The sequence below is a fragment of the Phyllostomus discolor genome, chromosome 5 (assembly GCF_004126475.2).
Source record: "Phyllostomus discolor isolate MPI-MPIP mPhyDis1 chromosome 5, mPhyDis1.pri.v3, whole genome shotgun sequence".
Taxonomy (NCBI): Eukaryota; Metazoa; Chordata; class Mammalia; order Chiroptera; family Phyllostomidae; genus Phyllostomus; species Phyllostomus discolor.
This window is the reverse complement of record NC_040907.2, coordinates 43,163,177-43,235,265: the sequence shown is the minus strand read 5'-3', so window position 1 is coordinate 43,235,265 and position 72,089 is coordinate 43,163,177. Positions and strand designations below refer to the sequence as shown.

Here is a 72,089-nt window from a genome sequence, read left to right as displayed (position 1 = left end):
CAAAATTCCAACTCCTTCCACAACCCAAGAGATTCAAATGAGCACTGTGTTTTTTGAATGAAAAGTACATTGACCAAAGGATTGTGATTTTGTTCCTTTCAATATTTAATAGAAGAGTACCAATAAAGAACAGATAATCTGTTTTTAGGTCCTTACCCTGTCTCAGAAAAAAATAGTGCACTTGATTTTGGATTCCCAACTTACCCTCTTAATGGCAACTCACTAGACTGCCTGAGCCTTGGTCTCCTCAACTGGAAAGCAGCACCTACCTTGTGTTGCCTCTTCAGTGAACTTCACAAGGTCTGGAAAAGAACTTCTCAAAGAAGCACATAAGAATATAGAAGGGAGTACAATTTGTCAATGGTAAATCTCAGTGGAAATATTAGATGACATTTTCCTTTATGTGCCTGTAATACTATGCTTGCCTGCAACAAGATAGGGAGCTCATGTCAGAGTCTCCATCTAGGCAATGCTTCCTTCATTGAGAAAGTCTTACTACAAAAAATACATATTAGCTGATCTAAATGGTTCACATAGTGATGTAGCTAATTTACTTCATCATGGACTATAAGCAAACAATCCACAGGCTGACCCTAGTCTACAACCCAAACACTGGGTCTTGCTATCTAGACCATCTTGTAAATAGAAGATGCTGAACGCATTGAAGTCTCACCTCACTGTTTATCAGCTTTGTGTGACCTTCATCAAGTTATTTTAATCTCTCTGTGCCATAGTTTCCTCTTCCATAAAATGAAGTGAATGATACCAAATTCATAAGGTAGCTGTGAAGATGAAATGAGAATACATTTGACTGTGTATAACAGGACCCAGGACATAATAGCTAGTGAGAATGTTATTTAGTATTATTATCATTATAATCATCATCATCAACCTAAAGCATCTGTCCTTCTGGCCTCCCATAATATGTGTATTCCCACCAGTAGCGGTGTTACGTTGGTTGTCACAAGTGAAGGAGGCTGCAGTGCCACAGGTACCTAGTGAGTGGAGGCAAGGGATGCTGCTAAACATTCTACAGTCAACAAGGCAGTTCCCCCCAGCAAGGAATTATCCAACCCAAAATGTTAACAGAACCTTGCTTTAGACTTATTCTTTTGTGTTGAGGTCCCCTGCCATCAGATCAAGATTTAATAACAGATTTAAGGTTTTACCTAAACTTGTTTCTTAAAATGTCAGCCCTAAAGACCTTTGATATCATGTGGTCCAAATACTTGTTTTACTGAATGTAAACCTCAGGGGAGCAAGGACTTGCCTTCTCCGTGTCCAGTAGCGAAAGTGATATTTCTGTCTCTCCTGTCTTTCAGCCCTGCCTCCTGAATGCATGCTTCTGCAGACTGAATAGAGAGACATGGTCTCAAGGTCACTGAGCTGCCAAGTGAAAGTGTTAAAATTGCACCCCATGTTTTCAGGTCCAGTGGCTGAAAGTCTTAAGCAGGGGAGAAGTCATTGTAGTCCAGGATACCTATAGCTTAGAGACTAGGCTTTTCCATCTCTTGACCCCTCACCCCCACAGAGCCTGGCACAGGGGAGGAAGAAATGCAAGAAGCAGTGTAGTAGTGAAAAGCACTGGACTTGGAGTCAGACTTTGGGCTGAGTCCTGCTTTCATATGAAAGCACTAACAGTATCATTAGCACAGTCAGTTTCATTATCAGCATTGACAGTATATTTAGAACACTTCAGGGCTAGGTTTATAAAATTAATTTCTCTCTCTCTCTCTCTTTCTGCCTCAGATTTTCCCTAATAAAATCATGGTAATAAAATATACTTAGTACATAGAACTGTTTGCAAGATCAAATTGGATCAAAAGTCAGCAAAGCATTTTCCTGATAATGGTTAAGAGTACAATTATTAGCTGTGTGACCTAGGGGAAGTTACTTCATGTCCCCACACCTAAGTTTCCTCCTCTCCAAAATTGACATAATATTATTTACTCACTTACATTGCTGTTGTAAGAATTTAACGGGTTAATATACATAGAGTACATAAAACAGTGCCTGGCTCACAGCAAATTTTATGCAAAGTGTTAGCTAAAATTGTAACTAACCATTCCTTGCCCTTTTGGTTATTTCTAGTGAAGTCTAAACGCCAACCAAAGTAATTTTCCTAAGTCAATCATGGAACTTTACAACAGCCAACAAGAAGCAGCCAAGTTTCTTCCAGATTCCATGGTAATCTCCTTCTTGCCAAAGCTCTATTTCAGGATTAGGAGACAACAGCACCCTCTGCTGCCTAGAACTGAAACAGCACTGCCATCTTGCCCGATAGCTTCATTAATATTCTGTCCTTTCTGCCCTGCCAATCTTGCGTCCTGAAAATGCGCTTCCCAAACTGATGAAATTGCTTCTATGTACTAATATCATCAGCAAAGCATTTTCCTAAGCAGCTGACTCATGACTTTTCTTTCAATCAAAAGGAACCATCCTTCTAGGCTCTAGTTAGAATTTGAATAGCTGCCTGTTCTCCAGTTGCCATTAGAAAGCAACGCTCTGGAGCCTGGGTAACTGAACAGGGCATTCTCCCCACCGGAAAGAAAGCAGTGAAATTGGAGCATTATAACAAATTGTTCCCATCCAGCAATCACTTTGTAATGTGACTGTTTTCAAGGTAAACTCATTTGTCTTGTTGAACAGATGGTGGGGTTGGGGTGGGGGTGGGGGGGAGGATGGACCAAACCTCTGTCTTTGCATTTCTGACTCCCTTCAGAAAAACTGTTCCAGATTCAGAGGTGAGCAAACAGGCTTTTCACCCAGATGGGTCCCATGGCCAGAGTAAAATGGGAGAGGATGTTCCTCAGAAAACTAGTGTTCATTGAAAACCTACTATGCTAGACATTTTTATGTATTATCTCTTCAGTCCTCACAGCAGCCTTGTGAGCTAAAATTTACCATGCCCCATGAAAGATGCAGGGATATGAGCCTAAGGTCATATGTCTGAGGTGTGCTAGAGCTAAGGACAAAAGCTGTTTTCATAATATCACACTATCTCCCACAGTTTCAAAGTCATTCTGGGAAAACTGAGGCTGACAAGTTAGTGAGATTAACACCAGCAGCAACCAGGGAAGAGGGGCCTTCCACATGTGGTTTGGAGAAAAGTGATTCCCCTATCCCTCTATTCATAGGGAGCTTCGAAAGGACCTGAGGTGGGACACCCCTCCAAACTTTCCCCTAGAAGGACCCTCAGGTATTCTGGAGGTGCCTAGGATCTAAAATAAAAACCTTCAAATATTTAATATTCTACACAAACTCTTCCAGAATGTAGAAGAGGAGGGACAATTGCTTAATTCATTTTTGAGGTTATCCAGATACCAAAGCCAAAGACATTAAAAACAAAGAAATTTACAGACCAATGTCCCTCATGAATATTAAACTCAAAATCCTTAACAAAATACTTGCAATTCAAATCTAACAATACATCACAAGTATAATACCTGGGAATGCAAGGTTGGTTCAACAATCAAAAACCAATCAATGCAATTCACCATATCAACAGACTAAAGAACAAAAACCATGGGATCCCCTGATTAGACATAGAAAATGATGGAGCTCAGCCCTGGCGTCCTCCAGATGAGAAGCTTGAAAATATGTTCTCAGGGTTACAAGTTACTAACAAATCTGGAGTTAGAGTCCAGCTCTCCACACCTCAGAGCTGTGTGGTGCTATCATCCCATGCTGGGAGCCAGAGTCCTGATAGTATAGAGGAACAGTAAACCCCAATGCTTCACTCACAGTGATCACATGACTAGCTAAAGTGAGGGAGTGAGTGCAAGCCAACTCTAGCCCACAATACACTGGGAAATGCATCAAGTTCGTGTTCATAAGCACTAAAGCATTGGGTTAGTGGGGAAGGATTGTGTATCTGCTAGAACTTTCTGAAGAGATAGAAATTATAAGTGTTCCAAATATGATATAAAAATCTACTTTATAATTTGAGAAATATGAGTCACAGTTATATTTCTTTTGAAACAGAGTTTTTTGACAGGAAAAAAAGGCTATGAGCACTTTGGTAAAACTGAAATGACAGGGACCCCTCAATTCTGTCATTCTCACCAATCAGGGTCAGCTCAGCCACTTCGCAAATGTTCACTTTTGTCACTACCTTTCATCAAACCACTTGGTAAAACAAAAATCTTATTCTTTTTTAAGAAACTTGATTATCTTGGTCACAGTCACAGAACTGGTAGTTTCTTAATTATGAGTTCTGATTATTTGAAAATGATGTCAAAACCCAAGTGTCTTTTCTTTTCTCCAGGCAAATTCTCAGTTGTTCTGTCCTTGAAAAACACTCTCTCTCCCTCTGTCTCTGCCCACCCCCCCGCCATTCATCTCCCCAAAATGCACACATATGAACACACACACACACACACACACCTCTCCCTTCTCTGCCTCTTTCTCTACCTGGTTCAGCACTTGCGGGTCAGGTGAATATAAACACTGTGTCACCAGGGCAACAACCAACTGCAAACTAGCCTCAGCCCCAGCATCTTCAAAGTGAAGTGGAAATTGTTGTGCCTTTGCTCCATGCACTGCCTCTCATGCTAGCACCTTTAAATTGACTCAGATTGTTTTTGAACTTTACAGCTTAAAAAATACTCAAAATTTAATTCTCCCAATTATCTCATAACCCCAATGTACAGACAAGGCAGTAGAGCTCAGCAGGGAGGGTAAGTCTCCTTCACTCTCCATTGCTCGTGGTCCAGCAGAAGTACGCCTCCTAGAGTGTGATTGGTAGGGTAATAATATGGGTAATAATTCATAGCTTAGTTTGAACATTTCACCTAAAATGTCCTATGATGTACTTGAGTGTGATATTGTTATGTTACCGAATGACAGGCTTATGATTTTCTAATAAAATATTTTGCAATAAAATGGGGGCCTTGTTTGTGCCGGACCCTGTACCTGACAGGAGCTATGAGCTGGCACCAACTGTTGGGTGTGCACAGGTATTATGGCACCGACTTCAAGGAGGGTACAGTCACCTTGGTGGCATCAGAAAAATATATAAATAGTGACTTAATAATAGCAATCATTAAATGATTTCTTAATGTTTTCCATGCACTGAGCTACTCTTTTTTCCCTTCAGTGTCTCATTTCATCCACACAGCTACCTAGTAGTGTAAATGTGATTTTACCCACTTCCGTAATGGGTGAAATGAAGCTGAGAAGTCATTTAACCAAAATCACACATAACAAGTCACTGGCAGACTAAGGACATGAACTTGGGCCTAACACCAAAGCCTGGGCTCTCCGCCTCTCTTAGCTGTGTCTTGGGAAGTTTAGGGCCTCAAAAGAGATACAAACAGTATGTTGTGGGGTTAAGTGTGCAGTGGAAATGGGGACATTAGGGGAGGGGTTAGGATTGAGAAGTGATTAAATTTGCTTGGGGGAGAGTATTTTTGAGAAACTGCATGACAGCTAAAAGCTGCCTTGACTAATGAACAGAATTTGAAAAGGTAGAGCTGAATGAGAGAAGGATGCCAGGTTTCCCAATGGAGGCAACACTGGGAACAGAGTCTCAGAGGTAGGAACCTGTGCCTTGTATACAGCTAATCATCATTTTGTTTGCAGGGAGGTCATGGGCACTTGCTGTCCTGGCCAATTGTGAGGTGTTTTACAAGAAATGTGATACTAATGATAAAGGATGCAATTTTATTTCATGTAATTTTCACATAAATTATAGTCAAAATTATAACTTGTAAATATCTCAAGAAATCCACCTTCTATTGGAAAGATAAACAATTAAATAAGCAATTACAGCTCAAGAGTAAATTCTACAAAGGAGTAGGTATAGGGTGGTTCTGTCCACTCAGGCTTCATGGAGGCATGCTAGAGAGTGAGGTGCAGCTGAGAGTGAGGGACATGTGGGCATCCCCCCACAAAGAAGGACGAGGTTCGGGACAGAGGCCACAGCTGGTGCGAAGACTCAGACAGGAGACAGCTCACAGCTTGTTTGGGAGGCTGCAGGTGTGGAGCTCAGCAGAAGAGGAGAGAGCAGGTGGGAACTGAAAACATGCGACGCCAGAGGGGCTACAAGGGGTCAACTCACGACGAGACTGTGTACTGTGTTAGAGAGAGATGTGATAAGGTGCCCTGGCCCAGTGTGGGCATGGGCTGGCTTCCCACTACAGTCAGCAAATCAATTACGCCCTCCACCAACTTTCGCCTTGTGTATTTAGAATGCGAGGAGTTAGCCTGCCAAACATCTGCTCTCGCTATTAAGCGTGCCATGGTAACCATTGCACCCCCGTGCATCAGCGCCACCAGGATTGGTAATAATCACAAGTGTCAAAAACGAGAAAGAATAGAGAAGGAGAGCTGTGCAAAACCCAGTGGCAAGATGACTGGGCTAGTGGCTCCACTCTGGGGCCCCGCCAGCTGCACCTTCTGCTGCCCCTGTTGGGGGCAGGGGAATTGATGTGGCTCTGGCCTCCTTTTTCCCCTTCTGTTGATCCCTCACTCTGGATTATTCATCCCCTGCTTCGACCCACATTGGAAAATGCGTCTTGTCTTTGCCAGAACACCATATGTGCCCCTGCATCATTGTGTGTGATAGATAAACCCGCCAACAGCTCACCAGCCCCTGAGGCCTTCTGGGTGAAGACCCCACGTTGACACAGGCAGGCAGCATGGTGTCCCAGCTGAAGTGCAGCTAGGAGGACAGACAGACCCAGTTTAGGATTTCCGCATCCTGACTTCACAGGCTGAGACCCTGGGCAAATCTCTTACTTTCTCTGCCCCCTGTTGGCCCCTATTTTAAAATCAGAGTAGGAAGGCTCACCTCACAGGGTTGTTTGGGGGCTGAGAGATGATGGGTTGGGGGTGGCAGGATGCCTTTCACAGAATAAGCTTTCAAGTTTAGCACCTACAATCTTTTTTAAAAAATTGAGCTCTCAAAAAATATGCTAGGCACTATGTTGAGCACTTTATTCAAATTTTTAACTCCACACAACAACTTGTAAGGTTGATATTATCATCCCCATTCTACAGATAAGAGGACAGAAGTTAAGGAAGGTTATGTGACTTTTCCAAGACATAGAACTAGGGCAGGTCAGAGAGTGAACTCAGGGCTCCCTCTACAGCCCATGCTCCTACTGCTTACACACCCACTACCTTCTACAGGCACAAAGTTCTTTGTACATCAAGATGAAATTTCTGTCTTAATATTATTTATAGGTCCCACCTAGCTCTGCTGCTAGAGACACATAAAATAAGCCTAGTCCCTCTTCCAAACAAAAGCCCTTTGTAAATACAGAGGCAGTTCCCATCACCCCTTAACCTTCTTCACTCCAGACTAAGAGGTTCTGAGACCCTCAGCCCGTGCACCCGCCCCCTGCTCCCCATCCTCATATAGCCTGGTTCCCTTACATCCACACTCTGTAGAATACTCTCTGAGCCAGCCAATACTTCTCTCAAAATTAGGCCTGACCCCACCTCAAGGTGCTGGCTGCCCGGACAGAGTTTCTATCCTCCCTGTGAGTCACTGCATCTAGGGGTATATATACACAGAGGGCCACACCCTAAGCAGGCAGGGGTTGTGCCATCATCTGGAACACACCCAGATCACAAGCTTTTCTGCTTTTCCCTGCATCCTGTTCTCCAAGCAGAGAACACAGTAACACGGGCTCAGGCGCCCTCTTGTGTGAAGGGAGAGAATGAGGAAAATGAGCACACCTTCAGGGTGAAAGAGAAAGAGGAAAAGGCTATTAAAAAAAAAAAAAAAAACAATTCCCACCCAGACCACCCTGCAGCTGCTGTATATTTGTGTCTCTGGCTTGAATGGCCCACCAGGTTATGGTGAGATGGGGAATTTCCCTGCAGGGGTCCTTACAGAAGGCTAATTTTTCCGATGTCACCATCTATCAGAAAAGAGGGAAGTATGTGCGCCACCTTCCCTGCGTTTAGCATAACCTCACTCAAACCCCTACCCACAGCACTCTCTCAGCTATGCTAGGACAAAAGGAGAGGAACATGCAGCCATACCTGGGCCCATGCATCTGAAGTGGAGAGACTATGGAGGTGACAGCAGTAGAGGACAAGGGAGTGAGGAAGCGTACACCTGAGACAGTAGACACTGTGAGGTCAGATAGCTCCTTGGACTGGCTCTCAGGGCTGCTGAAATAGCCACCCCCAGTTCCTGCCTTCCTGCTTTCTGCAAATGTTATCTGGGAGGGTTTGCCTAGTAAGTCAAGCAGCCATTTCTTTCTCTACTAAAACCTCACTGGGGGTGGTTGGGTAAGTCACTTCTCACCCATTGGGCAAGGTGGTGTGGCAGAGGTCCCTTCAGTTCTAAAATTCCGTGGGCTCTAACATGGAATCATCACCAGATGCGTGGCAACCATCTAGTAAACTTCTGAGAGGCAGGTCCTAGGATTACTAGGCTTTTATAGTGAACTAAACAATATAAAACACATTTCCAGAAAACACTCAACAGACACAGAGTTGATGTCATTGGTTTTCTTCCTGCATAATAACCACTCATTCTTCAATAAACTAAGAATAAGTGAAAGGTTTTTTTTACTGTCTTCATTTAGCTTTCTTATAACCAAGAGAGCACAGCTGTAGGGATCAAAGTCAGAAATTACTGTTATCTTATCCCTCCTACAGAAGGTTATAAAATATCTGTTTTCCCTGCTTAAAATTTTTCAATAGTTTCAAATTTAAGAACATAGCATAAAGCACTGAGTTATAGCCTTGGATGGAACAGCTGGGAGAGGCCCATGACAGAGTTGGCACAGAACTGCTGTCTGAGTAATCTGCATGCCCTGGGCCCCTGGTTGTGCCCCTCATCCCTGACCCCTAGCCCTGCAGGTTCACTCTGTCACTGTCTGTGGATACCCATTCACTCACCTTGTCCATGTGGCCAGTGCTGTTGAACTGAACTGGGTGCCCTGCTGCTCTGCTGGGACTCTCCACAGAGAAGACCTCTGAAGTGAGAACCAGAACCAGCTGCCCTGGTCAGACTGCACCCGTCCCCCATCACTTCTCCCTGAGACTCCAGGCTATCCAAGCACCCTGCCAGTGTACCTCTTCTAGGAGGGTCCAGTTACTTATTTGTGGGAGAAAACTGGGACCAAGAGGAGAAAGGAGTGCAGTGGGGATGGAAAGACAGGAAAGAGGCACAGAGAGGAGAGGTAGCATGGGAAGAGAAGGCATAATGAAAAGGCTGTGGTATAACACAATTCCAAGTATTTTCACTCAGCTTTACTTAAATAATTCCATCTCTTATTTGATAACTTTGAAGGTTTTTTTTTTTTAACAAACCTTTTTGGGGAGGAAAGGAGGAGTCACTTCATGAGATTTATATTGAGAGCTTTAGTATTGGTTTCAAATAAGCCATTTCTGATTCCTCTAGGTTTACTTTAATGTTATCACCTGCAGGTAGAATTCTCAGTGACTGCAGACTTAACTGCATCACTGAGAGAGCAGATAATTCTCCTTCTCCTCCTCCTCCTTCTTCTTCTCCTTCTCCTCCTTCTTCTTCTCCTTCTCCTCCTTCTTCTTCTTGTTTCAAGAAGTTAGGGAGAGAGGGAGAGATTTGTTATTTTATTTATTTATGCATTCATTGGTTGATTCTTGTATGTGCTTTAACCTGGGATCAAACCCACAATCCCACAACTTTGGCACTGGCATATCAAGACAACATTTTAACCAATGAAGCTACCTGGCCAGGGCTGAAAAGAATTCTTCTTGCAGTAGATGTTTTTTGATACCTTGACCTGGGGGTTTACTGGGAATGTGAGACTCACAGACCTGGTCCAGCTGATAGACTGTCCAACAGTTTGTCTTTTCAAATATGTTGAAAAGTTGAGTCTTTGATCTTGAACTCAAGGCATGAATGATTCAGATTTTAGATTTGTAAAAATACTAATAAAACAGTGTTCTGCTACAGTATAACACCAGTCTATCAGTACTTAAAAACATCATGGCATGGCATAATCCTAGCCGGTCTACACCCAATGCAGCGCATTTCTCCTCATGAGACAGAACTCCTGTGTCCCATGACTTAGACACAGGAGGCAAAGGCTGTGCTGAGTGTGTTTTCCATCTCATTCAAAATTAAAGCTCAGACAACTGAGCCTTGCTCGCAGATACATGCTCAGAGGCAGCACACAGAAAGGCAGGTCTCATCTGCAGGAGGTAGATAACAAGGCAGGTGCAGGCAAGCAGAGGCCGCTGCAGGCTGGAAAGAAAACACCAGCCCAGAGAACACACTGATAACAGAATCCCCATCTCTGCAGCTCATGGTAGGCCATGTTAATGCAGTTTAAGGATTATTTTCTCCTTTAAAGAATAGGTCGAGTTTTAAAACCTCATCTTCTTCCAGCCGACAGGCTCATGCTTTGCCAACCTCTGTTATACACTGACTCATTGGAAAGGAACAACCCTTTCCAAAGAGGAAATTGGATGTATATTTGTGTAAACCTCCTTTCAGAGGTTTGCATAAACCCCTGTGATTACACGGCCTGGAGATTTGTTCCTGGTTTTGTGGCTCCTCCAGCAAGCATTTTCTTTAGTGGTTGTCTCAGCTCATTCTTAAAACTTGTATAAGCTTTTGTATCTGGAGTTCTCAACCTGAACCATAAGACTACATCTGTGAAAAGGCTGGCTGGTTCAAACATGGAGGCCAAGGTCATATTTCAATGGGAGGAAAAAATGGGGGAACGTACATATACACTGTAAATGCAAAATAGTTGATCTAGTTGAGAGCAGTTTTGCCTGAAGAGATTAGACTTCCTTGATCAAAATACTTTGTCCCTTTCAACCACCCAACGACACTATCTAAGACATGAACACCATGACTTCCTGATGCATAAACAACCCATAAAGTAAAAAATTCAATCATACCTGTTTAGGTGGGTGAAATGGATGAAACTTCATACTACCTGCCTTTTCCCCCAAAAGTGAATTCAGCCAAATTAGTTGGTGTGAATGACAGTCACATCTGGAACTTTCATCTGCTTTTATTGTCACTCACCTTTTGGCAAAGATGTTTCCACTAAAGCAATTCAGTTGTTGTTTTTAGTTTTGGTTTTTCTGTTTTCTTTTTTTGTTTGTTTGTTTTAGTTTTTATCAGCTCTACTTGCATTTTTTCTAGTAAAACCTACTTAACCCTCACCAGCAACCCTCAGCTGTCTTGTTATGTGTTTTTACTTAATATATAAAGGATATTATTAGTAAAATGCAGTATGATAAAGCAGAAAAAATGTGGCCTTTAGATTCAGTTTTGCTATTTACCAGCTGCATAATCTACCTGAACCTCAGTTTTCCCATCTGTAAACTGGGAATAGTAGGAATAGGAAAAAAAATCTACATCATAGGGTTGTTCTGATGACCTAATTATGTGAAAGAAATATTTTAAGGTACTTAGGGTGTAGCAAGCCTCTCATAAATGTCTCCATGAAGACAGCTGAGGAAGGCCTTTGGACAGAGGTGAAGATGAGGAAGGAGAAGAGGAGTACTGTAATGAAAAGTTGGGGCATCATCCTCTGAAGACTGAGCTGAGCCTATATTATACCAGCTGAGAGTTGACTGTAATCAATATTACTTCTATCCACCACCATCTTGCTTCTGGGTCAACTAACGGCAAGACATGTAAGACTCCAAGATATAGGTCAGAAGGTAGCATCAGATCATGAACATGCCAGCTCTTCCAAAATAATTAACCCTTTCACACGCCATAGACATGGGAGCTTACCCATGATTTTGTAACTTACCCAACCAACATAAAATCATAATACCTTGCGATCATCAGAATTCACACATACCCAAGGACAACTGTAACATCAAGGGCACCACGGCTCACTGCCATCATCACATTGAGATGCTGATACCAGGACAACCACATAGCAGGCACAGGGATAGAATTTTGGGGGGATCCATCCTGCCAAACAGATAGAGGCTGGGCCATTCTGACACTGGATGACCACTCATAGTATCTCTTACACTCTGTGTCTTTTCTCAAAAAACATTATAAATTTCTTCTTCTATGAATGGCACAGAGAGTAGCCTGGAGCTCAGCCCTCTGAACTCTGCTCTTGGGCATCTACACACACTCTCTAGTTGACTTAATTTCATCCATGGCTTTATGCACCAATTACAACCAATGCTTCTCAATTTATATCTCTAGTCTGGCCCACAGGCAGCTAATGCCTCAATGTCTTCAATGTCTGAGTTACCTTGAATTTAACAGTTCCAAAAATGAATCATAATTTAGCCACACATCACCACTCCAAACTTGTTCCAGTCTCTTTCAGAAAAATGACAACTGAGTTGATTAAGCCAAAACCTAAGAATCATTTGTGGCTCCTTTATGTTTTATATACTCAGTGTTCGTGCTATCAACAAATTTTATAAACTCTCATATCAAAATATATTCTCAGCCAGACCTATTCTTGTGACTTTCTAAATATCACATGGGCCTAAATTACCATCACCTTTCACCTAGACTATTAGAATAAACTTTAACTCATCCTATGCTTCAATCATGCCCCCTCCTGATACAAGTCTTCTTTGTATACCACATGAAGAGTTATTCACTAAAACGTAAGCCAAATCACATCATTTCTCTGCTCAAAACCCTCCTTTGGCTTCCCATAGCATTCAGATTGAAAGGCAACCCATCACTTTACCATCTTTACAACCACTCAAATTTTGCTGAATCAGATGATAATTTTTTAAGTAAATTCATAATATGGAATATTTATCCACATTTTCTAGAGGAAAGAATTCAGGGAAGAACCCATGAAGTTTGGATCTAGATCCTGTATTTGAGGACCTCCCCGTATTGTGCATGCCACCTCCCAAGAGCAGAAGACAGAACTCTATTTTCTAGTCTCCCTTGCAACTAGGATATAGGTACATGACTTAGCCCTCTGCCCATAGTTGTAGCCTTGGCATGACTTTCATTCACAACATAAAATGTGAGGGAGCAGACACTGGTTGGATCATTCCTGGAGCAGGTAGAAGGCAAGCAGTGGTAATGTGAACTTCTATGGAAATCAATGCAGAGGTCCTAGTAGGAGTATCTATAATCCCTATTTCCATATTGCCAGAGCCTGGGACAGGTGAGGCTGCAATTAAAAGCATCCCAAAACAGTGACTGAGTATTATTCTGGCTGTGTAACTTCTAGGCCCTTTTCTCTATTGAACTTGGAGGTTCTTTTATCTACCTACATCTTTTCACATACTTTGCTTACACCATCTCAAGTGGGTTTTGTTTCTTGCCATGCTTAATCAGAGACCCAATCTCTCAACACCTTTGAAAAAATTAGGACAGCCTTGTGTTTTCAGAAAGAGACACATTAATGTGCAAAATAGATATAAACTGTCATCAGTAGACTCTAATTTTATGTCTTGCATATTAAAATAGCAGACATTCGGGTCATTGTTTTTCATTATGAATTTGAATTTGTAAAAATATTTGTACCAAATATTTTATAGAAAATAACTTTTATGTATTTATTTTGATGTGAAATCTTCTATAAAATCTTGACTTCCATAAAAATGTTACAAGCTGTCTCATTTACAGATGAGAAAACTGAGCCCACTTGGAAGTTATTTGTTTTGGAACTCACAGATGTCCATGGACCAATCCAGGGCTAGACTTGAGGACCCTTGGCCCCCATTTCATGTATTTTGTATTTCAAGAAGGTGTCTCGGTTGAAAGCAGGGACTCAAACACATGCCTATACACCAGTGTTTATAGCAGCATTAAACACAATTGTCAAAAGGTAGAAACAACCCAAATGTTTATATCCTTATGAATAGATACTGAAAATGTAGATAGACCCAATAAAATATAATTTACTCTTAAAAAACAGTGAAGTTCCAATACATGCTACTACATGGATGAACCTTGAAAACACTACGATAAAGTGAAAAAGGGTAGACACAAAATGACAAATATTATATGATTCCCCTTATGTAAAACATCTAGAATGGGCAAAATTTTAAAGATTGTAGATAGATTAGAGGTCACTAGGGACTAGGTATGGGGGTGGGATAGGTGATTACTACTACATTTGGTATAGAGTTTCTGTTTGGGGTAATAAGTAAATTTTATCATTAGCAGTGATGGTGGCAAAACATTGTGAATGTAACTAATGTTATCAAACTGTACACTTAAAAGGGTTAAAATGGAAAATTTTGTGTTTATATATTTTGTAACAACTTAAAACATTTTAATAATGTAATACCAAAATCATGGAATTGTATGCTTTAAATGGGTAAAATGTGTAAGTCCCAGTGTGAGATTATTCATATAGATATGTGAATTATATCTCAATAAAGCTGTTTAAGCACCAAATGTACTGGGTAAAAATGTATCAACAACAACCAAAAATGTTTGAACATTAAAAAAAAGATACTGTCTCATCAGTTCTTAGTCATTGGAGCCATTTTTCAATTCACTGGAAAAAAACATGAAAGTGTATTCAAAAGCTGAATAGTTGCAAAGAAATGGAATTAAGTTTTCTCAGAGATTGATGAGATAATTCATGTGGCTAAATACTCTAGAGTGGAGCCAAATTCACTTTTAAACATGTGAAATATAGTGTCAATATGGTGTTCTCATGAACACTAAACTCACAGACACCCAAGTTTCAATTCCAACTCTATCATTACCCGGTGTATTGCATTGGCTCTTGACAACTGGTCAACATCCATTGTGTCAATAGTCAACTATAACATTAAGACTATACTGTTTTTACTATTGAGCCTAGTAGTTTATCCAGGTTACATTTCTTACTCATATTTTGTCTTTCCACAATTAATGATTACCTCTTTTTCAGTTTGTTTGATTTTCTATATTCTTCCCTAACTCTTCAAAAGTCATGTCTTCACAAGGTCAAATAATATCTTTACAAGGTCAAATCCAAAATATGAAGATGTCATTTAATTTTTTTTTCTGGAGACATACCTATTAAAACTCTTTTTCTCCAGCTCCTGTTCAGAAGGCTGTTGTCAGGTCTGCCCCATGGCTGCCATCCTGGGGTTTTTTCCTTTGCTGCTGTCTCACATTAAAGACCCAGAATGATGAGACATGGGGATTATATAGGTTTACATCATTCTAGGTTTATCCCATTAACCAAAGTAACATATCCTCCAGTAACTTTTTAGGCAGGCATTTTTATGAAGTGATTTTTAACCATATGTACTCCTGAAAAGTTTTTATTCTCTCTTTATACTTTTTTGTAACACAGCATTACTGAAACATAATTCCTATGCCATAGAATTAGCCATTTCAAGTATACAGTTCAATGGGTTTTGGTGTATTTACAAAGGTGTGCATCTTTTGCCATAAACTATACTTACAGCACTTGAACCCTGCCAAAAGGAAACCCCTTATTCATTATTCTTCACCTCACCCCACGCCAATCTCTATGGACTAAGCTATTCTGGACAGTAAGTGGGCTTTTGTGTCTGGCTTCCTCGAGGGAGCAGAGGATGTTGGGGATGTATCCATTGTGCAGCACGTGTCAGTAAGCCATTTCCACTGTTTGGTTATTACGAGTGATGCCTGTATGAATGTTCACGTATGAGTCTTCACGTGCACAGATGTTTTCATTTTTCAGGGATAAATACCTAGCAGTGAAATGCCTGGATTACATATTTAATGTTTTGAGGAACTGCCACCTCACATCCCAGAACTGTTGCATCATTTTTAATTCCCACCAGCAGTATAAAGCATTTCATTTTGTCCACTTTCTCACCAACTTCAATTGTATGTTTTTTATTATGGCCATTCTAGTGGGTGTGAAGTAATATTTCATTGTGGTTTTGATTTCCATTTCCCTAATAACTAATGCTGTTCAGCATGCTTTCATGTGCCTATTGGCCATTCATATATCTTATTCAAAAAAATGACTACTTAAGTCTTTTGCTCATGTTTAATAGGCTTTATTTGCCATTTTATTATTAAGTTTTAGAAGTTATTTAAGGATAGGAATCCCTTATCAGCTCTACTATTTGAAAACTTTTTCTTCTATCCTATTGGTTTTGTCACTTTCTTGATGGGTTAATTTGCAAAGCAAAGTTTTTGAATGAAGTCAAATCAATATTGCTTGTGCTTTAGCTGCTGTGTCTCAGAAATCGTTGCCTAACTCAAGATTGTGAAGATTACTCCCACAGTTTCTACTAAGAATTGTATAGCTTTAGCACTGGATATGACACTCTTTGAACTAATTTTTCTGAATGATGTGCAGTAAAGTTCCAAAATTCCTCTTTCTACATACAGATATCCAATTGTTCCTACCTCATTTGTTAAAAAGACTATTTCTCCCATTGAATTGTCTTGGCCCCTGTGTCAAATCTACTTTTATTCTTAATTGGTAGTTTAGTTAGGTATTCATTCCAAAAATATTTATTGAGCTCTCATTAATTTCCAGGCAGGTTCTAATCTCTGGGTATGCAGTGGTCAAAAGACTAAAGAAGTTCCTCCACATCAGACCCAGTCAGTGCTTTGGACCTGTCTGAGTGCCCCACAGCACTTCTCCTCCCTGCCACAGACTGCACCTGGAAAGTGCCAGGGAATCAACGCCTTCTGGTAGCATCCCTCAACCAATGACTGAGGAAAGCTGACTTATGTACTTGCCCCAGTTCTCTGGGACCTGCTGCACAAGTAGGGCCTCAACATGTATTTGTTGAATGGATGGGTATGTGATAAATGCTGGGTCCCAGCTTACATTTCCTGTACACTGATTGTGTGGCTATATGCATAATACACACTATTAGATAATGAGCACTCAGAGAAAAACTAGGCTCTATTCTTGAGTTGTTCCTGCTTTCCACTGCCATGGTCATCTCTGGTTCTGCCTGACTCCCTAAGCAGCAGTCTCTACCTTCCGGGAAGGTTTCTCCTCATGCCCCTCTCAGCTTAGTGTCTCCAACACCAATTAGAAAATGCCTATAACTTCTCCTGGCACTCTGCATGTTGGCATCTGGGTCCCCCACCCCTAACAAGTCCCATGCCTCTTATTGAATCTGCCAGTGCTAAGTACCAGCTGATGATAAACCAGACAGAAGCCATCTGCTTATTATTAAGGAAAGTTAAATTAGCAAAGGAGCTCTGGGGAAGTTCAGCAAAATAAGAGCACCATATGCATAGAGAATTGGCAACCAGTGGGTCCCTCTGACACAGGTTCATTATGGCTTCACTGGAGATTACTCAGCTTATTGGCTCATGGGAAGCCCTTCTGATAAAATCACCTCCTGCTCTTCCCTAGAGCAAAGGTGGCCCCAGAGCACTTCATTATCTACCACTGTCTTTCACTCTCTCTGAACCACAGTTTCATCTGGGATGGAGGTGGGTTGGCCTAAGGGCTGGGGTTTATTTCAATCATGCAGTACTTTTTCAACTTTGTATTGTGTAGCCAATGGTGAGTGGAACAGACACCATCCTTGTTCTCCAGAGACTCGAGATTATCATGATAGTAAAAGTCAGGGTCTGGATGACAGAGGTGGGAAGCAAGGTAGGAGATCTGATTCATAGTGGTTCTCAGAGGGCAATAAGGGTCAAAACCAAGAGTGTGAAAACTAACACTGAGAAACTGAGCCAAAGCTATCATACTAAGCCAAGGGCCAGAGGTTGCTGGGACATGGAATGGAAAAAGCAAAACCAGGAGAGAAGCCAAGAGAGTCCCAAGTGACTAGTAATGGGAGGGCTGAGGCTCTCAGAGCTCACTTTTCATGGCCATACATTTCCTGGTGCACACAGGGGTCAGAGTAAGTTTCTCGAGAAACAGCGTGGGCTCATTTGCATATTCATTCACTCAGCATGTGTTAATTAACTACTATGCACCAGATCTTCTGCTATATGATCCAAGAGATGGAGAGACAAATAAGACCTAAGCCAGTAACAAGGTTCTTAAAGACTTCTGTCAAAGATAAAGACCCCATGCACTCACTAAAATATTAAGACACTCAGAAAAGATTCTGATTAAGGTATCTGAAGTAGATACAGTTTCTTTGCTTTTACTTCTTAATGTGAAGCACCTTCAGAGAAATGTCATGGAAAGTTAAATTTGAAGACAATTTACTTCACGCTTAGAATTATAGGGAAGATATCATTCCCTTCGTCCTAAGCCTCGAAAGCCACATGGAAATTGGACATACAAATATGTAGTCAGGAAAAGATCTAGAGAAAATTAAAATGGAAGCTGAAAGGTAATAGAATATAGTGACAAAGAACATGACCATGAAAGTCAAATTGATCAGAGTTCAATCTTGGCCCTGACACTTCACTGTTAAGTGACCTCCAGCAAATTATTGAACATCGCTGTCCTTCACTACCTCAGCTGGTTTAGACCTCGCTTTCAAAGTGGCTGCAACATTCCCTCCCACAGTTCTTAGAAAGTGGTGTTGCCACTCCCCTTCATAAGGAGGACTCTGGCTCCTGTCCTATCAATTTGGGCTGGTTACTTGTTTTGACCTGCAGACAGAATGTGGCAAAAGTGATCCTGCGCCAATAAAAGCTTAAGAAGTTGTAGCTTCTGTTCTCAGCCTCCTGGAAGCCAGGCCCCATGAAAATACACTCAAAACTAGTTTCCTGAGTGGTGGGAGACCACGTGGAATGAGAGGCCAAGGAAGGGAAAACTAAGGTTTCCCAACAGGCAGCCAGCATCAAGGTCTCAGATGCTAAATGAAACCATCCTGTACCCATCAGCCTCTATCAAGTCCCTGCAGGAAGCCCACATGGAACTGAGATAAACCTCCTGGCTGAGCTGGGAAAGCCCCGAGTCCTGACCCCCTGAATTGTGAACAATGAAATGGCCACTGTTCTAAGCCTCTGTGTTTTGAAATGATTTAGATACTGACTGCAGCTGGTCAACAGGACAACAGTCTCATTCATTCTACACCCCTCACTACCACAAGAGGACAGAGAGTTTGGTTAGCAAAAGAGAAACAACTCCATGTATTCCAGGTGTAAGGAGTGCAGTATGAGAGTTAAGGGCTTACCTTTGCAATTGCTGGGGAAGCCAATGCTGAAGATTCAGGTGAGGAGCTGAAGTGGGTGGGCCTAAAGAGCTTGCCAGACAGTTCATGAAGATCTCTGGGAAGCTCCCACCAAGTGTGTTGGCTTGTAACAGCAAAGAAATGGTCCCAAGAGCTTGTCATCTCTGCTCTTACTATGGCTGCAGCTGACTCCAGAGGACAACAGTTTCTCCTTCCCTTCTACCTTCTAAATCTTCTGCTACTGCTGCTGCTCATTGGCCAGCTCTAACCTGAAACTGCATGGGGCGGGGATCCTGGTAAATGGAAGCCATGGCTTCTTAGAGTGCTAGGATGGAGTGGCACCAATGTGGACTGAGGACAAAACATTGAGCCCAAGCTGTGATTTATTAGTTGTTAGAAAGTCTTGATTTTCCTGTTCAGTTTCCTCAGTTGGACCATACCACTCCCTTATGCCCCCCTCCAGAAAAACCTAGGGTGCCCAAGAATGTGTGTGGGATATCCCCCTCTTTCTTCCCTGAGTGGTAGCACAGACAATACCAGCAGTCCTACGACAGAGTGAAGGGAGTGGAGCAGAATGATCCCAGGTAACAGGGGCCTTTAGGAAAGTCTCCTGTAAGAAGGCTCCTGCAAAGCAAGTGTTAAAAAGGCTTCCAGTCACAGGAGATCCAGGCCTCCCTCCACAGGGGTTAGCACCTGTCCTTCTCTTGCTGGGGTGACTGGGGTTCATTCATACTGCATTTGTTTGAAGACATACACAGTCTATACACTTAATGGTAGGTATTAACATTTATTCACTTCACAAACATTTTTTGAACTCCTTCCATAAACTGCAAAAGTTGTCCAAGATAAACAGTATTTTCCCCTCAAATCTGACAGAAAATGTGACAAATAAATTAAAAATCTATAATACACTAATTATATAGATATATATAATTATCTAGATCATATAGATTATCTAGATAACAATATATATCTATAATCTATAGCTATGTAAATTATATAATGTTATTTAATAGAATAATATAGATAATAGCATCTATATATAATAGTTTATATCTAGATAATTATATATCTATATCTATATTATCTATATCTACGTCTATATGTATATCTCTCTTTCTATATATATAGTTGGCTGAAATGTAAATATGTTCTCCAAGCACCAAATGAGGAACCAATTGATTCTAGGGGCTTGGGGTGGGATTTAGAAAAGCTCGAAGACAAATGACTTCTATATGCATACTTGTTAAAAATGACTAGACAAACAGCAGGAAGGTGGAGAGGGCGGTGGGTGGGCTGGGATGGGAGTAAAAGGTAGAAAATGTACTTGAACAACAACTAAAAGAAAAAAGAAAAAAGAACATATGGTAGAAAATAAAAAAATGACTAGACATTCATAGCTGCCAAAGGACATCAAAGACATTCCACTGACACCCAAAGAAACAGGTGTATGAAAGCACACGGTGCAGCCATGAACCCATAAGTGCTCCCATAGCTCTGAGGTCAAGTATGTCAAATGTAGAGGAGACAGTGCTCAGAGACTGGGCAGAAGGGTAAATTGGGTCAGTCTTTAAAGACATTGACATTTTGTGGAGATTGAATCCTGTTCCAATAGTTCCCAAAGTGGATTACATTTGTACCAAGGGTTGCACAAGACTTTGTTAGGATGCTGAAAAATTTTTGAACTACTATTGTTATTGCTACAACAACCATTAATATGAAATATCCAAATAAACTGCAACAGTGTCAAACAGATTTTTAAAAATAACCAAATACATCCAATCCCATCACTCTCACCATAGAATACAATTTACTGCAATAGGACATTTTACACTGGTAATGTAAATATAGTAAATACTTTGTTATTCTAATTCTTTCATTTTTATTTTGTGTTTTATCACATACACAATCTATGACTACAGTAAACATGTATATTATTTACAAACACCTAAACAAATCTATTCTGTGGGTGCCTGCTGAGAAGCATGTCCTAATCAGAATAGTCCGAGGCCACTGAACAGGTGAGGGAAAGCCATCAAAGGGTTTCACATAAAATAGCGGCTTATCAATGCCTGGCATTGAACACATCACTCTGGCAACTGTTTGGAGAGTGATTAAGGGCAAAAAGAATTGAGGCGGGAAGCCAGGTAAGAGGATGTGTCAGTGAGCATGGCAGGAAGTAAGGATGCCTAAAGCAGTTGTTTTCTGTTGTTTGAAACTCCTGGGATAAAATGCATTTGAAAATAGGTTTTCGATCCAGCCTGGTGTGGCCCTGTTGGTCATTGTCCCACAAAGGGAATGGTCACAGGTTCAATCCCAGGTAAGGTCATAAACCTAGGTTGTGGGTTCAGTCCCTGGTGGAGGCAGCGGGGGTGGGGGGCAAGTAGGAAAGGCAACTGATCTGTATTTCTCTCTCACATCAATGTTTCTCTCCCTTTCTTTCGCCCTCCCTCTCCCCTCTCTTAAAAAAAATTGAAAGCAAAGGGGCCCAGCTTGTTAGTGGGTTGTACTTGCACAGTCTAAGGGGCTGAGGATGCAAGGTCAAAAGAAGCATTCCTTTCCTTCCCAAATAACTTGTGCTTTTAGTGGCAGGGATAGAGGCCACACAGAAATTTTTAACTAGGAAAAAAAAATTTTAATCGGGATTTTAAAGATTATGGGGATTTCTTCTGGAAGAAAGGAAGGCGGGTGCATTCTAGCCTGTGGAATCATATATGCCAAAGCCCAAAGCAAGGAGTTTGCCTGGCATGGTCATGGAAGAGAGATGGAAAGGTTAGCTGGACTCATACCACAAACAGCTAAGAACACCATACTCCACAGGGAATTTGTATCCTGTGACCCGTGTAAACAATGGGTGACCTCTAGAAAAATACTAGCATAACCACTCTCACCGATGGCCTTAGGTCGGGGGACATAGTGGCTGGAAGGAAACAAGAATACAGCAAGAGTTCTTCCAGCATTGAAGAGCCGGCTTGTCACTGTCATTTTACCTTGTGACCACTTGGGGGCGGTCTCAACCTATCACATCCCAAAGCTCTCAAACACAGAACTTCAGATTCAACTGAGCATTCCAAATAATTGCACTCTTACGTGCTGTTCTGTGTTGCCTGTCTTTGGGAGAGTACACTTTTTAGAAATTAACAGTGCTTTATGGGTTGTCACTAAATAGTATTTGGGATTCCTCAGGTCAAATTCTAATCTGTTCTTTTAGTTTTCAAACTGCATCAATGATATTCCATACATATGACTTGGTGATCCCCTCCCAGACAGATAGTGCAAACGCCATTTGCTTCACAAATTTCAGTACATCATGTAGCCTAACCCTCACCCCTCCATCTTACAGATTATAAAAATAAGTATCAAGGAAGGGCATTGCCAAAGAAAACAAAGTGCAATCGGGAAATTAAAATAGCAAGAGCACAACAGGAGTGCTTAAGAGTGTAGATCACCTGGACCCAAACCCTGTCTGTGCCACTAAATGGATGAGTAACATCAGGCAAGGTGTTGAGAACTGTCTTGCCTGTTATCAGAAGCTGTAACCCCTGCCAAGGCTAAGTCTGAGAGATCGACCTTGGACCGTAAGCCAGCAAGGAGACAAAAGCTTATCTCCCTGGCAGGAGCACCGCTTCTGCTCCTTTTACTTCACCCTGCCTGGCCCCCAATGCTTGGTCAGTTGGCCAATGATGCATAAGATTCCCTAAGGGGGGAACAATCCAAGACAGGCACGATCATGTGGGAGGCCCCCAAGGAAGGACTTTGGGGGCTACAGCAAAAGGGGGTGGTGGACCCCGGCCCCTTGGCTTTGACAAAGCCTGAGTCCTCATTGTCTGCGAGAAATCTCCTAATCTCTTGGCTGTCTTACTTCCCTTACCCCACCTAAGCCTGAAACAATGACAGAGGGTGGTACAACCCTGTGCTGGAAAGGACAGGTTCTCCGGGTAATCAGGCCTAAGAAAGAATATGTAAAATCCTACGAAACCTGCTTTGTTTAGAATGCTCTCAATGAAATGATAAGGGTCCAAACAAGAAGTAAGTTTGTTCCTCAAAGTTTTATAGCTCTTTAGCTATCTGACCCTGACTGGAAATAGGCCCTCAAAGTTCTTTGTTACTTAGTGTTTGATCCTTAATTCCTGGCAATGATTAATGAGCTTTACCTGAATTCCTGTGTAAATGAACCCAATAAAAGCCTGCTTGGGCAGAAGAACGGGGCATTCTCCCCTAGGGAGGGTGGCCGAGGCACTCTCCACTAGAGAGAGTGGCCATTTTGTACCTATTTCCCCACAGGACTCGGTTGTCCGTGTGTATGTTTTTTCTCGTGTTTCGATGAGCATCCACAGCCTTGATGGATATGGCTGGCCTGGTATCCGTCACAGCAAGGTCCTTCTCTTCCTTGCCTCAGTTTCCCATATCACCTTCCTCAGGTTAAATTAGAGTCTAAAAATATTTTATAAATTCTTCAATATAAAGAACACAATATATAGACAATAACAAGGGGGGTGTGGAGATGGCAGGGAGGTGGAGAGGGCTGGGGGGTGGACTGGGATGGGGGTAGAAGGCAGAAAACTGTACTTGAACAGCAGTTAAAATAAAAAATGCTTCAAATGTTGCCAATATTAGTAGTGCCATATGCATTCGGTGTTATGATTATAATTTCAAAGATTATATTTTTAATTTTTAGTTCTATTGTACTGATGTAAATATTAACAGTTATTTTCTTCTGTGTAAAATATTTTACCTTACAAAACCTAATTTCTTCATTATGTTTCTGAATATTTGATCTACTTATTTTAATATCTCTCTCAGATTGCTTTATTTTCTGTACATCCTGGAATGGGAATTATTCTTCTTCTCCTTCTTCTTCTCCCTCTTCTCCTCCTCTTCCTCCTCCTCCTTCTTCATCATCTTCTCACTGCTGACACAGTGAACAAATATTTACTGAACTTCTGCTATGGGCTAGTCATTGTTGATATCACAGTGAACAAAACAGATTTTTATAAAATCTCTGCCCTTGTGCAGACTACATTCTAGAGGGGAAGAGAGGGAAAGAGAAAGAATAAACAAAAATAAGAGCGTGCATGTTGCTAAATGAGAATTTTCACTATAAAAACAAATTAAGCAGGAAGGTGAGGACTTGCAGTTAGACATAGGGTGGTCAGAGGAATCCTTCTTGAGAAGATAATTGCTGAGCAAACACTGAAGGAGGTTAGGGAGAGACCTGTGCAGGCGTCCTGGGCAAGAGTCAGGGGTGTGCCTGGCATGGTCAGGGAGAGCAGCCTGGCTACAGTGGACTGCCAGGGGGAGAGGCACTGGTAAAGTCGCAAAGGCTACCAGAGCCAAAGCATCAAGGAACTCAAAGAGAAGGTGGGCAAATTATGTTACTGCAGTAGATATGGTTTTCTAAGCATGACACAAAGCTGCTGGGCCTGAAAAAAAGTCTAATAATTTGACTACATTAAAAACAAATATTTCTACATGGCAAAAATACTCTAATCAAAGCCAGAAAGCCAGGAAAAAATGTGAGGAGAATATTAGGGACACAAATAATAGGTAAAAACCGAGTTCCATTAATATTTTATAATGCAACCAAATCAATAAGGAAAGGAAAAATTAACCAGTGGAAAAAAAAAAAACTGGGTGAAGGTAATGAATTTTAAAAAAATACAAATGGCTTTAACAAAAATACACACAGCATCACTTTGAGCTTTAAAATGATGTCATTAAAAATAATAAATAATAATATTGAAATCAAATGCAAACATTTCTCATTAACTCAGTTGGCAAATAATCAGCTCTGAGTTGATAAGTGTGTGGGGAAATAGGTATATTTGTAGACAGATGTAGAGGATACCATCCTGCAGTATCCATCTCGGCTACAGATGGTCATCAAAATACGAGAAAAACATACACAGAGACAACCAGGTCCTGTGGGGGAGTAGGGACAGAAGGGCCACCCTCTCTCCTGGAGGGTGCCCCGTCTTCATTGCCAAGCACACTTTTATTGAGAATACAGACATAGTTTGTGGATTCACAGTCTGGCAGAAAAGATCAAAATAAGTAGGTGACTTACAAAGGTGCAGACAGAACCCCCATTGTGATTCTGGGCAAAGTCTAACAGGGCTCAAAGGCCAATTTTGGTTTCCTGTCTGTGCCTTCAAATTCTAATCTAATAACATCCTCCAGCAAACAGATCTCACAGTATTTTGCATATTCTATGTCCCAAGCTGATTACCCCAGGGGTCCACTGTTTCTGGTCTGGGCTGTACCGCCCCTGCAGGCCTGAGAAGGGCAGGAGACAGAGGTAGTCAGGAGACTTGGATTTCTCACATCTAAGAACAAAGACTCAGGATTTGACAAAGCTGAGGGGGCAGGGGTTGATGTCCATCACCCCTTCATACCCACAGTCCCCAATCTCTTTCCTTAGGGCATTCTCACGTGATTGAGTCTGTCTTAGATTCATTCTCTTTCTTAGAGAATTGTTACTCGAGAGAGAGACTGCCAATCATGCAAAAGGGAAGCCAGGCATTAGAACAGGCAGCATTCATGCCAGGGAAGTAAGTTTTGTCTCTTTAGTGGCTTCTGGTCCAGAGGCTTTCACTCAGCCTAAGTCACGAGGGGTAACAGCTTCCTGAGACCAGGCAGGACGGTCCCCAACAGACAGATAATAGAGACTGTACAAAATTTGGTCATGTTTATCAGTATTTAAATAAAAATACCCTTTGACTCAATTGTTCTACTTTTATGAATGTATCTGATAGATGTACTCACACAAGAATTTAAAATGCATGTACAAACTCCCTTCCTAAAGCATTGTGTACAATATTAATATGTGAAATCACTTTTTGAAACTGCACAGATTCACACATATTTAAAATAATTGCTGAGACATTTTTAAGTGAAAATTGCAAAGTTTAGGATCATACTTACAGTAAGCAACAGCTTGTACATTAAGAGGATGACTGTGAATACAAATGCATGAATCCATGCAGCTACTTTCTGAATGCTGTCTCCACTCACCAGCTCCCATTCTTTCAGCACTCAACAAACTTCCTCTCCTGTCACTCAGCTGATATACTCTGAGATCAGTGATTTCCACATTGACAACTTGAAGAAATACCATGTTGTTCTTATCTTGCTCTGTCTTCATAAAGCCAACACACTGACCATTTCCCTTCTAAAAATCTTTTCTCTGTCTCATGTCCTCTGAGATGTCAGATTCTCCTGCATCTCCTCCTACCCATGTACAGGCTTACAATCTTTCTCCCAACACTTTTTCAAGATCCTCCAGGCTTCTCTTGCTAAACCACACATTGTGGCATGTACTTGTGTAGACTTGCTGAAATTCTGTTTCCTTTCCAGACTTCAAGTTCTGAATGTACCTTCCCAGACTTGTTTACCCTCACACCATCTACTGAGAGCTACTGGCTAATCTCTACATTGTTCCTGCCTCATAGTTTTCTTCCTCCTCCCCGTTTTCTTTTGACCAATGCATGTGCTTGTATGACATCTGCTGAACACCTTTCAGACTCTCAACCCTGCTAGCAGTTACCAAACACTTTCTGTTTCTCCATTTGTCTGGTCTGTATTTAAGGACTTCTGGTTTCTTTTCTCTTCCACTCCTATGTACTTGGATCTTTTATTCTGTTCTGGGACCTGTTTACTCCTCCATACCTAGTCTTCCTTAGTGATGCCACCCAATACCCTGACTTAAAAATACTTCTTTCCAGAACACTACACCTGAACATCCAACTCTCTACTTGATATGCTCATTTGGATATCTAATAAATGTGTCAAATATTACACAGCCAAAAGAATCATATTTTCCTACTCAAACCTGTTCTTCCTTCTGTTTTCCCCATCTTAACAAGTGACGCTACTACTCACGATCAAAATATTGACGTAGTTTTACTTAATTCTTAAAAATTAGATATCAAGCCCTGGCTGGCGTAGCTCAGTGGACTGAGCATGGGCTGCGAATCGAAGTGTCGCAGGTTCAATTCCCAGCCAGGGTACATGCCTGGGTTGCAGGCCATAACCCCCAGTAACCGCACATTGATGTTTCTCTCTCTCTCTCTCTATCTCCCTCCCTTCCCTCTCTAAAAATAAATAAATAAAATATTTTTAAAAAATTAGATATCTTACCTTTCTTCCTTTGTAAAATGGGGTTCATAACAGTATCTACTATTGAGTGTGATTAGTAAGGGTTGAGCAAAAGCCCTCAAAATATCATCATCATCACCATTTTTATGACTCTCTTTGCATCAACAAGCTCATGTTATCAATTCCACTTCCAAAAACACATCCTGAATTCCATGGGATTCTCTTCACTTCCTCTGCTGTCACCATTATTAGTCATTATCCACCAGCCTGTTCATTTCAGTGCCTGAAATAAATCCTCAGCCTGGCTCCATGTTGCTGTAATAAGTATAATACTTCCTCTTCAATAAAAAATGCAGGGTCATTTCATGGGAGAGAAATCAGATCTCATCACTTTTTGGTTAAAAAAAATACTGCAGTGGCCTGTGATCAAACTTAAAATAAAATCTGAACTCCTTACCCTGGCTTACAATTTCTTTTCCCTAAATGTTTTTCATACTCCTGCCTCTCAAACATTCCTATGTGCCTCCCTCTCCTGCAGCCAGTGTGCCCTAGCCACATTACTATACCAACATTGTTCCCATTGTAGGGTCTTAAACTATGTATATTACTTCATTTGCTCTAAAGACACTTTTTAGGTAGACATACTCCAGTTTTCTATGTTTTGCTTTTGTTGTCTGTGATTTTGTTGTCATATCGAAAAAATCACTGCTAAGCTCAATGTTGTCAACTTTTTCCTTTACATTTTCTTCAGGAGTTTTATAGCTTCAAGACTTATGTTTAAGTGTTTAATCCAATATAAGTTGATATTTATATATAGAATAAGATGGGAGTACAATTTAATTATTTTGTGTGCATAAATTCCTTTTCTAAGCACCTCTGGTTGATCCCTATCTTGTAATATTGATGCCCTTGTTGAACATCACTTCACCATATATGCATGGGTCTATTACTGGGCTCTCTGTATGTCTGTTTTATCAGTCTGTATTTCTGTTTTTATACCATCAATCTGTATGTCTGGTTTTATGCTGGTACCATACTGTTTTGATTATTGTAGCTTTGTAATGTTTTCAAATCAGAAAGTAGTAGGTTCCAGTTTTCCCTTCTTTCTCAAGATTGTTCTGGTTATTTAGGATCTTTTTTCATCCCATGTGAATTGTAGGATTATATTTTCAATGTCTGTAAAAAAATGCCATTTGAACCTTGATAGAGATTATGTTGAATCACTTTAAGTACTATGGTCATTTTAACAAGATTAAGTCCTCTAGTCCATGAACAGAAAATATCTTTCCGTTTATTTGTGCCTTCTTTAACTTCAGTTAACCATAGTTTATAGTTTTCAGTATATATTTCTTTTACTTCCTTGGGCAAATTCATTCCCCAGTGTCCATAGTTTATTCTTTTTGATGCTCCACTGAAATAATTTATTTTCATAAATGAAATATCTCATATGTAGAAAACTCTAAAGCTTTCACACACACACAAATTGTTAGAACTAGTGAATGAATTCAGCAAAATTTTAGGAATGATACAAAGATGAACATCACAAAAATTAGTTGTATTTTTATACTGAAAATTAAAAATCTGAAAGAGATCTTGTTGTTTTTCTTTAATTGACTGTGATAGCCTCTGTGTTTTAATTAGTACATTGGCATTTAAAATGATTATTTATATAGATTAATATCTATCACATTTATTAACTCTGGGTTTTGTTTCTTTTCTCTTTCCCTCATTTTCTACCTTATTGATCTTTTTCTAGAATTTTATTTTCTCTTCTGTTTTAGCATATCAATTATATTTCTCTTTCTAAAGTTGTTAAGTGGTTACCCTAGAGTTTACAATGCACATTTCCACGTGATTCAAATCTACTTTCAAATAATACTACACTGATTCCTCAGTAGTGTCAGTAACTTCTAATTTTCCTAATTGCTTTCTCTGTTCCTTATAACATTGCCTCAGTTCTATCATTTATCTATAAACTATAATCACTTAATAAATGATTGTTATTCTTTTTATTTTGAACAAAGTGTTATCACATCAATTAAGAAAAGGAAAATAAAATATTTATTTACCTTCATTTATTTCTTTTCTAATGGTATTCCTTTCTTTTTAGATCTAACCTATGTCTGTTTTCTTCTTTCTGAAGAACTTCTTTTAACATTTATTGCAAGGCATTATTACTGGCAACAATTTCCCTCAATTTTTGTTTGAGAAAATATTTAGTCCTTGCTGATGTTTTTTTAAGTCTACTAATTTAGGATTTACTTTTTTTTCCCTCTAAATTCTATTATATTTTCTCACCCTTATATCCCCCTCCCTCTCTATCACAAACTTGTTGTCTATGCCCACAAGTCCTTTTTCATTTTAGCTTGATCTCTCAACCCCCTATACTCCCCATAGCTGTCATTTTGCTCTCTATGAGTCTGTCTCTATTTTGCTTCTTAATTCAGTTTGTTCATTAGATTCCACATATGAGTGAAATCATACGGTATTTGTTTTTCTCAGACTGGCTTATTTCACTTAGGATAATGTTCTCCAGATCCATCCATACTGTATCAAAGGGTAAAATTATCTTTTTTATAGCTATGTAGCATTCCATTGTGTAAATGTCCCATAGTTGTTTTATCCACTCATCTACTCATGAACACTTGGGCTACTTCCATATCTTGACAATTATAAATAACACTGCGATGAATATAAGAGAGGCTATGTTCCTTTGAGTTAGAGTTTTGGACTACTCTGAATATATTCCCAAAAGTGGGATTGCTGGGTCAAAAGGGAGATCCATTTTTAACTTTTTGAGCTCTCTCCATACTGCTTTCCATAGTGGCTGCCCCAGTCTCCATTCCCACAAATAGTGCAAAAGGATTCCCCTTTCTCCACATCCCTGCTAACACTTGTTGTTTGTTGATTTATCAATAACAGCCATCCTGACAGGTATGAGGTGCTATCTCACTGTGGTTTTAATTTGCATGTCTCTGATGGTTAGTGATGTCCAGCATCTTCTCATATGTCTATTGGCCATCTGGATATCTCCTCTTTGAAGAAATGTCTATTTTGGTTCTTTGCTCATTTTTTATTTAGTCTGTTTGTTGTTTTGGTGTTGAGTTTTATAAGTTCTTTATAAATTTTGGATATTAACTCCTTATCAGATGTATCTGCAAAAATGTTCTCCCCTTCTGTGGGTTGTGTCTTTTCATTTTGTTGATGGTTTTCTTTGCTGTGCAAAAACTTTTTAGTTTGATATAAGGACAGAAAAGCATTTGATAAAATCAAGCACCCATTTATCACAAAAACTCTAAGCAAAGCAGGAATAGAGAGAACACACCTAAACTTAATAAAGGCCATATACGACAAACCCACTGCCAGCCTCATACTCAATGGGCAAAACTGACAAGCCTTCCCCTTAAGACCAGGAAAAAACAGGGATGCCGGCTTTCACCTCTCTGATTAAACATAGTACTGGAAGTCCTAGACTCAGCAATTAGACAAGAAGAAGAAATAAAAGGCATCCAAATTGGAAAGGAAGAAGTAAAACTGTCTTTATTCACAGATGAGATGGTACTATACATAGAGAACCCCAAAGATTCCACCAGGAATCTATGAAAACTGATAAATGAATTCAGCAAAGTGGCAGGACACAAAATTAATATCCAGAAGTCAGTTGCAGTTTTATACACCACTAATGAGTATCATAAAATGAAACTTAGAAAGCAATCCAATTTACAATTGCTTCAAAAAGAATAAAACAAATAGGAATAAATCTAACCAAGCATATAAAAGACATGTATCCAGAAAATTATAAGACACTGAAGAGAGACACTGAAGAAGATACAAATAAGTGGAAGCACATACCATGTTCCTGGACAGGAAGAATTAACATCATTAAAATGGTCATACTACCCAAAACAATCTATAGAATCAATGCAATTCCTATCAAGAGTCCAATGATGTATCTCACAGAACTAGAACAAATATTTCAAACATTTATATGGAACCACATAAGGCCCCACATAGTAACAGCGATCCTGAGAAAGCACAAAGTTGGAAGAATCACACTACCTAATATCAAACTACACTATAAGACCATAGTAATCAAAACAGCATGGAACTGGCATAAAAACAGACACATAGAACAGTGGATCAGAATAGGGAGCTCATAAATACCCCATTCCTTTACAGTCAATTAATAGTTGACAGAGGAAGCATGCATGTACAATGGGCTAAAGGCAGTGTATTCAATAAATGGTGTTGGGAAAATTGGACAGCTGTATTCAGAAAAATGACACTAGACCACCTTCTTACATCACATACAAGAATAAATTCAAAATGAATAAAAAACTTTTATGTTAGACCCAAAACCATAAAAATCCTAAAAGAAAACACTGGTAGCAAAATTTTGGACATTATTCATAACAATTTTTTACCTGATCTATCTTCCCAAGCAAGGGAAACAAAAGAAAAAATAAACAAATAGGACTACATCAAACCAAAAGCTTTTTGCACAGCAAAAGAAATCATCAAAGAAATAAAACGACAGCCCATGAAATGGGGGAACATTTTCACAGGTACATCTGATAAGCAGTTAATATTCAAAATTTATAAAGTAATTACAAAACTCAACACCAAATCCAAACAAACAACCCAATTAAAAATGGGTTAGAGATCTGAATGGACACGTCCCCAAACAGGACATCCAGATGACCATGAGACACGTGAGAAAATACTCAATGTCACTACCCATCAGAGAAATGCAAATGAAAACCACAATGAGATACCACCTCACACCTTTCAGAAAGGCTATCATTAATTAATCAACAAACAGCAAGTGTTGGTGAGGATGTGGAGAAAGGGGAATCCTTTTCCACTATTTGTGGGATTGCAGACTGGTGTAGCCACTATGGAAAGCACTGTGGAGAGAGCTCAAATAATTAGAAATGGATCTGCCTTTTGACCCAGTGATCCCACTTCTGGGAATTTATCCAAAGGAATCCAAAACAATAACTTAGAAGAACATAATCACCCATTTGTTCATTACAGCATTATTTACAATCACCAAGATATGGAAGCAACCAAGTGTCCATCAGTAGATGAGTAGATAAAATAACTATGGGACATTAACACAATGGAATACTACTGGGCAGTAAAAAGAGAAAATTTTACCCTTTCAGACAGTATGGATGGACCTGGAGAACATTATGCTGAGTGAAATAAGTCAGTCAGAAAAGGACAAATACCATACAATTTCACTCATGTGTGGGATCTAATGAACAAACTGAATGAAGAAGGAAAATTGGGACAGATGCATACATAGATGGAGAGCAGGTGACAGCATGTGAGTGGAGACTAAGGGGTGGAGAGATGAAGCAAAAAAGAAGACTCACAGACATGGTCAGCAGTTTGGTGATTGCTGGGGGGTAGGTATAAGGGAACTAACAGGTAATGGAAAAATGCCATAAATATTAAATAAAAATAAAGAAAGAACTAATGAGAAAGCACATTGGAAACTGTAGTTTCATCTTTGGTTTCAAATAAGTGGTCTTAATTTTTCTTCTTACAAAAGTTTGAATCAGTTTGTTACAAACCCATCTAAACCATTAATTCTTGCACCTTTCAGTTAAAGTCCAGTCCTTCATTTATACAAATCTATGAGAAGTAAATAGAGATAATCTAATCTTAAATATCACATAATTCCTTTAAGTCCTTGGCACAATCTTTCACTTACAGTACCGCATTAATGCTGTGCTACTTTAAAACAAAAAACTACAAAGGGAAGAAGGAAGATAAGTAACAAATTTTCATCAGTGTGAAAATGGCTAAAGAAATTATAATATAAAAATAGAACTCCATATATTCTAGCAATTCCACTTCCGGATATTTATCTGAAGAAAACAAGACAATAACTTGAAAACACACATGCACCCCTATTCTTTGCAGCATCATTTACAATAATAACCAAGACATAGACCCAACCTAAATGTCCATTGATGGATGAATGAATAAAGAAATTTTTTCATATATGTATGTACATATAAATACATTTATATATTCTATCATATATATGTATACATGTATATGTACATATATTAAATAACAATAAATATATATTAAATATAAATATACATATATATAAATATATATACACATGTCCCATCATATATATGTGATGGAATATTATTCAGCAATAAAAGAGGAATGGAATCTTGCCATTTGTGACAACATGGGTACCTCAAGGGCATCACACTAAGCGAAATAAGTCAAACAGACAAAGACAAACAACAAGGTTTCACTTTTATGTGGAGTCTTTAAAAGTAAAAAAAAAAAAACACCAAGCACATTGATACAATGAAAACATTGCTGATTCCCAAAGGCTGGGGGTGGAAGGTTGGCAAAAGGAGTAAAGGGAGTCAAAAGGTACAAACCTGCAGTTATAAAATAAGTAAGTGCTGGGGGAGTAAAGCACAGCACACCCACTATAGTTAGTAATGCTGTGCTGCTATTTGAAAGTTGCCAAGAGAGTAGATCCTAAAAGTTCTCATCACAAGAACAATTTTTGTAACTATGTATGGTGACAGATATTAACTAGATGTGTTGTGGTGGTCATTTTCCAAATGTATGCAAATATCGAATCTTTATGTTGTGCACCTGAAACTCAATTTAAAACACTGTGGTGCAGTGAGAGAATTCTACTTGGCTGTTAAAGAGAATGAACTGAAGTGACACATAGCAACTTGGAATGATCTCAAACACATAATACTGAGGTTCTTCTTAAAAACAGTTCTACAATAATTCTTTTAAAATAATAGTTAAAAATATTAATATTCACAACATTGTATGGATGGGCAAAAACTATAGTAAACAGAAAGATGTTGCGTGGAAGGATAAAAGCAAAGGTCTGACTAGTATCCCCAATCGGGACATTGGAAAGACACCTCTTCAGTGTTAATCACCTATCAAGGACTAGAGCCAGTGCTAGGAGCTTTGATGTAAGGCTCTTACCTCATTTAGGTGTTTTGCAGACCAGTGGATTCATTTCCTCACCATGTATTTGGTACTTAACCTGTCTGTGTGCAAGATGGGGCTAAGAAGAGCATGGCCTAATTTTGTGAAGAGAGAAGTAATTTGTATAAAGAGGCAAGTGTGCTGCCTGGATAAAAGTGCCTAAGAAAGGTCAGCTGCTTCTGTTGGCTTGACTATTTACTAGGCACAGTTCAGATCCCAGAAATTTGTGTGAGAGTGTGATTGGAAAACACGGAGCTCAAATGCCTGTGAGGTTCTCTGAGATGCCTTGAAACCATAAAAACAAGAGCCACAGCAGTCCCAGGATGAAGCTTTCCAAAATCAGTGCGGGTTCCCCCTGGTATTCAGTGCCTGACATCTGGCCCACTGCCTGGCTGGGTGGGGAGAGGAGGAGGGGCAGAGAGAGAACAGAGGAAGTTTGAGCTGAGCTATCTGGGTGCTGCAGGAGGCGGGGCCTGGCGAAGTTCAGGAACAAAGATCGTGGGGCGGGCCGTGTCAGAGTAGGGAGGGGCAGTGCCGAAGGTTTTGCACTGAAAAAGACGGACTGAACTTCACCTGCTCAGATCACAGAGAAGCGAGGAGTCCGACCCACACTTGAGGCGATGGGCTCCCTAGTGGCGGCCATCTGGAGGTCCCTCAATCCCAGCACTCTCCTGCTTGGTGCCCTAGTCTTCCTGGTCCTTGCAAACTTCTTCAAAAGGCAGAGACTCCCAAAGAACTACCCACCAGGGCCCAGGAGTGTGCCTTTCTTTGGGGACTTCCTCCTACTGGATTTTAAGCAGCCTCATCTGTCCCTTCAGAAGGTAGGAGCAGGCTAAGGTGCTGGACCCTGAGTCCTGACTATGACTTGCAGGTGGAGGATCATCCCAGGGACAGAGCAGGAGGATGGGTGGCTCTGCTGCTAATGCCAGTCCTCTGGTGAACCCCACTTTGAGCCTCATTTCCCTCAGCTGGCAGGATTCCATATGCCCTTTCTAGGGGTGAAATATTGCTAACTATTTACCATTTGTGTGCAAGGCATATTATATTCTTCAGCTCACTTAATGGTATCTTGTTAAACATTATCATAACATCTTATTGTAATATAATGACCTTGTCCTCTTTAGTATTGGTATCCTTGAGCGGGAAAAAGCTGTACTTTCCCTCTCTCCCTCTCGAATGTTCCATTTCCACATGTAAAATACTAATACCACCTAAATCCTCACCTCTTTTCAACTGAATTGCTCCCACCACCACGGTGACTGAGCACCTCATATTCTGCAATCATCTGTCTGAAAGTAATTATGCAGTATGCTAAAATCTTTCCTCACCTCAGATTTTCTTAGTGCTTCAGGATGTTTCTCCTTGACAGGTTCAGTCTCCATCAGAAGCCACTTAGAACCCTTAGGACCTCTTTCCACCTCTTTATAATAATCTCCCTCAGGGAATCCTAACTGGGGTCACTCTGAAATCCTTAAAAATTTCTCCAACATCCAACACTTTCTCGACAATCCTCAACTGGTTTTCTGCCTCTCAATACAGGTTCCTTGCTGAGAGGCAACATTGTGATAGGTGGTTTTGGAAGATTAAATAAAACAGTGAAGGGTCCATAGTAACATGACTCAGAGCAAATGTGCAAAAAGATTAGTTCCCCTAGAAATGCCTGGAGCACTTGAAGCATGTGCCTATATACTCAAATCTGGATGAAGAAGGTTTTATCAGTTTCTGGGAGGAACACCCAATTAGTAACACTAACAACATTAGTCACAGCATTTTAAAGCTACGCTCCTAAATCTGTACCCTAGTTTAAGAAATGCATTGTTTAATTTCCAAGAATTGGGAAGTTTTCCAGTTTTCTTTTGGTTAATGAATTCCATTTTGATTCCATTATGGTCAGAGAACATACTTTGTATAATTTCAAGTTTAAAAATATGTTAAGGTTGGCTTTAGGGCTCAAGCTACACTCTCATGCATGGTTGGGGGAAAAAAGTATGCCAGTTGTATGTGGATTTTCACTGTGCATTATGCTCAAGCCCCCATTCTGGCTTTCTTGAAGGGTCATCTGTATTCTGCTGTTGTTGGGCTGAGTGTTTAATACGTCAATTAGATTTTTATTGCTTGACTGTGTTGTTGAATTCTTCTATACCCTTCCTGACATTTTATCTATTGGTTCTACAACTTACTAGAAGAGTCATGTCGAAATCTCCAACTCTAAGTACAGGTTTATCTATTTCTCTGTTCAGTACTGTTTATTTTTCCTTTATGCATTTGGCAGCTTGTTTACTTGGTGAATGAAGGTTATAGTCGTCATGTTATCTTGGTGAACTGACTCATAAATTATTAAGTAACATCCTTCTTCATCCCTGGTTATTTTTTTTTTTTTTGCCTGGACTTTACTTTATGTGATATAATGTAGTCAATGCAGCTCTTTTTAAATTAGTATTTGCATGGTGTATGCTTCTCCATTTTTTCACTTTTATCCTACTTCCATCATTACATTTGAAATGAGTTTCTTATACACAGCATATACATGGGTCATCTTTGTCTTTTGTCAATCTCTTTTAATTGCTGAATTTAGATAATTTATATTTAATGTAATTATTGATATATTGAAACATAAGTCTGCCATTTTTCCTATGTTTCCAGATTTTTATTCCTGTTTGTTCTTTCCTGTGTTCCTGTGGGTCACTTGAAGATTTTTTAAAATTATTGTTTATTTTAGTGTTTTGAGTACATCTCTTTGTATTTTGTTTTCTGTGGTTGCTCTAGAGATTGCAATTTGAGTACTTAGCTTATTGCAGTGTCCTAGTCTCAATATTTTACCACTTGAAGTGGAGTATAGATAACTTATGACAGTTTGGGTCTCCTTAGCCTCCAGGTTTTATAATATAAATGTTTTAAAATTACCCCTATATACATTGAGAACCACATCAGACAATATTATAATTTTGCTTTTAACTGTGAAACAGTTTTTTTAATTCAAGAGGAAAAGTATAGTTTATGTTTTACCATTCATTTACCCTTTCTGTTGCTCTTTCTCCATTCCCAGTGTTTCAAGTTTTCTACCATTACTACTCCTTATATCTCAAGAACTTCCTTTAATCATTCTTTTAGAGCTGGTTTGCTAGAAAAACATTTTCTTCTCTTTCATTCATCTAATAATATATTTCACCTTCATTACTGCAGTACATTTTCAGTGGATATAGAACTATAGGTCTACAGTTTCTTTCATTCACACTTTTTACTGTTGTACCACTTATTTCAGGCTTCCATGTTTTCTGACGAGACATCTGCTGTCATTTAAATTGTTGTATCCCATGTGCAATGAGTTGTTCTTCTCTGCCTGCTTCTAAGAATTTTTTATTTTAGTGTTCACACATTTGATGATTATATCTCTGGGTCTAAATTCTTTGTGTTTATTGGGTTCACTGAGATTCTTGAATCTCTAGGGATGTCTATTACCAAATTTGAGAATTTTTCAGCCATTAATTTCTCACTTTTTTCAACTCCATATGGATTTTTCTCTATTTCTGGAACTCTTGGACAGTGATGGAACAAATGTTAGATCTTTTGTCATTCTAACACAGTTCCCTGGGTCTCAGTTTTCATTTTCATGTTTTCCAAATTTTCTATTGACCTGTCTTCAATTTTACTGAGTCTTCTATCACTACCCCTCGGCAACTGATTTACTCTACTGAGTACTTTTTTGCTTAGATTATTGTATTTTTCACTTCTAAAATTTCTCTTTGGTTCTTATGTGTTTTCATTTTTCTTTGTTAAGAATTCTTAGTTTTAAATTTTTGAAAGCATTTATATTTGTTTCCCAAAACATTTATAATAGCAGTTTTAAAATCTTTATCCTATAATTCCAACATCTGTATCATCTCAGTATTGGTGTCCACTCATTGAAGTTGAGATTTTCTGTATTCTTGGTAAGGTGAATAATTTTGGATTGTATCCTGGATATTTTGTGTATGATGTTATATGATTCTGGATACCATGTAAATCTCTGATTTTGGCAGGTTATCAGTGGGTTTATGGTCAGAATTATCACATTTGTGGATTGTGGTTCAAATGTCAACTTAGGGTCTAAAGCTCCTACATTGCTATTCTGGTCTTCCATCCCCACCCCACCCCACCTCACCCCTGGTCCCTCCACATAATGTGCTGCTTATAAGAACCCCCACAGGTCTCCATCCTCCATTCTCATCAGTGTGGGCTAGAGATTACAAGGACAGAGACAATGAGGGTGGCTAGGGTAGCCTCTTCTTTACTGTGGGGGAAATTGAAGTCAGAGATCTACCCTGACCTGCTCCATAGGAAAGGACGCCTCCTTGTTTCTGTACAAGAGTAGAAATCAGGGGTTCACAGGCCTCAGTGAACACCTGAATCTCTGGGTATAACTATGCATGCATACAGGACTCTACTGGAGAGCACATCTACTACATACACTAAATTTTCAAGGGATTCTATGACAAAAAGTTCAGGAGCACTGTTATCAAGTTTCATTTCTTATTTCCTTAAGTTTCTTTTTTTCTTTTGCTTTATTGGATAAAAATACTTTCTAACCAGAAAAGCAATAGACAAACTTTGAGACAGTTTAAAATGCAGTTCAGAGAATGAGAAAGAATCTTCCCCCTCTACACCCACAGCCCCAACACACCCCTACACACTCACACATATACACACTCACACCAGCTGTCAGTAATCCCTCCATAGGACTTTGGTGTGTATCTTTTCATACTCCTGTGTAATAAAAATAAAATGATACCCATTTGTAACATTTTATTAGGCTCTTATATATCAATAAATTAAAAAGTTAAAGTTTTTGATAGAAAAAAGGTTTAGAAAACATAAACAAAAAATTTTTAAATACAACATAGATATTGGCAGAAAGGTGTTTAACTTTAGTAAAATACATGAAAAACTTTTCTTTTGTCTATTGGAATGATAGGCACATACGTGCGCGTGTTTGCATGCACACTGCTCAGTGCTGGCGAGAGGTCAGAGGAGCAGGCCCTCCAGCCTACCGCCAGTGGGATTGAGAATTAGTACACTCTCTTCCTTTTTATTTTGTTTCTTTGTGTCTTTGTCCTGATGGTTATGGGGTTCAAGTATGTAAAGCAAGTACACTCTCGCTCAACTCTTTTATCACTAACTTTCCACTTGTAATTGTTCTTTGCTTAAAATATTTATTTTGCTCCACCTAATTCTTTAATTCTACATTTGAAATTTTCATCCTTCATTTGAATTTCCTGTCTCTTACTACTTTTATTTGCCCCTCACATAGCTCCTCTATTAATGCTTTTCTCTTTATTTTTCTATGTTCTTTTTTGAATGTCAGCCTGTGTTAGCCTTCTCAACATCTTATTTTTAACCACATTCATTCCTTTACTGTCTGCTTTTTAAATGACTTGTTTAATGTTATGTATTTAAAAATATGGCCTATCTTACAAAGTCTTCTGAGATTCCCTCTGAGTCATACATTTATTTCCATGTACAGCAATTAACACACTGGCCAGCACAGTGTATTCAACAGTTGTTGGGTATCACCAGGGCTTCAGGGGGTCCTATGAACTATCCATGTTTACACAGCTCATCATAACATAAGTTTCTCATCCAGTAATCTTGGAGTATTCATGTACATGGACATAGCACTGGTAGAGATGGGACTCTGAAGAAATTCATTTCAGTAAATATTAATGGAGTGCTGAGTCCCTTCCAAGTACAGGCTGAGAATCTAGGTTGTCATTTAGCTTAATCTGAGATTTTTCAGCTGTTCTAAACCCGTCCTTATTGAGTATTCTAAAGTAGTCAAGAAACCCTGCTTGTAAAACCTAAGAAGTTTATCCCAGCGTTCAACAAGATGTTCCCTGTAGTTTCTTAGCAGCAGACCAGCTGGAGATGGAATCTTGGCTGTGCCCTTTCTAGCAAGACAGGGTGTGCTGTGCTAGAGATGAACACAGACTGATGGCCCAAAGAACAAAGGAAGTATTGAGTTCAGTCTCAATTTTTTTATTTATTTTTTATTGAATTTCCCCTTACTATTTATCCCCCTTACACTCTCCTCCACCTCCACCCATCCACCTCCTCCCCAATCACCACACTGTTGTTCCTGTCCAAGTGTCCTTTTTCCTTTTTCTTCATTCCTCCACCCCCTCACCACCACCCTCAAAGTGGTCAGCCTGCCTTTTATCTATGAGTCTGTCTCTATTTTGCTTGTTAGTTCAGCTCGTTCATTAGATGCCACATATGAGTGAAATCATATGGTACTTGTCTTTCTCTGACTGGCTTATTTCACTTAGTATAATGTTCTCTAGGTCCATCCATCCTGTTGCAAAGGGTAAGATTTCCTTCTTTATATGGCTGAGTAGCATGTCACTTTGTAAATATATTGTGGGAGAAGGGTGGTGGAATATGACTGAATCCATTGTACTTGCTCTGATGGGCCTGATGGCATCCAGGGAAATAAGGGGCACATGGGGGAGCATGAGTGCTCGGAAATCATGGAAATGAGGCTGCAGACATCTGGAGGAAACGGAGCCCTTCTATTAGATCCACTGATTGCAGCTAGACACACCCAGCAGACCAGAAGCAGCTGAAAGCTTTAACAAGAGTCTTCTCTTGAATAGCCAAGTCAGGAAAAACTTTGATGGATGACCACTCACTGTCATTTAACGTGTCTTGAACACACCTGCAACTTTGTGCAGATTGGTGACATACCCACACCCTCTTCCATTCTCCCCTCTGCCCCTCTCTCACTATCACTTTAACTCTCTTGCTCTCACTAAAGTCTAAGGACCCCACTAAACTCTAAGGTCCTGGTATGCACGTTCTTTTCCTTGAATCTTACACAATGCCTGCAAAATCCTCCCACCACTCAATAGCTTTCTCACCTTGGCTACATTACTTTAGCTATGACTCACTTTCCTTTTCTGAAAGACAAGGGAAATCATTACTACTGTAGGGTATTGTGAGGTTGAATCACATAAAACATGAAAGATGCTTAACATGGTACCCAGTGGCTGGGTCCATCTGTGACCAGGAGTGCCTTCCTCCCACACATCCCTGGGCTCTGGTCCTCTCTGTCACCACTGAGCACATTCAAACCTCAGAGACTCCAGCGGCTGGGCACCAGGTACCACGAAAAAAAATGCCTTTCACATGGCTGCTCTCATTCTTCCTCACAGAACCACTTGATGGAGGGACCATATTCTGCCTTTTCTAGCTGGGGATGTGAGGCTCAAAAAAATCAGGCAATTTTCTCAAAAGCCCACAGGCACTGAACAGTAGAGCTACCATTCACACACAGCTCCAGAGCTAGAGTGCTTTTTCCTCACCACTGGAACCAGCCCTGGAATGCATTTTCTGACTTCCAGAGCACATGTTGAGAAAGGGGACTTCTTTTTTGTTTAAACAGATCTGATTTAGTAAGAAATCCATGCTTGCTATTCCAGACTTACACTGCACAAATGTCAGCCCTCTGGTGAGACACAGGTGCTGGATTCTGTTCACTAGACTCTAAGATGCTTGAGTTTAGAGACCTTGTTGATTTTATTATAGTTCTAGCTTCATAACTCATTTTCAGGACAGTGGAAGATGCTCACTCAATTCATACAGGTTGACAATATGAAAAAAATGATTAATAAAGGAGGTACATGTCCTATAGTGAATTAAATCCAAGTGTATCTGAGAAGAGGAGGAGAATAAAACAAGGAGAAACATTCCTGTCAGCTCAAAGAGAGGACACACCCATGCTCTCAATACAAGCCCTCCAGCTACGCACTACTTCTTTCTTGGACACACAAAGGTCTGCACATTCACATCTAACTATTTATTTTTCAGTATGTGAAGAAATATGGGAATGTTTTCAGCATGGAGATTGGTTTCTGGCATACAATTATTGTAACTGGATTGCCCTTAATCAAAGAGGCCCTTGTCCACCAGGGCCACAAGTTTGCTGACCGCCCCCTATCCCCCATTCGAGAACGGATCTTCAAGAAAAATGGTAAGTTTCTTACCATTAGATGGTAAGATGTAAGATGTATATGTTTAATAATTTTAAGGTCTGTTAATGGTGCCTCTGAGACTAGACCTCTCCCTAGAGGATAGCACACCCTAGAGACCACGCCCATTATAAACTTCCTACCTTTAGTGGAAGCTTGATGTTCTCATTTCCCTACAAACGCTCCCTCTCTGAGAATTGTGCTGGGTCAGCCCTCAAGCCTTCCAGTCTACATTAGAACAGTATGGCATGAATAGTTCAAATTATCATTAAATGAACTTAAACATTTAAAAATATAAATGAAAACTAAAATTTATTACTCTACCAAAGCATGATTTTTTCAGATGCTTCTCTTTCCTCTTTGAAATATTTTATCTGTTAACTCTATATCCATTTACTCTGTTATCTGCAATGTGAAGCACAGTGCTAAGCACCAGCAATAAAACAATGAATAGGACAGATAAAATCCACATTCTTTTTTTTTAAGATTTTATTTATTTATTTTTAGAGAGGGAAGGGAGGGAGAAAGAGAGAGAGAGAGAGAGAAACATCAATGTGCAGTTGCTGAGGGTCATGGCCTGCAACACAGGTATGTACCCTGACTGGGAATCGAACCTGGGACACTTTGGTTCACAGCCCACACTCAATCCACTGAGCTACACCAGCCAGGGCTTAAAATCCACATTCTTATGTAAGTCAAGTTCTATTCGGAGAGAAAGACTATTATCTATCTGTAATAATTTAAAGCCTTATTATAGATATGTGAAGAATGCACTTATTAGGGCTATCTAATCTAGTCCTGGGATTCAAGAAAAACTAATGTAAGTGACAATTAATTTAATCAAGTAAAGAAGCAATCAGGCAGAGGGAATAGAATACAAAAAAGTTGCTGAGGTGAGAAGCACAGTGAACTTGAGGAAATGAAAAAGTGCCAATGTGGCAAGAACAGAGATCAAATGGAATAACTAAATGGAGATAAAGCTGCAGAACTTGGACAGGAATAGTTTATGCAAGTTCTTGATAAGGATGTTGGGTTTTACCCTAAAAACAATGAAGCTCTTAAATTGTTTTCAGTAGAGAAAGGAATCATCAAAAACTGATTTTGTTTGCAATGTAGTGGCTGGAATAAAGGGAGCAAGAGACCATTGCAGCATTTTAGGCTAGAAAAGGTGATAGCTTGGACTAGGAAGGTAGCAAGATAGGACAGTACACTAGGTTAATCTGGGGCAGTGGCAGTGAAGATACATGGATTTAAGATATTCATGATGTAGATCCAGTAGAACATGATGACCTATAAAAAGAGGGAATAGAGGGAAAAGGAAGTGTTTAGGTAGACATCCAAACCAGTATATGGATGGAAACAAGGACGTTTGAAGGAGAAGATAAGTTTGACTTGGGTGGGGAGTTGTATGGATAAAAGCATAAATTCCATCGTGCAGATGCTGAGTTTGCAATACCTTTAAAGTTGGTAAAGTCAAGCTGACAGTCGTATATCTCTGTCTGAAGCTCAGAGATAGAAATAGAAGGTCACTATCAATAGATGCTATTTAAATGTTTAGGTGTGAGATTTTCCAGAAATGGAGTATAGGGGAAGAAGAGAAGACCTCTCAAAGAACTCCATCATTTCAGAACTGGGTACAAGATGAACTAGCCAGAGATATGGGAAGTTCTCTGCTTCTAGAGAATTAAAAAAAAAATCTTGGAAGTGTAGTGCCCCAAACACCACTAGAAAAGATTGTTTCAAGAAAAAATTGTCCAATGCTGCTGAAAAACCAAGTAAGATGAGGTTAAAAAGCAACTCTGGATTTGAGAGCAAGGAGGGCCATTTCACTGGGGGGCTAGAGCCAAAGCCAGACATTAAAAGAAGTTGAAGAGTGCTCCAGAAGTGAAGAAAGGAAAGGGGTGTGGCCTTACCCGTGTTATACAAGAAGTGATGGTCTGTTGAACACACCAAGATGCTGTCTTTTCCTTTGCCTGCATGGGATATTCACTCCTCTGCTTTCTTCAGTCATTTCTTCATTTTTGAAGGTTAAGAGTATATGGGATCTCTCCTATAAGACCCATTAAAGCCTTGCCTCTTTACAAATATGGATTTTCTTACCTATGGGTGCTTTCTTAGTATGTGTAGCATGACATAAATACTTAAATACAGCTGTGTGACTAGTAATGAAAGCGTGGCCTTTGCAGTCAGGTACATGTGAACTTGAATGCCTGCTCAGCTGCTTACTATACTGTGTGTGTCTTTGCAAACTTTACTTTTTCCCTTGTGCCTCAGTTTTTTCATCAACAAAATTTGAAAGGGGTTGATAACTGTATTTACCTCCCAGAGCTTCTGTGAGTACTAAATTACATAATGCATAAAAAATACTAACATGATTGTTATTTCCTCCAACCAGTATATGTGAGCAATTATATTCATTGCTCTGGGATGATTGCTCTGAATACTGCCCAACTGCCTAATGACCTTTTCCTTTCTACAGTCTCATAGAAATTCCCATGCCATATGCTGGCCTTCTTTTTATAATGCTGGCTTTCTCTTTTCAGGACTGATCCTGTCCAATGGGCAGATATGGAAGGAGCAAAGAAGGTTCACCCTGACAACACTAAGGGACTTTGGTTTAGGAAAGAAGAGCTTAGAGGAGCGCATACAGGAGGAGGTCCATCACCTGGCCCTGGCAATAGAGGAGGAGAAGGGTGAGTGTCCTCCTCTAGGACACTTGCAGGAGACTGTGGCTCTTTCACTCATTGCACAGATACTTACTCAGTACTTGCATGCCTGTCCTGTGCCCAGCGCTGTATTTGGCTCTGAGGATATAACCAAACAACTAACCATGACCCTGCCCTCAGGGAGCTCTAGAATTAAGCACAAGGGAAAGGGCATTAAACACATTATTGATTTTAAACTGCCGTCATCAGTTTGACTTCCTAGGCACTGAGTGAGTACTTCCTGTATGTCTGACCAAGTGTAGGGTGCTATGGCCAGAGCCTCAGGTGTATTTTTGTCCTTCAGGTATCATATGTGATGTAGACTATTAGAAAACAGAAGCAAACCAGTCTGAAGGATCTACCTTTTCTTTCACCTCCAGGACAGCCTTTTAATCCTCACTTCAAGATCAACAATGCAGTTTCCAATATTATTTGCTCCATCACCTTTGGGGAGCGCTTTGAGTACCAGGATGATCAGTTTCAAGAAATGCTGAAGTTGATAGATGAGGTCGTACACCTAGAGACGTCCTTGTGGTCCCATGTAAGGGTTTCTTTTTTCATTTCTTGGATAAACATACTGGAGCTGATGTTGGGCATGGTTTTTTTTAAGCTACAATATAACCCTTTGAAACTGAGTTTAACACAATCTTGCTTGAAATCAACCTGTGACTAGCATTTTAGATGGGATAGGTAAATGTTACATAAATGCTGTATGCAAAGACATTTTTAAAATTTATGTGAAGCAGTGAACTTTATATGCCATACACCTGTGCATTTATGTTGTTTTATTTAAAAAGGCCAAGAGCGCCATTGCCTTTCTGTCCCCCATCCATGTCCCTCCCTAACCCAGCCACCTCAGACCTCCTGTCTCAGAACTTTTCTTCTGTGCTTGGCTTCCCCCGGGCACCCTGTTTTGAGATTCATCTGTATTAGTTGCTCTTTTTAAAAATTCTGCATAATATTCCATTTTATGGGTATGCCACTGTTTGCCACTCTCTTCTCTATTGAGAGACACTTGGGTTATTTCCAGGTTTTAAATGTTAGAAGTAAAGCTGCCATGAACATTGCAGTACAATTGTTCCTGTGAATACATCCATTCACTTCTCTTCTTCCATTTACAAAACTCATCATAAAAGATGCCAGGTTTCCAATGCTACTTCCTCATTTTCATGCACATCAGCAGAGTATCATTCATCAGTTTCCTAATTGCATAGGGTAAAGGCACTTGGGGTTCAAATCTTGCCCCTACCTTGGTGGGCCCTGCACTCCATTTTTGTCCTGGGGTTTTCTGAGTCTGTCAAAAACTCTGTGAAGCTTCTTGGTGTCTCAGCCACTGTTCTGGGTTTGGAAGGCATGTCTAGGTAAAAATCGACCCCAAGTCTTGAGGTAGCCTCTCTGGTATCTAGAAACAGGTTTATTTTTATTTATTCCTGATAAGCATCTTTGCTTGGAGGTCTATGGATCCATCACACCAGAGTGGATAAAGATGTTAGTATGAGTCCTGGCACATACAAAGGCGACAGTGAATGTGAGCTGTTATTTTTATTATTACTGTCAACATTATTTTTAAATTCCTTGTCCTCACTTCCAGACATAGTAGTCCCCAACTCAGTGGTTCCATTCCATTTTGCTCTTCCTATTAAAACAGAACCCAGGAAGTCATGAGAGTTCAGCACAGGTACCCAGCTGACTTTCTCCAGGAAAATGAAATTTCTAAAGAGGTAGGAAGGGACAGCAGAGTAGGGTTAATAACCATTTCTTAGAATCCCAAAATAGACCAGGCGCTTTAATGAACAACTGCACATACCTTATCTTAGTTAATTTTCACAGCAATCTTTTAAAGATGAAATGAAGCATCATGGTGTATGCAGCAGATATGAGAATGTGTGAGCAAATCCACATAGTGGTGCACTGGCTCTGGGTTAGGTGTTTAAAGGGCCTCAGGTTATTTGGCCACCAGCATAGCCCTCGGGCCCCATCAGCAACTAGTTGAACTAAGGAGCAGAAACTTACATCCTCCTCCTCATTATTATTATTACCAAAGTATTATAGGTAGAAAGCATCAGAGCTATCCGCCAAGCCTATGTCATGTTGTGAGTCTGGGTGATTTTTCACTTAGTTATGCTATCTGTTTCCTACCAGATATTATTAGAGAAAATATATTCAAAATAAACTTTATTTCATTAAAAATGAAATACTCACATGGAGATTACCTTAGAGGGGGCAAACAAATACATATATATGTTTAACAAATATTTATACACACACACACATATATACATGTATACATATACATATATATGTACATATATATGTATTTTGTGATATATGTGCACATATCACAAAAGAGTGTTAAATGCTCTGAAGAAAAATAAGACAGGATAAGGGAATGGAAAGAGGGTGACGGGGTGCTGCTACTTATTGGATCATTAGGGAGGCTGCTCCAAATAATTGACATTTGGGCAGCAATTTAATAAAGTGAAGAGGTTAGAGTTCCAGAGATTTCAGAGGAAGAGCCTTCCAGCTGGAGGGAATAACAAATGCAAAGGACTACACAGAAAGATCCTTGATATTCTTACAGAGACCAGTGGGGCAGACTGGAGAAAGTAAAGTGGCTGGGAGTGACAGGTGTGTGCAGGCTCCTGCTCATGTAGAGCTTCAATGCCTAGAGAACAATGTAGCAGTTTACCTGCGTGTCTTGGGGAGTCATTGAAGAACTGATAAACAAGTGAAATGATCCTATTTAACCAGCAATTTTCAACATTGCTCATTTCATAGCATATGTAAACTAAAATTCTGCAGTACACCAAATATATATATTTTTTGCCAATCTGACAAAAATTGGTATAATTTTGATTCATTCACACTGGACAGCTATTGTGTTGGTTGTTGTCATTTTTTTGTTAAATTTTACAATCTAAAGAAAAAGAGTTCTGTGCCTCTGACTAAATAATCAGATATTGCATGTTTTAAAAATTCTTCCAGCCCACTGGTTGAAAATCACTGGATTAAACTGTTAAATGATCACTCCACAGTTCTGTGGAAAAAGACTGGGAACAAGGTTAAGAATGGAATCAGAAAAACTATCAGAGGCTATTACAGCATCCAGACAAGAGGCGGTGGTTTGTTGGAGGAGACAGAGCAATTGGGGTGGTGAGAAATGCTCTGAAACAATATATTTTGAATGGAGCTCTGAAATGCTTTGCTTGAATGGGATGAGAGAGAAAAGAACAGTCTCAGTCCAAGTGTAGGCAAACAAGAGCTAGAAAAAGAACATTTCTGCTGTCTTAAAAACTAGGAGACTGGAACCATGATGTCTCCATCATTGTTCTGTTTTTCTCAATTAGCTCTATAATACCTTTCCACGGATAATGCGCTTCATTCCTGGACCCCACCAAGCACTCTTCAGCAAATGGGAGAAACTGAAATTGTTTGTTTCTCATGTGATTGAAAAGCACAAGAGAGATTGGAATCCTGAGGAGACAAGAGATTTTATTGATGCATACCTCAAGGAAATGGAAAAGGTAAGAAAACCACAGTTGTTTCCTATGCTTTTTTGAAGAACAAATGGAGATGTACTGGTTTCCTATGCATGCTGTCACAAATTAACTTAGTGGCTCACAACAGCACAAATTTATTCTCTTCCTGCTCTGGAGGTCATAAGTCTGAAAGCAGTTGGAATGGGCTCCAGTCAAGGTGTTGGCAAGGTGTTGGCTAGGTGTTGGCTGGCTCCTTTGAAGACTGTAGGGGAGAAGCCATTTCCTTGACCTTTCCAGCTTCTAGAGGTTGCCTGTGTTGCTTGGCTCATGGTCCCCTCCTTCATCTTGAAAGCCATCAGTGTAGCATCTTCTCTGCTACCATCCTTATACCTTCTCCTTACAACATTCTTGCCTCCTGTGATTGTATTGGAACTACTGGTATTCTCCAGACTATCTGCCCATATCAAGACCCTTAACTTAATCATGTATATGAAATCCCTTCTTTCCACATAACATCTACTGGTTCCAGAGATTAGGCATGGACATAATTGTGAGTCATGATTAACTACAATAGGGGAGTGAAAATACAGGCAGAATTTCATAGAGTGTAAGAGCATCATTAACTTGCTCTGGCTGGTGTAGCTGAGTGGATTGAGTGCAGGCTTCAAACCAAAGAGTCGCTGGTTGGTTCAGTTCTCAGTCAGGGCACATGCTTGGGTTGTGGGCCAGGTCCTCAGTAGGGGGTGTGTGAGAGGCAACCACATACTGATGTTTCTCTCCCTGTCTTTTTCCCTCCCATCCCTTCTCTCTAAAAATAAATAAATAAAATCTGAAAAAAAAAAGAGCAACATTAACTTAGGATGGATGAGGCAATTAGAAGTAAAGATATGGGTTTGGTAATGTTTGACTGGAGACCTTGGGAATGCCCAAATACTGCCTTTTCATCTTCTAGTCTCTACCCTCTACCTATATCTGAAGGTGCTATATAAAAAAGGAAAAATAAGACTTGAGCCTCAAAGCTTTGTTTTATTCTTGCTTGGATCTGTGCCTAATTATCTACCCCTCCCTCCTTCCCCAGGACAGAATGCAAGGGAAGCTGAGTCAGTTGCCAGAGTTTATCCTCAAGGCTTGAATGGGACCTGATATTGCCCACTTTCCAACACTATAGGAAAGAAAAAGGGGGGAAAAGCCAAACTAGATGTGTAGCATTTAAATCAGTACTCCTTCTCATGAATATACTTCATTGCATTAGTTTCATAATTTTTGACTATCCCATAATTTGTTCCTCTTGTGAAAGTTGGCAGAATCATGGATTTCTTCCCCATCCCCCTTCTTATTTCACCTTATTGGCATGATATTAATAGAAACATTGATTTCTGCTCAGAGGAGGAGACTTCACTTGCTCTATGGTGTGCAGGTATGGGACTCACAGTAAGAGGAATGTGGACCAATTGAGGCTTTCAGAGGAAGGTGGTAATGACTATGGGCTGTCTTAAGGAATGATGGGTAGGTTCAGAGACTTTTCACTTACAAGAAAAAGATTCACTGACAGATACAAAACTTGTACATAGAAGAATTAAATTATCCTTTCTAGTATCAGTATAAATATTTGTTGAGTTTTTGCTGTGTATCCATTACCTCTCATATGATTCATAATGTTCTCTTCAGAGGTGTGTTTTGTTATTTCTATTTTATAAAACAGGAAAGTGAGGCCCAGGCAGGTGATGTGACTTGCCTTGTGTCACAGAAATAGTGAGCAATGTGGTTAATGTTGGAACCAAAGTCCATCTCCCCACTGGGCTAATAGCTTCTCTTTCCACTGTACTAATTGTGTCTCCCAAACTATAGGCATTAAAATCTAGTTTTGACTTTCATTCACCCAAACTAACAAAAGCTTCCAGCACTTGGGGAGGACTGTGCTAACAATGTTGCTGCAATGAGACTCTGCCTCCTGAGGAGACCAAAGGGGAAAGCCCTTCCTCCTAGGGCCCCCTCCTCCCACATGCTCTCCCTAGGATGAAGCCCCTCTGTATTATGGTAACCAAGAACCCTCCAAATCCACTAATAAGCATGGTGCTTTCTAGCATATGGGCAATGCTACTTCCAGTTTCCATGAGGAAAACCTCATCTTCACCACCCTGGATCTCTTCTTGGCTGGCACCGAGACAACTTCAACAACGCTGCGCTGGGCTCTGCTTTACATGGCTTTCTACCCGGAAATCCAAGGTGAGCATGTCGGTAGGTGCCCAGAACCAGCACACAGTGGTGTCTCCTGAAGCGGTCGCCCCAAAGGTGGGAGCAAAAGATAGCATGGTAGTCTGGAAAGGAAGACAGTATGCTCACGAGGCCATGTGGATTTCAGAATGGGAACATTCAGCAATTTTCATGTCGTGATTGTGATGGGTCCCCCTAACACAAATATAACACAGACTCCCTGCCCTCAGGAAACACAAAGTCTAGCAGGGTAAACATTGAAGTTAATTTACATTGTGGTGAATTCCAGGAGAGAGTTACATTCCCACGTGAAATTTTGCTCTAGGGGAGGTTAGATGTCAGATAATACAAAAGAAAAAAAAGGAAGGAAGGAAGGAAGAGAGGGAGGGAGGGAGGGAGGGAAAGAAGGAAAAGAAACCTGGTCTTTGAAGTTATGCCTTCCATTGCCCTGGACATGATGTTCAAACTTTTAATTTTGAGATAATATGCCCTGTGATGTGCCTCTTACTTCCTGTCCAAACACACCTCCACCCACACTGCATGTAACCTCATTAAATCACATGTCATTTTCTTTGCATTGTCATTGTTTATACCTCTGTGTCATTGCACCAGCTCTTCCCTCTACAAGAATGTTTCCTTGATTTTCTGCCTGGTAAACCACTAGCTCTGCTTGAAGAATCTGCTAAACACCACCTCCCATTCCATGTTTTTCCAGTCCCGTAGAGAATGCCTAGCACTCTCTCTCTAGAGATGACCTAACACACCTCCATTACTGTGTTTATTGCACATCATTTATACATCTTCCTCACAAACTGCAGTTCATTCAAGGACAGTGACTATTAGAAACACTTTTCTTTCCCAGGTCTCAGAAGAGAGATCAGATTTGTTATTATACAGTTTTTTTTAAACTGTAGGTAACAGTTTATTAAAGAGATATAGCATGAATTTAGTGGATCAAAACCAATTATTTTTCCTAAAATAAAAGTAGAATAGAAAAGATCAGAGAGCTTCCCAGGTGCTAAGGATAAGTTTGTTTATGCAAATATATATATCTTCTGAGTCATGATGCAAAATGCCTTTTCAACTGTGAAACACATTATTTTTTTAAAGTTTAAAAGCTGCTTAGTTAGGATACAGACTTGATTTCTGTAATAGAGGCTCCAAAGTAATAATGGCTGAAGATGACAGCAGGTCACACCCATGATCATAGCAGCATCAGTCACAGTCTCCAGGAGGTGGCAACTGTGTCCAGAGATGCATGACAGGATAAACAAAATGTGGAGTATAATGGAATATCACTCAGCCTTAAACAGGAAGGGAAATTGACTCATGCTAAAAGGTGGATAACCCTTGAGAAAATCGTGCTAACTTACATAATCCAGTACAAAGACAAATACTGTGTGATTCCACTGTGTGAGGCATCAAGAGTAGTCACATTCAGAGAAACAGAAAGTAGAATGGTACATGCTGGAGCCTGGGGAATTGGGGAGAAGAGGGAGTTGTTTCATGGACATAGTTTCAGTTCTGCATTTAAAAACGTTCTGAAGATTGGTTGCATAACAATATGACTATATTTAACACTATTGGACAGTACACTTAAGAAAGTTAAAGTGATAAATTTTATGTGATGTGTATTTTACCATAAAATGTTATTAAATGAACAGTAAAAATATTATAAAATAGGAGTTTATTGCTCTCAGGTATGAAATTTGAACCACACTCTGCAGAGCCCATTGGGCTCCACCTCTCTAGTGTGTGGTTGTTGTGTTGTATCTAAGATGACGCCCTCACTGAACAGGCAGATATTGCTCCCCACAAAGACTGCTTTTCTACCGTGGAGACGGGATGAAGTGGAGGGGCACCTGCTAAGTATTCAACATTCCCCCTACACACAGTCCATTAGTCAGAACTTAGTCACATGATCACTCTTAGTGAAAGAGGAATCTGGGAGATGGAGTCTTTGGCCTGATAACCAGGTAAACAGCTAAATCCTCTATTGCAGAAAAAGGAAAAAAACATATTGGGGGACAATTAGTAGTTTTTATTATTATCTGGGTGCTCACCTCAATCAGGTAACATAAATCTCAAAATATCCCTAAGATGGAGGTAGATTTAGTCTCACTTAATACAAAGAGGAAACTGAGGCTCAAAGAGTTTAAGGAACTTGCAGCAGTAATTTGGTAGAATAAAAATGTTCACCCAAAATTGTTCCATCCCACAGTCTGCTTTCCACTCTCCATCTACCACCTTGAGAAATAAGAGTCAGTAGAGTGCACTGTAGTGGTCAGCACTTTGATCCAAGTTACTCCATTCCTTAGCTTAGCCAGGCACAAGGAAAGTTATAGAATAATAGAACTTTCTCTTCTCTTCAAGAAAAAACACAAGCTGAGATTGACAGAGTGCTTGGCCAGTCACAGCAGCCCAGCATGGCTTCTCGGGAGTTCCTGCCCTACACCAATGCTGTCGTCCATGAGGTGCAGAGAATGGGAAATATCCTCCCCTTGAATGCGCCCAGGCAAGTGACAGCTGATACCACCTTGGCTGGATACTACATACCTAAGGTAATTAGGGACTCCAGCCTGAGTTCTTCAAGCTCATCTTTTTAAATGACAGGAATTTGAAATAGAAAAGTGGCATGGACTCTTGTCCTAAAGAATCACTTAAATGGGGAGTGACATATATTATTGCTGATTCAATACTAATTTTTTTCTTTATGTGTGGCCTTTGGAACATTAGTTTAACTAGATATTAACAGTTATTATGGAGGGGGAGGGAGGTTCCTAGGTCAAATATGTGTAAGCAAAGATGGGGTTTTCTTTGCTGTGGGATTTCTGTATTCTCACTGTAAAATGTGTATTGTGAATCTTTGTGGAGATAGAGCAGGTAACCATTTTTAGTCAATGTGGCCATGGAATTTTCTTCTTTGCCTTCATAGAGCATCATTCAGGACTAGGACCTGCCATAATTACTGTGAAAAATTCTGCTCATGATCCTGGGGCTATAGAATAGTGAAATATTAAGGGTCAAATGAAACCATCTGGCCAACATCTAACAAAATATTACCACAGGTGTTGTTTCTACTTTTACTTGCCACCACTTGGGGTGGGGGTGAGGGATCTTTCCCATAAGAAAAACCAATCCAAGTGTGTGCAATACTCAGTATCAGAAAAGGAGAGAGAGGAACTAACACTTATTAAGCAGTAATTATGTCCCGTGGAATACATAGACTCTTTCAGAATGCTTCATCAGTTCTCAGTTTAAGTCTGTTATTTCTATTATATAAATTGGGAAATCAGGGCTCATAGTGATTCAGCCTGTGTAAGGTCTCTCAACTACAACATGACAAGAGTTGAGTTCAGGAACCAGATCTCTTCTGATACCCTGGCTCACCTCTTTAATACTACATCCTGTTGTCTACACAGGAGTTGTTTTACTTTCACCCTAAATGAGTCCCTTTGAGATTGCTCTCAGTTCCTTCCTGTTCAATTCCTTGTCCTCAGGAAGGAAATTCTGATCTCTGCCCTCCAGGTTTTTGATAACAGCAGACAGCTCTCTTGTGCCCCCTGGTGCCCTTTCTGCACACTGCACATTTACAGGTCCCTTGCTTTCTCACCACCTGGTCAGATTCTGTAGGTCCATTCTGGTTGTCTCTGTCCCCCTGCATGTGTCCTACCTGGACACAAGCTTAATAAGCAGAACCAGGGGGGTTTACCCATTTTACACGTTTTGGTCACCGTCCCTGCAGACCCAGGGAAAGCAGCTGTGCCTGTAGCTATTGCATTCACTGATTCCTGCTGATTCCATTTTGTAGGTGAAGGCTGAGGTCTAAATTAATTCACAAGTGTTCCTTGCTTTGTCATAGTAATTCATTTAAGCTTCAGGGAACCATCCCAGTCCTACCCCTGATTTTTAATGCCAACATTAATAACCATCCTGAGAACTGAGAGACCTAAGTTACTACAAAGTGTAGGCTAGGAGCCATGGCTTTCACGTCAGACAGGCCTAGTTCAAATCACGGCTCTACCTCCTTTTGTTACGTGACTCTGGGCATGTTATTTAACATCTCATATCTTGTTTTTCATTATTTGTAAAATGAATGAAAACCTACCTCACAGGTGGAAGTAAAATGAGTCCATGCATGTAAAACATTAAATCTAGACTGAGTATGGAGAGTACTTTAAATAGCAGTTATTCTTGATTAAATCAACAAATGTTCATTAAACACCAAAATGCTCAGGTCTGGGTAAATGGCCCTGAAGAAAATAACCACACAAGCACATACTTAGCAACTATGACAACTGCCCCCTAAAAACACTCACAGGTTTCTGTAAACATGAAGGCTGGCTGGAATGGGGAGTGGAAGCAGGAGTGGTCCAAGGAGGCTTTCAAAGGAAGTGATGTTTGAGCTGAGGACAAAAGAATGCTTAAGGGTTAGCTCAGTGACAAAGTACGGAGGACAGACATTCAGATACTGTAAAGAACATTTCAAAAGGTACGGAGGTGTGTGGGAGCAGAGCTGTTTGAGAAGCTGAAAGAAGCCAATGTAATGGGAGTTCAGGCAGAGAGAGAGTGGCCCAGACGGGCCAGACAATGGGTCTGTCACCTCAGAGTGATGGGGAGCTAATGAAGGGTTCTCTCAAGTTCAAGGTATAGGTGGGTGGGTAGATGGGTATGACATGAATTAATCCTATATTCAAAGTTCACTCTGGTTTCAGAGTGTGGAGCAGATTGAAAGGGGAGAGGACAGGGGGCACAGTTAGACAGCTATTACAGGAGTAGAGACAGCAAGGTGGTAGCCTGGACTACAACAAGTGGACACAGAATGGAGGGGACAGAAGCAAGAGATATCTACAGTAAAATCAACCAGCCTCACTGAAGACACAATGAGGAAAAGGAAGGCTTTAAGGACTTTTGGGTCCTTTGCCACATACTTGCGTGGATAGTGGTCCCTTTTACTGGGTGACCTGATGCTACTATCAAACCTCCTGTGCAGTGCAGTAGACATTGGAGGGAAGACAATGGGGGACACAGGGATGAATGAGACACCTTTTACCTTGCAAGCACTGCCATGGTTACCACTTTAGTGAGCAGCTGGGTTAGTTTTGGTATAGTCCTGACTGGCAAAGCTCTTACACTTCATGTCCTCTCTCAAGTCCTACACTGCCTTTTCCCTATGGAGCAGATCCATACTCAGTCAAGAGGAGCCACACCTCCCTCATAAATTCCCAGAAGGCATTTGCTGTCCATCATTGCAAGCTGTATCATGTCAAAGACTAGGGCCCTGGGTAGGTTGGAGGGGGATGGCTGGGCTCAGAAGTTGGTGGGATTGGAAGGGTGAGGATATGGTCAGGTTCCAACCTGAGAGCAGTGGAGTTCCCCCGCACTCATAGGTATGTTGTATAGGTGAAGCCTGTCCTGAGTCTTTGCTGCCTTCTCCAGGGCACCATGCTTATGACCAACTTGACTGCACTGCACAGGGACCCCACAGAGTGGACCACCCCTGACACATTCAATCCTGAGCATTTTCTGGAGAATGGACAATTTAAGAAAAGGGAAGCCTTTCTGCCCTTCTCATTAGGTAAGTTTGAAAACAGTGAGAGTGCATGAATCCAGAGTTCCTTTGTCAGCCCTTTTCTGCTTTTCTCCCCATCATCCTTTGCTCTAGTTGGAATGTCTCTGCTCCACATAGCCCTGCCCAGTGTGACTTCCTGTTACTCTTGTTAAACCTCAGGATACCCAGGGCTGGCATTGCTGCAGGCTACCTTCACTTTCTGAGCCCTTGCTTGCCTCTGATGGAGACTTCAGCTTCACTTTTTCTGTCCCCCATAATACAGGGTACAGAGACTCAGGCCTCGCCTCTTGCTCATGAAACAGTTGAACACTTGCTGTCTTTAGAGTTTTTAAATTTTTCAAGTTCTCTTAAAAGCCTACCCACTGACATGGAATTAGAGCCAATTTTTAATATAATAAGGGAATGGGGCGGGTAAGAAAACAAAGGAGCTACATGCTTTTATCATTGATGGGCATCAGGAGACTCTGGATGCCATGGCTGGATTGGATAGGACTCCACTCTATACGTGTGTACCTTTTACCTCTTTAAATTTTAATTAGTCTGTATAAATCCAAGTAATACATTTACATGGTAAACTACTCAAATGGTGCAAAGAGGGTGCTGTGTCAACTGTCTCGTTTCCAAGCCAGCCAGTTCTAAAAAGGGTGTTATAACATTGTAAAATGAGTAACAAAAATTCTTAGTATGTTTCTTACTGTTGAATTAAGTATCTTTCATGGATCATTTCAAGTAATTTCCCAGTTCCTTAGTTCTAAAAACATATTATGTGCCAACGAGTCAGCCCTGAAGATTTGACAATGAATGAAGTGGAAAAAAAACAACTGTTCTTGTTCTAGTGCAACTTAAAAGGTTTGTGTTACTGTTACCACTGCAGAGATAATGAAACTGAGGCTGAGGGGTAGCTTAACTATGGTAGCTTTTTATACATTTCTATTTCACACTTTTTTTCCTTTTTTGCATTGACTACATATTAGTTAAGGAGAAAATAAATCATTACACATGCAAGAGAGGTAGTTGTAGTGACTACTGTGGGTGTTGGAACCCAAATGGTGTGAGAAGGGCATTTGCAAAAGGGAGGGATCAGCAGAATCCTAGACTGGGCATCAGAGCACAAGCAAGATGAGGCGGGGTCTGCACAGCACGGCTATGGCGGCAATGGAAGAGAAGTTATATACACAGGATACTGTTCCAATAAGTAAACATATTGAGGACAATGGGAAGAAGTTACAAATAGGGGAAGGAAGATAATAGAATGAACTCTGTGATGTTGAATTGAAACCAGATGTTATCGATATGAACTCATATTTTTGATAAATAGGTAGGTAGGTAGGTAGATATAAAAGTAAATGACATAAACAGGGATGTATATATTTAAATATATACTCACACTATATACATATACAGGTTTCCCAGCTCTACCCATGAGATGCCCTGGGAGCAACACTGTTGCGCGTGGGTCACCGGCCAGCAGTGACCACGGAACGCTGTAGATGGCTTGCCGAAAAACACGTGAGAACAAAACATGCACAGAGACAAACTAGTTTCTGTGGGGAAGTAGGGACGAAATGGCCACCCCCCCCCCAGTGGGGAGCGTGCCGATTTACCATCCATACCTGCTTTTATTGGGCTCATTTTGCATAATAATTCAGGTAAAGTACAGTACTTATCAGGGGGAAGTAAGGAACTATAGAAAACAAGGAACTCTGCTGGTCTATTGAGTTGGGGTCAAAGAGCTGTAAGACTTTGAGGAACAAACTTCCTCCTTAGACCCCTCTCATTCAACTGAGAGCATTCTAAACAAAGAAGGTTTCACAGTAATTTACATGTTCTTTCTTAGGCCTGATCACCCAGGGAATCTGCCCTTTTCAGCACAGAGCTGCACCACCCTGTCATTGTTTCAGGCTTAGCACGGGAACTGAGGCAACCAAGAGATAAGGAGTTTTTCTCCCAGACGATGAGAACTCAGGCTATGTCAAAGCCAAGGAGCGAGGGTCCATCACCCTCTTTTGCTGCAGCCCCCCAAGTCCTTCTTTTGGGGGGCCTCCCAAAGTGATCGTGCCTGGCTTAGGTCGCTCCCCCCGTGGGGAATCTTACCCATCTTTGGCTAACCGACCAAGCTTTTTGGGGTTCAGCAGCAGAAGCAACATTCCTGCCAGGGAGATAAGCTTTTGTCTCCTTGCTGGCTTAGGGTTCCAAGGGTGTTCCCTTAGCCTTAGCCTAGGCGGGGGGTTTCAGCTTCTGATACTAGTCAGGGCGGTTCCCAACACAACACCACCTTGATACCAATGAGCTCCTCTAACACCCAGATTTTGGTTTCTGCATAATGTTATCCACTGAGAGAAACCAGGATTTCTGGTGAAAATGGCTGATTCCAGCCTGGGGGAGGGAAAGCATAAGTGAACCAGGAAAATATTTTTGTGCCCCAAGTTAAGAAAATACCATCTCAAATGCTCATTTACTAGACATATCCCAAGTATCTTGAGAACAAAACACTAATAACAAATTTTACCTCTTTGAATGAAAATAAGAATTTATGAATTCATGAAACACAAATAAATGAGTGAATAAATAAAATAGGGAGGAAAGGAAGCATTTCCTTTGGTAGAATTCTAACTAATAATACACAAGGAATGAGGGAATTTTAAAATTCCTCATCAGGCAACCATTAGAGTAATAAGTAATTTGACCAAGAAAGAGCAATGAAAACTAGTTCATTGAGGATTGGTTTATTTATATACTCTCAAAGAAGTATTTATTACTTGCAAAGAGAAAAATAATTTTACAGGGGAGAATTGGAAGACACCACCCTAATGGTCACCAGTAACGGGACAGATCACAATCATGTCCCACCTGACTGAGTGAAGAGGACACAGCCTCACTGGGGTGATCTGACCACCAGAAATGCATGACCTCACAACCTGAACCTAATCATGAGGCAACATGAGGGACATTTACAAATAATGCGTCTGCCATTTTCAAAAGTGCCAAAGTCATGGAAGTTGAAAAGTCACTTCCTGATGCTAAACTGGATCCTTTACTAAATGAAGGACACTAGTGGGAGGATGGCAAAACCTGATTAGGACCTCAGGGGAAGATAGATGATGGTGATTTCCTGATTTGGTGGTTATGTCGGATAATGTCCTTGTTTGAGGGAATTCATACTGAAGAGTTCATGGGTAATGTAGGCAATTTACACTTCAAGTAACTGAGAAAAAACTAAGTGTCTTGTATTATCCTTGCAAGGTTTCTATACATTTCAAATTAAATCAGAATAAAGGGGACAATGTGGAAAGTATCACAGGAAAGAAGGATAATACACAGAAAGCTATTTTAGTAATGCTACCACTCAAATGATTTACCTGCAGTAGTCTTTTAAATTGTATTCCTCTGGGTACTTTTTTTTATAACTAATGAGACAAAGCTACAAATAAGCTACTTTACAGCTAGAATGTTTAATATTGTCCAGCAAATGTATTAAGATATTTTGGTTTGCTCTCTATATTATTATTTGGATTCAGTGTATAGCTCAGGCAATATATAAAACACAAATCCCACATTAAACACACATTTCCACCAATACCTACAGAATTTAATTTGCCTTAAAGCACATGTCTAAAAAGTGGGAGGAATTGAATATGATCTCTGTCTTCTGCCTCCAGTTCTAGACTCATACCTGGGCCTCAGATATGGCCCAGACAAGGCCAAGTGTGAGCATACAGTAAAGGATCCAGAGTAGGACCCACGTTAGAAGCAAAGGCACTTTGGGGGAAGGACAGTCAGGCATCAGGACTGTTCAGGGAGGGGTGCTGAAGCAGTTCCAATGTGGAGGGCCATCCATGTCAGCAAGGTCCCTGACCATTAAGGAGGAAAACATGATCTAGGGGACAAATGCCTGATGCTTTAGAAACCCTGCTGACATTACTGGCTTATACTTTCAGATAGTACTCTTCTAAGGACTAAAAGAAATTAACTTTTTTCTGCTTCTGTCATTGTTGTTTGTTCACTGATTTTTACAGTCTACAGGCTAGACCTGCACTTTCTAGGTCAACCCAGGCCTCCCACTTCTATCATCACCTACACCCTGCACCTTCACCTGCCTGACCCTGAAGGCACTGCAATGAGTCCACACACACATTTCCCATGTTTTGCTTCAGCCAAGTGGTGGTCAGATTGTTACAGAACACACAACAAGGGGGGCCTGGGATGATATACTATTATTGAAAGAATGCCCCGGGTTGGTTATGTCCGCCGCCAGAGGAAAGACGTCTCTCAATGCCAGAGATTCGTGAAAAGGAAAGGAAACGTTTATTTAATGCTATACAAACTTAAAGTAGTGACCTAATGTCTTCACCAAAATCCCAAAGTCCCTTAAAACACCCACAAACAGACACAGTCCTTCCTTCCTTCCCCCTTTGCCCAGTCCAGAGTACTGTATCTCAGGAAAGGAAATAGAAGTCCATGGCTTAGGTAGTCCTCTGGTTCTTCCCAGTTAGTACTCGATCTCGACTGGGAGACCTCCCTGGGTTCCCGGCACCCTCCGCTGAGTCACTGGGATCTCTGCTAAAACCAGGTGGTGGTTCCCCCTTCTAAAGCTGCGGGGGTCCCCACTCTGCCAGGCTGCGTGGTTCTCTCCAGGGCTGCCGCGTGCTTCTCCCTCTCTCAGGGCTGCAGGAGTCTACACTCCGTCAAGTCCGCATGCTTCTCCTTCCTAAAGCAGCATGGTTCTCCTCCAGGGCTGCCGCGTGGTTCTTCCTCTCAGGGATGCACATGGCTCTCTCCTCCTCAGGGCTGTGCATGGCTCTCTTTCCTAAAGCAGCATGGTTCTCCTTCCTAAATGGCCGCCAAATCTGGGTTTTAAATCCCCGCGGCCAATCTTCTTCTGCAGCCTCATTTCCGACTCCTCCCACACTTCACATGCCAGAACTCGTGTCCTTCCAGCTTTACTGGGCTGCCATCATGAGTCTGGGCAGGCATGGCCCCATGTCCTGGAGCCAGTCCTCTCCCAGCTCCCACGTAGGCGCTGTAACTCAGGGGACCTGCCTCCCAGGTCCCATCTTGGGGGGAAGGTCCCTTTCCATCCCCCTGGCCTTGAGCATGGCAATAGCTATTTAGCATATCTAAGTGACCAGCCAAAGGCTATAGGTATGCTAAATGACCATGCCATGGATTAGCTGCAAAGCTGCCCTGCACGTTCTTGCTCTGTGAGTCCCTTCCCCCAACTCATACCTGTGGGGGAAGGGGTGAAGAAACCTTAAAATCTCCTGGACACCTTTAGTTCTGGACCCCATTTCAAATGCCTATTTGGGGTCCCCCCTCTTGGCTGCACCCTGTAACAAGATTACATAAGTCTCTGTACAGAAAGCCCCAGAGCCTAGCAGGCCCTTCTTCTGTTGAAGTTTTGCAAGATGTAGTAGATTTCGATCCCTCCTGGGCACTGACATCAGCTGGAAACATAACTCATCTTGTGTTCTTGTCTTTCAGGAAAGCGGGCGTGCCTTGGAGAACAGCTGGCCAAGGCTGAGCTCTTTATTTTCTTCACCACCCTTTTGCAAAAATTTACCTTTAAGCCTCCAGACAATGAGAAGCTGAGCCAGGAATTCAGAATAGGCATGACTGTCTCCCCAGTTGACTACCACATCTGTGCTGTTCCTCGGGCATGAAGGTGGCAGGGAAGGAGAGGGGAAAGGAAAGCAGGAAGAACGGGCATGTCCTCTGAAGGCTCAGCACCTGCTCTGAACCAAGGGAGCAGAGTGGAAGTGGCTCTGAGCAAAGAGTGCAGGCATTGGAACCACAGGGAACTGGATTCAAATCCAGTTTTATCTCCTCCAGTGTAGCCTTGAGCAAATCATGTATCTCTAGAAAACACCCCCAATGGTATTCCTAAAATAAAACCAATCACATCAGGCCTTGAACTTGCTAAATATCTTGGATCTTATCTTACATTTTTCCCCCACTCAGATCATCTGAGTAGGAGGCTGAGGGATTGGCCAAAATACTTCACGTAATATGATCAGTCTCCTCATCTGTAAAATGAAGGACTTTGTGGAAAGAATCTCTGAGTTCTGTCCCTGCCACACTGTACATTTGTGCTGATTGTATATGGGCAGGCATTCACACACTCCGTGTGGAATAAATGTGAAGCCACCAGGCCTCACCCAAGCCTAATAGATGGATTGGGACCCACAGCCAAGAGAATATGACCATAATTAATGTGAAACTAATGGGAATAGATGACTGGGAGTAACTGAAGTTTCTGGCAATGTAAAATGACTCCTCTTTTTCCTCAAAGCTCATTAGAGAGATTCTAATATGAAGTTTCATACTGCCCAAGCACTACCTAAAGATTTTATCTGACTTTTATAACTCTTATTTCTCGCCTAGTCTGAAATGCCCTCTTCCTTTGCATCCGTGTCTGCAAAATAATGTGCAAGCATATGACATTGTCTGTGGTGTTTTGGCTAAGGCACAGATTTTATCACAAAGCAATCCAGGCCATCCATCTTTTCTTTCCCACTATCCCACAGAGACACAGACACACACAGCACTGTAAATATAAAACTTGTTCTGGAGTAGGAGGATTTGCAAGCAGAAAGGACCAGGACACACAGGAGAATCTATGTTCATATGGAAATGTGCCCAGGTCAGGCACAGCTGACCTGCATGCAATAGGGAGAGGTTCTAGCAAAGGGACTCTCAGGATGCCCTATGTATTATGCTATAATTGCTCTAAAAGTGTGCTCTCCCAGCTAGAGTGGTGATGGCTTATATAGACAGAAGTCCCCAAATGAGGACTCCAAAACTTGCATTTTTATTGGTCCAAAAAGCACGGCCCTATTGTTGGGGACCACCCTGCCTGGTTTCAGGAAGCTGTAACCCCCCGAGACTTAGGCTGAGTGAAAGACCTCCGGACCAGAAGCCACTAAGGAGACAAAACTTATTTTCCTGGCATGAACGCTGCCTGTTCTAATGCCTTGCTTCCCTTTTGTATGATTGGCAGTCAATGATGGGTAACAATTCTCTAAGAAAGAGAATGAATCTAAGACAGACTTGATCACGTGGGAATGCCCTAAGGGGAGAGACTCACCACAGGGCTGTGGAAATGAAGGGGTGATCGACATCAACCCCTGCCCCCTTGGATTTGTCAAAGCCTGAGTCCTTGTGAGAAATCCAAGTCTCTTGGCTGCCTTTGTCTTTCTGTTAACTCAGGCCAGCAGGGGTGGTGCAGCCCAGACCAGAAACAGCGGACCCCCGGGGTAATCAGGCCTGGGACATAGAATATGTAAGATCCTGTGAGATCTGTTTGCCGGAGGATGTTATTAACTTGGAATTTAAAGGCACAACAGGAAAACTTTGGAACCTGTAGTCCTTTCATATGTTAAAACTCCAATCTCTGCCCAGAATCACAGCAGGAGTTCTGTCTGCACCTTTGTAAGTCACCTACTTCTTTTGATCTTTTCTCCCACACTGTGAATCCACAAACTAAGTCTGTTTTCTCAGTAAAAATCTGCTTGGGAATGGAGACGAGGTGCTCTCCCCACTAGAGAGAGAGTGGCCATTCTGTTTTTACTTCCCCACAGAAACTGCTTGTCTCTGTGTATGTCTTTCTCATGTTTCGATGAGCCATCCGCAGTGTTCCGTGCTCACTGCAGGCAGGTAAGCACATGTCATCCTATTAGTCAGCAGGGAGCTGCTCTGATGGTTAGTGAAGATGTTGATGGGAATAAAGCTGCCCTGATTTAATTGGACAAGGAAGCCTCAGGCCTATTGGTTGACACATGATTCTAGGAACTCCTCCAGGACAAGCTCAAATGGTACAAACACAGTATAGAAAGGCAGTTCAGTGCAAGAGGCAGGAAGCTTAATGCAGCCTTCTCCCTGAAGTGTGGTTTGCATGAGAGGCCCCTATATAGAAATGCCTTCTAGACCCTGTTTTGTTTTGTTGTTGCTGTTGTTGTTCTTTTTAAAATTAAGCCCAGTTAAGACACCAGGAGACCTTAGTAGATAGGCATCTTCATTCTCAGGTGCATTCTGGTGTCAAGCTCTTCTCCCCTTCAGCTAACTCCAGCCTAGGTAATCAGCCTGTTGTTGATAAACTACCAAGGGAAGGGGAGCTTATTGGAGGTAAGGACATACCAAGGCCTTTGAGTTTCTGCTCTTTTCAACCTTAACTATGACTTTGAGCAAGACATTTAACCTGGTAAGCCTCCGCTTTCTTCCTCTAAAACATAGGTATGAGAGTTAAAAACTTCACTCAATGGTGGTGACAATAAAATTTACACACATAACATGGGACTCATAAGGGTGCAACGAAAATATAGCTTTATCCTCATACTCACATCCCCAGACTCTGAGAAGTACTCCTTTCTGCCTCTGCCTCTGAAGTTTCCACAGGGTCCATCACTTTTCTGATTGCTTTTACATAACAAACATTCTGCTTGTCATTTTGATTCCCAAGAAGCCTCAATTTAGACATTGCAATTTACAGCAATTTACAGCCTAATAAGTATACAATTTGCAGAACTCTATAAATGAGCTAATTTAGCTTCCTGTTCAACCCAGTTTTAGAACTGAAAGGTTTCCAGGTGAGGTGGATGGGCATGTAGCCAGTACTCCTCCGAGCACCAGGTGCTCCCTCCTTCAAGCATTTACCAGTTACAGAGGGGATGGGGCTGCAGCCCAACTGAACAGTGTAATGAAGCCCTTCACCATCAGAACCACAGGCAGCTGAAGACTCTGATGGCAGCTCTATCCCTGAGCATGACCTTGTGTGCAGGGTGATGTCTGAAAGCTTCCCTTCACTACATGTGAATGATCTCACATTACGTGGAACTTCAGAGAAATACACAATGTATACATTCACCCACAACACCTAGAACAGCTTTCCAGAATTTTCTATGATGCGGGTAATGTTCTATATGTTGTACAACATTGTATAGTACAGCCATGTGTGGCTGTAATGAGAAAATAAAATTTAATTCATATTCATGATTAAAATCTAACATGATTAGCAGCCAGCCTTTTGGTCAGTGCAGGTCTACAACCTTGAGTGGCTCTTAATGAAATACTGCCCAAATGATGTGATGATGCTGGGCCAGAATTTACTGCACAGTTCAGAAAGTTACATATACGGAGTCATGGTCATTTGGGATCATGAGAATCTACCTTAAGTGTAACACAACTTCATTCTTGTTTCCACCTTTGCAGTCTGACACATTAACTTCACTCATGGAATGAAACACATATCTATTGAGCCAATGTTTACAGCAACAGAATTAAACCTTTCCAAAACATAATCTAGAAATATGGAGACTTCACCTTTCTTAATATTTTACAACTCATCTTGACAAGCCCATATAGATAGGAAATAAGATGCCAGAAGAAAGAAACCCCAAAATAAAGTAAAAATAAAAATATTGCTTAAACAAGAGAAATCTGGACTGCAGGCCCACAGTTGACATGGCTAACTGATGACTTCAAGGATACAAGCTCTTTCTTCTTGTGCGTCCACTGTCCTTGACAATTACCTTCAGACCAGTGGCATTCTAAAGAAGGGGAAAGGGCTCTCAAAGCATACCCATTCTTTTAATAAGCACATAATCACTACTGTTCACACCTCTTTGGACAGAACTTAGTAAAATGACCCCACCTAGTTTCAAAGGAGTCTGGGAAGTGCTTATGTCTTCTCCCTAGATGTAAGGTAGATGTAATAAGTTAAAATATGGGGTTTACTAAGGACAAAGAAGAGAATGGAACTTGAGAGATGAGTAGCAGTCTCTGACAAAGAAATCACACACATGTTTTGAATTCCACAATAATGCAAAATGTCTATATTCTAGTGGTGAAATTGGAGAGATAACTGAGAAATCCAAAAATGACTTTCACACAACTGCTCATTCACCAAAAAAATTCAAACATAAAACAAAATTAGAACTAAATTAATGCAATGACTTTTTCTTTACTGATCTAAATATTCTAAGTCCTATATCTAAAGCCGCAAACAGGACTTCTGGCCAAGATGGAGGCATAAGTAGACACACTGTCCCTACTCACACAACCAAAAGAAGGACAACAAATTTAAAAACAAAAAACAGCCAGACCTGCCAGATAATTGAACTGTATGGAAATCTGACAATTGAGAAGTTAAAGAAGAAACATTCATCCAGACCAGTAGGAGAGCAGGAGAGGACTCACAACATGGCGGAGGCTGGAGGACCTGGGTTAGGCAGTCAGAGACTGGTGGAGTGGGTGGTCCCACATTTGTGTGAGGATAAACTGGGAGGAACAATTGGGGAGTGAGACAGACCACACAATCCAGGTTTCAAGTGCAGGGAAATAAAGCCTCAGAACCTCTGACTGAAAAAACCTGTGGGACTTGAGGTGGCAGGATAAACTCTCAGCCTCACAGGAGTTTGTTGGAGATATCCACAGGGTCCTAGAATGTACACAAAGCCATTTACCTAGGAATGAGCACAAGAAGGGCCCAATTTGCTTGTGGGTAAAGCAGGAAGTAACTGAAAGCCAGCAGAGAGGCCAGAAAGCAGCATTGTTCCCTCTTGGACCCCCCTCCCCCCACCTACTGCACCAAAATGCAGCAAAGTGGGTTGCTCTGCCCTGGTGAACACCTAAAACTCCACTCCTAGGCTCCACTTCTTACTACATAACAAGTGTGCCAAGAAGAAAAGTGCCCAAATGAAAGAACAGATCAAAGCTCCAGAAAAATACAACTAAGCCATGAAGAGATAGCCAACCTATCAGATTTATAGTTCAAAACGCTGGTAATTGGAATGCACACAGAAATGGCTGAGTATGGTCACAAAGTAGAGGGAAGATTGAAGGCTACGCAAACTGAAGTAAAGGAAAATATACAAGGAATTAACAGTCACAGGAAAGAACTGGGACTCAAATCAATGTTTTGGACCAGAAGGAAGAAATAAACACTCAACTGGAATAGGATGAAAACCCAGAAGTCAAAAAAAAAAAATGAGCAGATGCTTAGGAACCTCCAGGACAACTTTAAACGTTCCAATATCTGAATCACTGGAGTGCCTAAAGGAGAATAGGAAGAGCAAGAAATTGAAAACATAACGAAGGAGAACTTCCCTAACCTGGCAATGGAAATAGACTTCCACAAAGTCCAGGAAGCTCAGAGTGTCCCAAAGAAGTTGGACCCAAGGAAGCACACAACAAGGCACATCATAATTACATTATCCAAGATGAAAGATAAGGAGAGAATCTTAAAAGCATCAAGAGAAAAGGAGATAGTTACATACAAAAAAGTGCCCATAAGACTTTCAGCTGATTTCTCAAAAGAAATCTTACAAGCAAGAAGGGGCTGGAAAGAAGTATTCCAAGTCATGAAAGGCAAGAACCTACAACCAAGATTACTCTTCCCAGCACAGCTATCATTTAGAATGGAAGGGCAGATAAAGTACTTGCCAGATAACATCAAGTTAAAGGAGTTCATCATCACCCAGCCTTATTATATGAAATGTTAAAGCAACTTTTTTTTCCTATGTAAGAAAAAGAGGAAGATCAAAACTATGAACAGTAAAATGACGAAAAACACAACTATCAACAACTGAACCTAAAAGAACAAAAACAAACTGAGCAAACAGCTAGAACAGGAACAGAATCATAGAAATGGAGACCACATTCAGGGTTATCAGCAGGGAGGAGGAAGGGCAGCATGGGGGAAAGGGTACAGGGAACAAGAAGCATAAATAGTAGGTACAAAATAGAGAGGGGGAGTTTAAGAATAATATAGGAAATGGAGAAGTCAAAGAACTTATGTGAATGAACCATGGATAGGAAGTAAGGTGGGGAGGAATGCTGATGAGATGGGTGATGGAGGGCTACAAAAGGGAGAAGAAAAATGGGACAACTATAATAGCATAATCAATTAAATATATTTTAAAAATAAAAAATACAGCAGCAAATAAACATGTACTTGTACCTACTAAAAATCCATCATAATTATCACACAAAATTGGAAAGTTTAGTTACTTAAAACACTTTGCAACTATTAAACTGTTATTGAACAGTCATTTATTTTAAATATCTTAAATACAAAAATAAATCAAACATTGCTTCTATTTTTCAAATGTCAAAGCCTTTTCCATAGAAAACAGAAAAAACTTTTAGAAACTAAATATTACAATTAAGCTACATAAAGGTGTTTTTTTTTTTTTATCCTTACCCAATGACATTTCCATTTGCTTTTTTAGTGAGAGGAAGGGGGAGAGAGAAACATCAATGAGAGAGAAGCATCAATTGGTTGCCTTCATAGCACCCAGACTGGGCATCTATGTTGGGGCTGGGGAATTGTAGGACAGACCAGGGATGAACCCCCAATCTAAGTATGTGCCCTGACTGGGAATCAAACCCACAACTTTTTGGTTATGGTATGATGCTCCAACCACTGAGCCACACAGGCCAGGGCATGCTATGTTAAGTTTAATAACTGCACACCATTTTCTAACTGTCCACCGCTATGAGCAGACATAACACAACAGACAGTCTTTGACCAATGGTTATCAAAGTGTGATCTCTGGCTAATATTAGCACCACTGGGAATTTGTTTAAAACTGCAAATTCTGCCTGTAGATTCTACCCCGATCTATGAATAAGAAGCTCTGCAAGTGAGTCCAATAATTTGTATTTTAACAAGTGTTCTGATGCATGCTAAAGTTTGAGAACCACAGTATAGTTCAAATTTACTATGGTTTATCTACATATTCATACTCGACAAAACTACTGTGGCTGTGGCTGTTGGGTTTCTTAGGAAGGGAAATCATTCCTTTTCTCTCACTAAGAACAGAATAACACAATTTTACTGAATTCAGCATTATTAGTGATTAGTATAATACATAAAATCAAATAGATGCTCAAAATATATAGGCTGAAAAATGAATAAATAATGCATTATTTGGTTTTAGTATCTTTAATGATTTATGTCTCAAAAGGCCACAGGAAAACAGGCAATCCTTCATATTAACTAGGATGGTTAACCCATGATGGAAGATTCTGGGAATACTTTGCTGATAATTTCCCTCAAGACTTTGCTATATTAAGAGTAATTTTATCAAATAGAGAAGATAAGGAAAGAAAAGAACACAGAGGAAAAGTATGATGGATGAAAGGAACAAAGCATGTCTGAACAAGGACAACCGGTTCTATGCAGTGAAGCTCAGGGTTCACACGTAGGAGTCTACAACAGATATTCTCTCCCAGCAAAGAAGCAGCACCTAAGGTGGAGAGTGGCTGCATGATTATCTAATGTAACTGGTTGACATAACCCAAAAGAACCACATACGTTATGAGCTCCTTCTTTTCTTAAAAACACCCTATACATACTAAGGGTAAAAAGTAAAATACATTTCAAATTATTTTAAACTACTTTTCTCCTTGTTAGGACAATTATTGAAAGGTATTCCCTGGATTAAAAAAAAAAGAAATACATTAAAAGACACACTGAAAAGCTTTAGGGGTTGTTAAAATCAATGTTGATTACTAGAGGCATTTAATTGTGCATTACACAAATGTTCCTATTTCTAACGAAACCTTTTATGGACCACAAATAAAATGTTTTAACTCAAACAAGGCAATTTTAAAAGTGTTGTGCGTGTGCTTCATGTGCATTAATGAAAGGTCCGTGAGTCACAGAATCATTTACTGATTTTGAAAAGTTCAAAATCAACTAAACTTACTAAACTAAAACACAGAGTCAATTTGGATTATTACCAACATTTTGTTTGTTTTTTAATACATTTTATTGACTATACTATTACAGTTGTCCCAATTTTTCTCCCTTTGCCACCCTTCACCCAAAACACCCCTTTCCCTCTGGCAATCCCCACCCTTAGTTCATTTCCATGGGTTGTGCTTATACGTTCCTGGGCTATTCCACTTCCTATACTGTTCTTAACATCACCCTGTCTATTCTGTACCTACCAATTTGCACTTCTTAATCTGTGTACCTTTTCCCCCATTCTCCCCCTGCCCCATCCCAACTGATAACCCTGCAAGTGATCTCCATACCTATGATTGTGTTTCTGTTTTATTTGTTTCCTTAATTTGTTTTTTAGAGTCAATTCTTGATAGCTGTGAATTTATTGCCATTTCAATGTGCAGAGTTTTGATCATCTTCTTTTTCTTAAATAAGTCCCTTTAACATTAATATAATGAGGCCTTGGTGATGATGAATTCCTTTAGATTTATATTGTCTGGGAAGCACTTTACCAACCATTCAATTCTAAATGATAGCTTTGCTGGATACAGTAATCTAGGTTGTGGGTCCTTGCTCTTCATCACTTTGAATACTTCTTGCCACTTCCTTCTACCCTGCAAAGTTTCTTTTGAGAACTCAGCAGATAACTCTGCTTTTCTCTTGCTGCTTTTAAGATTCTCTCTTTATCTTTAGCATTTGTCATTCTAATTAGGATGTGTCCTGGAGTGGTCCTGTTTGTGTCCATCTTGTTTGGACTCTCTATGCTTCCTGGACTTCTATGTCTATTTCCTTAACCAAATTAGGTTGCTTTCTTTCATTATTTTTTCAAATAAGACTTCAATTTCTTGCTCTTTCTCTTCTTTCAGTACCCTTACAATTTGAATGTTAGTATGTTTGAAGTTGTCCCAGAGGCTCCTTAGCCTATCCTGGTATTTTTTAGTTCTTTTTCTTCATGCTGTTCTGAATGAATTGTTTTTCTTCCTTGTGTTCCAAATCATTGATTTGATTTTTGGCTTCCTCCACTACACTGTAGGTTCCCTGTAAATTTTTCTTTATTTCACTTACTGTAATTTCATTTTTGCCTGGGTCTTTCTTATGCTGTTGAAGTACCCAATGAGTTCCTTGGGCATCCTAATGACCAGTGTTTTGAACTCTGCATCTGATAGATTGCTTATCTCTATTTTGTTTCATTCTTCTTCTGGAATTTGTTCTGTTCTTTCATTTGGGCCATATTTCTTTGTCTCCTCATTTTCACAGTTTTTGTGTTTTTTCTACATATTAGGTAGAGCTGCTTTGACTCCTTCTTTTAGTAGCATGGCCTATTGTAGAAAAGCACACAGATAAATTGGATGGGGTGGTAATCACCAGGGCAGGGCAACCATATGAACCAGGTTGATGGAGTCTCAGATATGGTGTCTCCATTCTGTGGCTCTGTGTGGCGGAGGGCTCAGAAAGGGGACAATGCCACTGTTTGGCCTCTGCAGTTTTGTCTAGGAGGAAGCTGTCCCCTGGCACTTGTGCTGATGTCAGACATTTCGGTTTCTTTCTGTATGCCACTGGTTCCCTGCCAGCTTCTATGCTGGTGCTGAAGCCCAGAGGGAATGAGTCTGCATAAGTCCTAAGTCCACTGCAGGCCCTTTAAAAGGAGACTCCTCAGTATCTCACAGTTTCTTCTGGTGCCCCAAACCCCTCTGCTTTTTACATCCAGAAATTATGGAGACATATGTTGCTGGCACTGGAACCCTGGGCTGTGTGGTCTTGTGCGGGACTGAGATCTCTCTCCTTAGGTAACCCTCCAGATTTTTACCTACCACACGTATGTGTGGGACTACCCATTCCTTGTCTCCATGTCTCTGCCTCTCCTACCTATCTCAATGAGTGTGGTTTCTTTAATTCCTTCGCTTCTGGACTTCCATACAGCTCGATTTTCTGACAATTCTGGGTGATATTTGTTTTGTAGTCATAATTTTTGGTGTGTTGTTGGAGGAGGTGAGTGGTGTTTACCTGTGTCTGCATCGTGACCCTTGATATTACCAACATTTTTTAAAAAACAGAATATGACAGAAAATAAGCTGAGTGCAAGGAACACAGGGTAACTTTCTTTGACATATATAATGTATATATACTGATTCATGTGTTGATCAAACATTTTCACCAATAGCATTCTAAACATATTTCTAACATTTTATCACCACTGTCCTAAACATCCAATCACTGACTGAATTTCAACTCACCTTATTACACCAGGCAGAAGCAATGAGTTTTTCTTCATGATCACAGAATTTTGCTACATTACATTCACTCTGGAAAAAGATATGAACACTATTA

At 40.5% G+C, this 72,089-nt stretch overlaps 1 protein-coding gene across 1 annotated transcript; it reads left to right on the top strand.

Annotated features, from left to right (window-relative positions):
• Window positions 1-34,655: 34,655 nt before the first annotated feature.
• Window positions 34,656-61,958, top strand: LOC114496679 (cytochrome P450 2J2-like). The gene is made up of 9 exons (XM_028512354.2): window positions 34,656-34,883; window positions 41,905-42,067; window positions 44,609-44,758; window positions 45,151-45,311; window positions 48,118-48,294; window positions 50,334-50,475; window positions 52,837-53,024; window positions 55,903-56,041; window positions 61,517-61,958. The coding sequence occupies exons 1-9, from the start codon at window positions 34,683-34,685 to the stop codon at window positions 61,693-61,695; spliced, it is 1,500 nt and encodes a 499-aa protein (XP_028368155.1). The 5' UTR covers window positions 34,656-34,682; the 3' UTR covers window positions 61,696-61,958.
• The last annotated feature ends 10,131 nt before the right edge of the window (window positions 61,959-72,089 follow it).

What these genes read in the sequence shown, in the direction of transcription:
- LOC114496679 (XM_028512354.2), top strand. Translation starts at nt 34,683, where the DNA reads ATGGGCTCCCTAGTGGCGGCCATCTGGAGGTCCCTCAATCCCAGCACT. An exon ending in CTCATCTGTCCCTTCAGAAG is followed by an intron (nt 34,884 to 41,904) that starts GTAGGAGCAGGC and finishes TTTATTTTTCAG; the next exon opens with TATGTGAAGAAATATGGGAA. An exon ending in ACCTCAAGGAAATGGAAAAG is followed by an intron (nt 48,295 to 50,333) that starts GTAAGAAAACCA and finishes GGTGCTTTCTAG; the next exon opens with CATATGGGCAATGCTACTTC.